A 72,089-nucleotide genomic window follows, 5' to 3' on the forward strand; every position below is an offset into this window, starting at 1 on the left:
GAGCTTTTGGATTAATTGAAGTTAGCAATCGATTCCTTGTGTTCTTGTGATCATCTTAAGGTAAGTATTACAAAGATTTATGTATTAATCTTGTTGAAAATTGGGTTTTGGGTGTAAATGGGTTTTTGATGAATTTTGAGCTTGAATCTTCATATTATGTTTTTGTATGTGTTAATTGATGTTAGAAATAGGTTGTATATATGTTTAGTAGCTTCCATGTGCTTAAAATTTGATCAAAATCGCTCAAAAATTGAGTTTTTGGGGAAAAATGTTCGAAATCAGCGTTTTTTGTTCGAAACCCAGTTGCTACAGTACCCGAATTGCTAGAGTGCCCGAGTTGCTACAGTACAGTGTCACTGTTTGCTACAGTACCGAGTTGCTACAGTGTCACTATTTGCTACAGTGCCGAGTTGCTACAGTGTCACTATTTGCTACAGTACCGAGTTGCTACAGTGCCACTATTTGCTACAGTACTTTTTATGAAATTGAAACGGGCGTAACTTTCAAAACGTAACTCCGTTTTTGATGAATAAACTATCGTTAGAATCGTAATAAAGAATACTTTTCAATGGTGAACTTTTAAGAAACTAGATCAAACTATTTTTGGGCCGAAAAAGGAGTTTTAGTGTGTATATCGTGTTTTGCACGCACCTGTATGCCATTATTGAGTGGAGTCATGATGTAGGCTCATAAAATTATGAATATATGGTGTTATGACCTAGTTAATCGTATGAAATGATTATATTATTTATTGGATATGTATATTAACTTTGTTTGTGTTGTTCTCAGGTTATAAGGACAAGGAGGAAGCTCAGAAATAATAACTGAGCAGTTGCTGGTAATTGGTGAGTGGGTCTATCTCTGGATAGAGTTTAAGTAGCATATCATGCTACTGTGGTTGACTCTTTTACCATGCATAGTGTAGAAATTGCCATGTTAGAATAATATAGTATGCCTGATGTTGTATGTGAATTATGTGTACACTGTGTGAATGGCACCAGTCGGGCCTAGGGAGACTGGGGACTCGAGACCGTGCCTAGGAGAGGTTAGAGTCCGTATGAGGTCAACCGTGCCTAGGGGAGGTTGGGTCCATAGGCTACTGATTGTAGAGTATAGTGTGAATGATGCATCCCCTGCATCTGGATAACTATACTGTGAATTGAGTAGCAGGGACTATCGGTAGACTCAAGTCCGATCAGCTAGGAGTCGTGTGCTCGTACAAGCCGCCGATCCTCGTATTGTCTTATTGTATGCTAGTTGATAGTTAGCATGTGTTGTTGTTAGTATATAGCTTGTGTGTGACTTAAGCTATATCTGTTAGATAGATTCCATTCACTTAGCGGTGCGCTAATCCCCCACATATTCTCCCCTTGCAGGTTTACGTACTGCTAGTCGGGATGGGTGCTGTTGCAAAAGACATGTTTGACAACCCAACTCTGATGTGGACTTTTGTATAAATAATGTTTTGTGATAACGTAACACCGTTGTGTAAACTTAAACGTAATGACGTGACTTATATTGTGTTTGTTAATAAAGTCTTCCGCTGTGTATTAAAAAAAAATGGCCGGTGTTACAAGTTGGTATCAGAGCTGGGGCCCGCATCGATGTGCACTGCGGGGACGCAGTGTCCCGAAGGGGGGGAGAGTTGTAACAGACTCGTCCCACATCGGTGGGAGAGGAAAACAAAGCACTCCTTATAAGGGTGTGGATACCTCTTCTGGTAAGACGCGTTTAAAGCCGTGCGGGTAGGTGCGATCCGGGGCAAGTTGGCCTGTCGGTGATCGGCTTGTGGCCCAGAGCGGACAGTATCATACCAGTTGTGCTGCGCACTCTGTGATGACGCGTTTAAAACCGTGCGGGTAGGTGCGATCCGGGGAATGTGTCCTGTCGGTGATCGGCCTGTGGCCCAAAGCGGACAGTATCATGCTTCCGAGCTGCTGCGCACTCTGACATGACGCGTTTTGAGGGTGTTTACCCGAGAAGCAAATCCGTGAGGTAGAAGTGCGATCCGGGGTTGTACTCGTGCGCGGGTAGCCTGTCGGTGATCGGCTTGTGTCCAAAGCGGACAATATCATACTACGGGCTGATGGTGATGTTACTAGATGTCCCGCTGACTTTTGCAAAAGTACAACAGGAAACATATGATTATCTCCGCGGTGGAGAGGATAGCAGTATAACCCCCGCGTGTGGATGGGGTAGAGATAAAAGTTGGCGAGATGACAATGACTCTTTTCGCGATGGTAACAATGATAATTACCGCGGATCAGGTTTTCCGCGAAGAAATGGCGGCGGTGGATACCCGCGCAATGACAGGTTTCAAGGCCAAAATGACAACCATGGATATGGCCGCCGTGATCGCTATTCTACGCGAAAGTGGAGCAATGAATCATTCAACATCATTCAGATGCTAACAAAAACGCCCAAGGAAATTTTGTTGCAAGAAAGAGTTGCTAAGTCTTTTCCTAATCCGCAGCCTTTGGGAGAAAATAGCAGGCGCGATAGATCAAAATTTTGTGTTTTCCATGATGATTACGGTCATGATACCAATCGTTGCAGAGATTTGGCGGAATTTATTGCAGAAGCGTACGAGCAAGGCAAGCTGGACCATTTAATCGCACAACACACCACGAATGCGGTTATAATGCCTACAGAAGCCAATACCTCGAATGCGACAGGCGCGGTTGAGCGAAAGGCTCCCACAGTAAAAAATCTGGGAGTAAAAATGGTGAGCAAAAAAGAAAATCAGCGCGGAATTCAGGTGATCAATGTGGTAGAAGTGTAGGGTGAAACGTCAGTAATGCAAATTTCAGAACAGATTGTCAGTTGGAAATGTCCTTCTATCGCGTTTCCTCCTGCTAGTTTGACCGCTGATGTTGATAAACCTGTAGTGGTTTCATGTCGCGTTGCAAATACTGGAATAATAATAATGAAGGTTCATGTGGACACTGGTAGCAGTGTCGACGTCATGTATGAACAATGCTTTAGCAAGTTGCCTGCGAGCATTCAAGCTTTGATGAAACCCACTGCGGTTTCACTTGCCGGATTCTCAGGAGAGTCATCCTGGCATGTTGGACTGTTGGAGTTACAAATGGAGTTAGTTGATGACAGCGATGAGTCGCTAAGGCACCAAGCTTTATTGAATCTGTACATAATGCGAAATCAATCGCGATTCAATATGATACTTGGGCGCACAGCTTTGCGCATGTTTGGCGCTATACCATCTACCATACATGGTATGCTAAAATTTTCTGCCAACAAGGGCATTGGCAAGCTGATTTCTGCGAAAGTTTAGCCATTCCGCGGTACGATTATGGCAAATACAAATTTGAGTATTGAAGGACGTTCAGTTAATCCTGAGTAGTGCGAAAATTTAAAAAGTTGTAATAAGATGCTAAGGCAAAATTCATAAATGCATGATATTAATATGCGAATTTGATAGTTCTGTTTATGTTTTGAATGCGAAATAGTAATGAATAAAGCAGAGTTAATTTCAGTGTTAAGTGATTGTTTCTTTACAAAGCGAAAACACTGCGTGTGGCCACGCGTAGTGCTTATTTCGCAGAATGCAATTACTTGTCTTTTACAACACTAAGTTAATGATTGTTCTGCGGATATTTTAAATAAGGCGGCATAATTTTTGTAAAGCATAGCCTGCTTAAATGCTATGAAAATGCAAAACTGCATTGCGGAATAATTTGCTAAAAATCAAGTGATGAAATAAGCCCACTTGTGTTAATTTGAAAATAATTGCGAAAGGATAACACTTCCTAAGTATTTGATCTTGCCAATACTTAGATGCTTCGCAATGCTAAATTTGCCTAAGGATCGTTATGGCGGACTTAGAAGATTCATAACGTATAAGTATATACGCATACAGATTGTTTCGCAAAAGTACACATTTATTATGTGCACAATAATAAAAGTTGGAAATTGCAAAGGACAAGTCCGTGTTATGAATATTGATAATAAAGCGCTATATAAATAAAAGAAGTTGCAACTGTAAACTGCGAAAAAGGTGATTAATATTAAGCGCGTACGCAACGCGAATTCTTACAACAAACGCAATTTGTAATTGCGAGAATACATTCAAAAGCAAATTAGTTAAGGCAAAACTAAAGTTCTAATGATTTAATATCTGCAAATGAAACGCCTTCTCGCTGACTGAGCTCTTCAAGAGCAGGTATGCTAATCTTCTCAATCTCCTTCTTCGCTCTCTCCAATATTTCGCGAGCATCATCGGTGGCGCATATTTCTTTCACCATATCAGAAGGAAGAGGTTGAGAAAGATTGCCAAGTTTGCATAATAAATCATGCCACTCGCAGCGAGTGGCGAGCTTTGCTGCTTGAGCATATGTTTGAAATTTTTCAGTGACTGGCTCGGAGTCCATCACTTTATCCGCAAATGTCGGGAGATATTTGACTAGCTGTGCGAACTCGTGTTCTGCGACCTCTGCCCTTCTTTTAAGTCTGGCGTTCTCTTCCAACACCTTTTCAAGACGCGATTCAGCCTTTCGCGCCCTTCTCTCTTGTGCGTTGGCAGCCTTCACTGCTTTCTCATACTCGTCTGACATCTCCGTGAAACGCTCCATGTTGTCGACTGTCAGATAAATTGCATTGTAGCAATTATGCAGTCGTTGTCTGGCAGCCTCGGGATAAGACAATTTGCGATATTGCTCTCTTGTTTCTGCAGGAACAAATTTATAAAGCCTTTGGTATAGTTTAAAGGCCCGATCTGCTGCGGCAGTTTCTTCCGCATTGGCTTCTCCTTCCTCTTCCTGGTTGGACGCTTCTGCGTCAGATGGAAGTGATAGATCTTCATTCCCGGGTTCATTAAGAACATCTGTAGGGATTCTCCCTCTGATGTTGTAAAGTGGTGTAGTTTCAGCGGATGACCCTGGAAGAATAGCTATAAACAGATAAGTAAATATAGCATTTTTATGCTAAAGCAAACAATGCGTAATCAAATAAATACTGCGAAATAGCATTTGCTTACTTGTTTCTTGTTCAGAATGAGTGCGCAGACGTTTCTTGCGTGGAGTAGGGGTAGTTTCCGCAACCTTACGCTTACCGCGGTCCTCGCCTCCAGCGATGTAGCATGTATTGATGATCTGTTCATCAATAAGAATAATGTCGCCGTCGCCATTCTTTAGACGACGGGCAGGGCTAATCCTGCTTATATCAGCGGACCTCATGACAACGTCAAGTGCAACCGCTGAAAAAATAAAAGCGCATAGTGTTATGCAAAGCAAAAATATTGCGAAAAATGTAAGTACGGTACTACACTGCGATAAATTTAAGCGGCATACCATTTTTTGATTGATCAACCAAAAGCGCATCATGGTCGCTCCACGGCCATTGAATCGACACTCTGCCAATGTACAGTGGTACATTCGAGTAAGGTCGCAGAAATATGCCCGCGTTCTTTAGTGTCTTGAGAGTGTCATTCTCAAGATCATCGAGTACAGGCCTCTCATTGAGGTCGGGATTAAGCTCTGTAGACCACATTTTTGGTATGTTGCTGTTCACATACGCGGTATCGTTAATATAAAAGAAGGAACTGCGCCAATTCCCAATTGAATCTTTTGGTGAAGTCATTACGCCAAGTTTACTGCGGAAAGAAAACCACCCCACATCATACAGCACCAGGCTATTGCACATACGAAAAACGTTCAGCAGTAGTGGTTGGTTGGTGGCATTGCAGAACATCTCGAACAACACAATCTTGTTAATCGCGTTGGGATGCAACTGTGCCATAGCGATATTATAGTATTCGCAAACGCTGCGAAAAAAGCGGGTAAGTGGAAATCGAAGGTTGCCTTGAGAAATGGCAGCCTCGTAAACAGAAATCATCCCTTTAGGGGGAGTATCGGCTCGCTGTTCTGCCGCAGGCGCGGTAGAAACAAATTGGGCAAGTGGCGGATACCATTCTTGCAGGGTTTGAAGTTTTGCCTCCGTCATATAAGAAACATAGCCTCCGGGAGTATGCATCGAAGAAGATGACGCCATTTGTAAAAAGGAAGATAAATTGGATGACAAAATTGAAAAAATTAAAGGTTGGAATTGTTAATTGCACGGTACGATTGTGATTCGACGAATTTGATTGCAGATGAAATTGAAAGAGAAAGAGTAAAGTTTTTATGCGGATTATTGTGTTATTTATAATCGGGATTAGGGTGAGCAAGTTGAAAGGATAATCATTGCATTTAAACGGCTAAAATTACCGCAACGTGTAAACGGTAATTTTGTAGCCGTCACAGCGTATTGATTTGACAGAGTGGCGAAAAGTTACCGTTGTAATTACGCGTTTGGCTTAATAAAAGCAACGGTAATAAATGGACGGTAAAAATTATAAAATATTGCTTGTGGGATATTTTAGATATGCACTTCTTTATTTTAAGAGTTTATCATGATACATTTGCTTCGCGAAAATGTATCATTATAAACTGGGGGGACTTGATCATATACATAGCATTGTATATGTATATTTTATTTGCTAAAAGCCGAAGGCAGAACTACGCGAATTATAAGGCAAAGCTGTGCAATATTCGCTGAAAATGAGTACCGCGGTTATGTTTTCGCATTAATACAAGACCGCGGTTTAATCCGCTGAGTTTCCGCGGATATTTATGTAACTCGCAGACCGCGGATATTTCGAATCCTATAAATAGAGAGCTTGGCCTCTCATTTATAGGTTGTTGATTTTCTGCCATTTTGCCTAAGCCTTTGTAATTTCCACTTGTGATCTTGCCCAAGGGATTTTTACATTGCGAAAAGGTGAATTAAGCTAATTAACAATCAAGACCGGATCGGGGTGGTTGATCACTTGATAGCTAAAGTGAAAGACGATCATCGGGGCCCAAAATAATCATCAAACATCCCATCCACCATTATAATCTTATTGCACTCAATCCGTGATTAAGTAACATCATTAATTATGGATTGATCATGTACCTCTTAACTATATCATTAACTATTTTGAACTCTGGATGCATTTATTTACATTTAAACAAAGAGTTAAAAGAGGAAAATAAATAAATCCAAACAAGCACCTTTACAAAACATCAGTATTTTCTCGAGTTGTTCATACGCGATTTCACCAACAAAGACAGGTGATCACGACTAAGCGTTCCACGCGCTATCAAATGAGAATCCATAAAACAGCCTGGATTATTTTCTACACAAAAAAAAGGAGTACTCATTGACCACAAAACAACATCCATACAAGTAAGAATGTAACATGTTACTTGCAGGCATCATAAATTCATTCCAAATGCATCATTGGTCAGCTACTCTAAAAGAAATATGAGTTAAGGACAAATCAAAAAGTCTCATACCAAAGAGCCAATGGCTTGGCGGTATCGAGGTCACTCTTACAACCTTGAGGTTGAGGGTTCGAGTCATGCTTAGGACATTTCGTGGTGTATATATTCGTGTTAGTATTAGGTGGGTGTGTGAGTTTGCTTTTAAAAAAAAAAAAAAAAAAAAAAAAAAAAAAAAAAAAACTCTCATGCAACCTTAAAATTTTGACATTTCATAAAGATGATATAAAAGAAACGATCCGGGATAAAATCACGTCCAGAATATGATACATACAAACACCACTAGGGTCTACAAGCTTATACACGTTTTATCATTAATAGTTATACAAATCTAAATGATAAAGCATACTGAAGCGGATTCAGATAGAGCATAACTAAAATGCACCTTATTGGATTTATACATCAATGTCTCCATAAGGGCATTGTTAAAATCATACAAGGCTATACATACAGAACCCAAAAGTCTTAAAAGTCAAACATAATACCTGTATCAATAAAAGCAGGTTCAGGAGACAACTCATTCAACCCATATGTTCCAGAAACGTCAATAGACCCCGGTTGACAAGGCTCGTTGTTAAACATCCAATTATCAAATCCGTAATCAACTAACCCACCAGAACCAGTTGCAAGTGACGGCTCGTTTGTCAGATTTGCACATTCAAGCACTGAGCTTTGGGTGGCGGGTTGTTGGCCCGTCTGACTTTCTTGCCAACTGACGCCATGAAAGAACTTTGAGTCAACCGTTGACTTTTGACCTTGATATTCTTGCCGGGGTACTTCATTCGGAACTGAATAATTCGGTAGTGAAGAATGTACTTGAGAAGAAAACGAAACTGCATGCGGTAGAAAAACATTCGGAACCGGCGGTTCAACGCACGAGTCTTGATTTATTATAGGATTTGAATTTTGTGAAAAGTCAAACGTGATGTTTCTCCTTGGCAACGAGTCCTCGAATGAAAGATTTGGCAAAGAAAACGGAACCGAAGCATTAACAACATTTGAGTGTAATGAGAGGTTTCTGTAACCGTCCCTATGATAAGAATATCGGTTCGATGCCGGCACAAATCCAGCTGAAACGGTTCGTTTAAATACAGGTTTGTGTAACGTCGTGCCTAGGTCGTAATTACGGTACACCCTGTCTGTTGGTATGGTGCAACTATTTGATCTGATCAACTGTTGTGAGACTAAACTAGGTTCATACTTGTTACTAGACGATATAAATGGAGTTTGGTTTTGGTTAATGATATGTGGGGCCCCAAAATTGGATGAAATGGGGGACGTTTGGATAGGATTTGGCGTCGTCACCTGATTTTGAACTGGTGGTGGGACCAGGTTCATAACGGGGAGCTGATTCGAGAGAGACGTATCGGCAATTTTACTACCGTTCTTGGAATTTTGTCTTTCGATTATCCAGAAGTCGCCTTTATCGGTCGCTTGACAATGGTCGAGACTATAACTGCCATCGCCCCAATAGACGCATGGAGCAAGTGAGTCACAAACATAACAGTAGCACTATAATTAAAACAGGTATTACATCAAAACAGCATTATATGTATTGTGCAAATCATTTGTTACCGAATAGAAATTATAGATGAAATGATTATGGAAATACCTGTTCGCAGTGACTTTGGTTGGGTGATGATGAAAATGGGAATTTGATACAAAGGTGTCTTGAATGGGGATAATCACGACAAGCAACCTGCAATAAGAAATACGGAGTAATTTGCAATTTTTAGCCACTTACCATCTTATTCTTACATTGCATTTCTAGCATCGTCTCAGAAATATAACTTCTTGTCATTTGTATAGATTATTATGCTTGTATATACTATTTTATCCATTGCTCAATCTACATGATGCACAATTCATCTTTAGTTCGCCTCATAATAGCTCATATAGGTTATGCTTGTACTATTTATATAGGTTATGCTTCTATATACTACTATTTATATAGGTTATGCTTGTGTATACTATTTTGTCCATTGCTTAACATCTTTTTGCCAAACATCGAATGCTAGACCAGTTCACCTCCTTATATCATAGTGAATTTGTATAAATTCCTTGCAACCCACACCCAAAAATAGATATATATTCCGAGTGTAAGACTCGAATTCTCATGTTAAGCAGCCAAATGCATCCTAGACGCTTAAGTCTATATTTAATGGAATAAAGTCAAAATGTGTGTATAACACATTATTGTAAAAGGGGACCAATATATGCGTTGATAACAAACAACCGTAGCTGCAATCCAAATACATGATAAGCGGATATAAATGGTCCACCTGTTACGGAGGTGAATATACTATTTGTACTAGTTTTCAGTGTAAAAGGCCAATAAATTGATAAACTCTTTGCGTAATGCATCATGTAGAAACTTTTTCTTATTTTCTTTAGAACAACAAACACACACACCCATACCACGAATAGTCCAACCCAGGACTCAAATCCCTTGAGTTACCTCGATACTACTAGGCCAAAGGCCCTTTGGTAGAAACTTTTTCTTATGAAAGCCATTCCCGATAAAGGTAGCTCATTGGTTACGGATGGGATGAGTTTGCAAATATGGTCAATTTTCCTATTATAAAAAAGATTCCTTGGTGATCTAATGAGCCCGTCTAGAGCGTATATTCAGCATTGCGTTCCACGTGTTGCCACATATTGATCGATCAACCAATGGCGGTTATTAACGTCTTTTAAAAAATTAAATGTGGAGTATTCTTCCATATAAAACATGTCTCAATTTCCACAAAATTGACATAGCTGATGACACTAATATCCTATATTGGAAAAGTAATCAAATGGGTCATAGAAAACACACAAATTAAACCCTAATTTAAAATCACAAACTAGTTCTACAATCACAATTCACAAGTAATTAAAAACAAAATACAAACCTGCCCTTTTTCACTAACTACAAGCACATCATCATCATCATCATTCTCATCATCCTCATCACGATTAACTGGATTGTCGTTTCGGGCATCCAAAGGCTTATCCGGGTCATGATCAAGAATCATACAATCATCATCAAATTCAACTAAAGATGAACACTTTGCGACAACTTTCTTTTTGGGTTTCCGCAAATACTCACTAACAACCACCACTTCATCAGAATCACCACCATCATCATCTTCATTGTAACCACAATTATCTCGATTAACCTCATCAAGAAGGTCAGCTATCCAATTATGATCATCAAAACTATCAGTACTAATTCCTTTGTTTATATTGTTTTCCCATCCACCCTCTTCATCTGAACTGATTTCCAGTACTGCTGACTTTGGATCCATCACAAATTTGCATAAAAATATTATATCAAGATTAGGGTAACGGAAAAGGAGCGATTTTTATTTGAGTTTTGGTGGGTCATGCTAAATTTGATGAAAAGGGTTTATTGATATGATGGAAATGCAGAATGGGTTTGATATGGAATGATGCAAAACCCTAGGTGTTTGATATGGAAAGGATTTGTGAGACGTGAAATTGGAGTAGAAATTGCCAAATTAGGGATTCCATCGACCACCAAAGTCTAATTACCAAAAGTTGCTATTTTGTTTTTTACTTTTATAGGAGTAACTTTTTATTTTTTTAGAAATTTTGTATTTATATTTAATATTTATATTTATTTATATATAGATATAATAATAATAATAATAATAATCTATAATCTATAATCTATAATCTATCTATAATCTATAATCTACTATCTATAATCTATCTATAATCTATAATCTATAATCTATCTATAATCTATAATCTATTATATAGCAGATACATGATCCACGTGTCATGCTAAAACCTACTTTACAGCCTATTCTACACAATTGCTCACAGACTCTCCATCTCCTATTTCAAATCTAATTTTCATCCCTTTCTTCTCTCCTATTCGTTGAATTTTTGAAACATCCAATAATCTCTCTCTAATATGCCTATCTTTCTCTCTTTAATCAATAATCCATCCTAGACTGCATCTCAATTCCGTTAAATCAGTTATATACCTTCCATCATTTTCTCTGAAGATATCGGTTGCTAAATACAAATATGATCAAAAATTAGGGTTTGTTTTCTTCATTTTTATGCAATATATTCTTGATCCGTTCTTTAAATCAATTAACATGTGGCTCAAAATTAGGGTTTTCTTCAACCATCGTCATCGTTCATCTTCTGCATCATAATCATCGTTTCATCTTCATCATACAGCCAACAACCACCACCGCCGCCGTCTACTAATGAAGATGATGAACTCTGTTACATCTTCATCTTCATCGATTTACACCAGAAGATCGCCAATATGTAGTTTCTTGGAATGAAGTTTCTTGTAGTTTTATCGATAATTTCGGTAACTTTTATCAGCAATATGTACTATCTTGTAATTTCTATTGGTGTGCAGAATGAAGCAATATGGTCTTAAATCGAATTTGAAGAACTATGATTTTGGAATGAAGCAATATAACTAATATTTTGAAGAACTATGCTTTTGAAATGATTTTCTAACGAAGAAGATCGGCAACAGAAGCATGCATCAGGTATTGTCCTCAAGTATTTGTGTTTAATTTTCTATATTATACATAATTTATTTCGGGTTTCATCTTCAATTGAAGTCACTTTAGGACCAGAATCTAATTGCAGACTTGAATTTGTTGATAAAATTTATAATCTGATTATGGTTTATTTAATTTGAAGTTCAAATTCCATTTTAGTATATGATTTGGTTTTTTAGTTGCTAACTTCGAATGGTTTCGATAAACTTAGTGATGAATATTGTCTTTGTAACTTGATTTTTACCAAGGTTTGTTTGGAGAATATGAATATATTGATTGAAATTTTTTTTTTTTTTTTCCACTTCAAGTGTTTGATTAAATGCTTGAATGACTATCGTATCAGTTTTATTTGAATACGGAATGATCTTCATCTTCGATTCAACATTTCAGTCTATCCCATCTGCTACAAGTTTGAAGATTTTTGTATCAACAACAATCCATAATCGCTAACGTACTTCGATTCGAAGCAGGTAGCAGGTAATATAACTACCATTTAGAAGAACGATGCTTTTGAAATGATTTTCTAATCAAGAAGATCGGGAACAGAAGCATACATTAGGTATTGTCTAACCAAGTATATGTGTTTGTTTGCTTTTTTGTTGACTTGTAATGTTGATTGTTATACTGTTTGAATATACGTTCTAGGGTTTAAGAAAAAAAATATTGGTATTTTGAATACATTCTTAATATAATTTGTGTTAGGGATTTTATTATAGTTTAATCAACTGTGTTATTTACAACATCATTGCAGTGAGTTTATGAGATTTTTCTACACACGTGAATCTAAATATTGACATTTTTATATTGTTTATTTATGTCTACTATTGTACATCGAAGTTGTCAGGTATATCACAAATGCTTCGAGATGATTCTGGTATGGTAGAAGTTGCACCTCAGCCAGCACAACCGTTGGCTTCTTCTTTAGGTTAATTAACTTGTAGTCTTGGCTTCATTTGTTGAACAAAACTTACATGCATTCTTGATAGTGCAGCAACTGTTAAAGCTATGATCCAAGCACCGTCCGGCTGTTCCTTCAGGCGGAATCAACCTCTGTATATATATTTTCAATTTATCGTCCCGATTGTCTAATCTACTTTGTTGATCAAGTCAGCTTCGGATATAAGTTTCCTACAATCACATCATTTTCACCCGCTTATTCAGGTAAAAATTAGAAATTGCATACAAAGACTATCTATGATTTGGATAATAATGTTATGTATACACTAAGTATGGTTAGCGTTATTACAAGAATCAATTTTGGTTTGTCATATTGAATTCCAATTTAATTCATGAATTTTTATTAACTTGCTAACTTTTGTTTTCATTGCAGATATGCCAAAATCACGTTGTTGTACAAATCCACTGTTAACTGATTTATAAACAGACTAAGATATTGTCTAATTTAAAATTTAATAGATCTTCTCATACCTGTGTAAACTTAAAAAGGCCAATTTCAGCTCAAAATATGTTGCCATGCATTTTTCCTTCTTACAGTAAAATCATATCAGACTTGCTTTTAATAGTGTTGGTTACTTGGTTAGATTATAGATGTTTGTTGATAGATGCAGGTACAAGCAAGTTTGTACTTTTAGAGTATTAGAGAAAAATGATGCATAATAGGTTAAGGAATCCATTGGTAGTGGCGTTAAATGACATTTTTAGAGTTGCAGGGTAAGATAAACGCCTTTAAATGTCAACAAGTGTCGATTAGATAGGGTTAGATCGTGGGTCAAATATGAATGGTGTCGAAATGGGTTTTTTTAGTTAATGCAAAACATGTCATATTAGGCTACTTGAATAGACTCCGTTTTTCGAATTGATACTTTATCTCAAATCAAGTAAAAAACCACATGTTTGACATAATTGCTAAATGTAGGTGATTGCATCTAAACTAATATGACAGCAGACATGGTTATATTTTTAGGTGACTTCAATCTTTAGCTTAGAGATATGTCCAATATTTCATCTCTCTCTCTCTCTCTCTCTCTCTCTCTCTCTCTCTCTTTTTTTTTTTTTTTCCTCAAATCACTCCAGAGTTGGCAAGCCCCAATGAACTGTTTCAAAATGAGTAAAAATTGTCACCTAGCATAATTTGCAAATGATCATTGGTGATAACTACATTGGTGATAATTTGCATAATTTGAAAATGATCACTCAAGTTTTATGCTTTAACTACACCATATATCATATGATCATTGGTGAGAAAGAAAGTTTAACTAAAACTGTAGATAATGTAGAGAATGAAACGGCACCGTTTAAGGTTGAGGGTATGGAGGATCTGTTGAGTTCGATTTATTATGGTAGTCTGCCTATGGAAACTTCTACTCAAGTTGAACAAAAACAAAAGGTATCTAATTAAGTGTATTTCGTCTGTAATCATGAGATTTATGAATATTTTTTTCGTTACTCTATTTGATTTGTTGACTTACTTAGTTAGCTACTATTGTAAGCACACTACCTATAATGTTGTTTTCGTTGTTGAGTGGTTGGGCCTTGCATTGGTTTAGTTGTTGACTTTCTGTTGTAAACTGTGTTCTGGAAAGTTGGGAGGGAACTAACATGGAAATGGCGCAATAAACTTATTCATTCTTCGGTGGGTTCTGTAACATCCCGCCTTTTTCCGTTTACTTTCCGTTTATTTATTTAAAGTCCGTTATATGATGAAAGGACCCGTTCATATACATTATAAACGATTCACAATAGTTGATTACATCGCGAGGTATTTGACCTCTATATGATACATTTTACAAACATTGCATTCGTTTTTAAAAGACAAACTTTCTTTACAACGGAAGTTGACGGCATGCACACCATTTCATAATACATCCAACTATAATTGGCTTAATAATAATCTTGATGAACTCAATGACTCGAATGCAACGTCTTTCAAAATATGCCATGAATGACTCCAAGTAATATCCTTAAAATGAGCTAATGCACAGCGGAAGAATTCTTTAATACCTGAGAATAAACATGCTTTAAAGTGTCAACCAAAAGGTTGGTGAGTTCACAGGTTTATCATAACAATCATTTCAATATATTAATAGACCACAAGATTTCCGTTTATAAATATATGTACACTCGCAAGTGTATAAAAGTATTCTATAAATTGTAGGCACCCGGTAACAAGCCTTAACGTTCATGTTTTACCCTCTGAAGTACACCAGATCAGGTGTGTTTAAAATAACCTCGAAGTACTAAAGCATCCCATAGTCAGGATGGGGTTTGTCAGGCCCAATAGATCTATCTTTAGGATTCGCGCCTACCGTACATAGACAAGTAGTTTAATGTTACCAAGCTAAGGGTATATTTCTGGTTTAAACCCACGTAGAATTAGTTTTAGTACTTGTGCCTATTTCGTAAAACATTTATAAAAAACAGCGCATGTATTCTCAGTCCCAAAAATATATATAAAAGGGAGCAAATGAAACTCACAATACTGTATTTCGTAGTAAAAATACATATAATGTCATTTAATAAGTGCAAGGTTGGCCTCGGATTCACGAACGTATCAATATTGAGATTCAATATTGCAGGAAAGTACGTAGACGCAACGGAGATGATAAACACTAGATTGACCTCACGAGCATACCCATGAACTATACTCATCACCTCCATAGCTATAACCCATAATTTCCTTAGCTTCGACTCATTCAAAAAAACTATTTTGAAATCACTCGGACAGCACTCCGTCGTAATATTTTATGTATACTAATAATATCTTGAAATAATACAGAGCAAAAATATATATATATATATATATATATATATATATATATATATATATATATATATATCAATTGAGAGAGTTTAGAGAAATATATTTTCAAGTTTCTATGAAATAATGAAACCTATTGAATTCTATTTATAATAGATTTTTGAATTATAAAAGTTAATTATTAAAGTATGAATTATTAAAGTGAATTATTAAAGTATAAATTATTAAAGTGAATTATTAAAGTATAAATTATTAAAGTGAATTATTAAAGTATGAATTATTAAAGTGAATTATTAAAGTATGAATTATTAAAGTGAATTATTAAAGTATGAATTATTAAAGTGAATTATTAAAGTATGAATTATTAAAGTGAATTATTAAAGTTAAAGTAAAGTAAAAGTAAAGTAAATGTAAAGTTAAAGTATAGTAAAAGTATAAAAAACTATGTATGTATAATACGCGTATAAATATATATAATATTAATTTAAATCGTTATATATATTTAATGAAATAAAATATAAATATCGTTATATTTATTATACTGGTTAAGTAATGAGTTGTCAAAAGTGATTCTAGATATTTATAAAAGTTATATACGTTTTAATAATAAAGTTCTTTTTAAACTGAAAACGTCTTTGTACGTTTGAAAATAGATTAATAGAATATTATGGAAACCAATTCTCCACTAACTTTTGTCTAACTTTCGTAAATGACACTTTTTGTTTTTATTTATAAATAGCTTTACAAATTATTCTGAATATCGTTAAGAGGAATAGATTTTCTCAAATCATAGTGGACCTCTCAACAGAGACTTGTAATCATAATTCAATCATTAATATATTTTTTTTCCGTCGAAAATTATATTGAAACAAATACGTTCGTGTAAAGTATTATACGTTTAATACTTTATTAATATTCTCAAGTTATAATATATATATATATACATATACATATCTATTTATATATAACGGTTCGTGAATCGTCGAAATTTGGTCGAGGTTATAATGAATGTATGAACACAGTTTAAAATTCTTGAGATTTAACTTAACAAACTTTGCTTATCGTGTCTGAATAATATAAAGATTAAAGTTTAAATTTGGTCGGAAATTTTCGGGTCGTCACAGTACCTACCCGTTAAAGAAATTTCGTCCCCGAAATTTAATAGAGGTCGTCATGACTAACAATGAGAATGTTATTATAACGATTATAGAGTTTTATCATGTTCAAGAAGAATGGATAAAATAATTCGATTACTCGAAGCGTATGAGTGAAGTTATCGTAAATGAATGAAATAAGATAATAGTGATTCGTCGTATCTTTTGACGTCATCATGATTGATCTCCGAAAAGAAAATCTTTGTAATCTATATTGGATTTGATTATTCGGCGATTAAGGAAATTATGATCCTCTTCGAATTAATGCGATAATCCATTTTGATTTCTCTGTCGGATATTTCACTATAAATCCACCTCATTTGTTTTCTTACAACTCACACCTTCTCAACTCATATTTTAAAGTATTTGTCAATATGCTTCATCCAGTGCTGATTCTTGATATACTCCTCACTTTCATATCTGTCGCTCTTCTTTTTCATCTGCCTCCGGAAGAATCTATTTACTTCTACTATACTCTTGGTTTTATAGTGTTTTTAGTTCTCCCGTGTCTTTATATTGCTATATGCATTGATATATACGGTTTGTGATTTCTGGGTTGTTGTTGGGTTTTATATCTTCCCTTATATTTCAAAGTCCTTGCTTCTTCTATAATCATTGTCATCCACAGTTAATGCTCTCTTCTATTTGCTATGATTTATACTCCCATTTCTAGTTCGGAGCTTTGTCCTTCCGTTTCTTCTTCTTGCGATAAGCACCGCTTGTAATGGTCCAGAATTCGCAGATATAAATTTCGGAATGAACATTGTTAATGTTCTAGGAAGAAAATTGTAATGACACGATCTTGACTTGTCAAATTACCAGAATACCTCGGAAAAGGCCGAATCATCAAGAAATATTTTCTTGATATTTAGAGATCAAAGAGAATACAAGAGTCGTGTAACATAGCACATGATGACGTTATGATCTGTGAATCATCATGTTTCATTTAGAAACTCAGCATGAATTTCTGTAATATAATCACGTTGATCAAGTGTCATTATATTATACTAACTCATGCTTCAGCTCCCAACACTTCTTCAAGAATATTCCTATTTTAAACTCGAATGTTTCAGAATTTAGAAACTAAAATAGTTTCTTTTATGATATAATACAGATAGCGCGAAGAGGTAAATGATTTCAGATAAGAATAATTATAAAAATATCTTCAGAAGTATGGATGATATTTATAATGAAAGATACGATGATATCTTAGAATGTCTAATATCAGAGGATGATGAAGGATATTGTCCGCAAGGGTTTAGAGTCAGGAGCAAGGTATTCGTTAATGACTTCAGCAAGTACTGAATCATTTGGATTCTTTGAAGGCAGGTTCAGCCTTTGTGATTTGTCCACAGCCTCATTCATACTTTGCTCAATCCGTTTTCCAGGTCCAAAGCTTCTCTTTTTCTGAGCTTTGCCAATATACTATCCTTTATCATCCAACTTTTTACTGTTAAGGTCGTTTACAGTTTTTGCTGCTTCATCAGCATTTTTCAAAATTTCGAGAACTGGTTCGCAGTTTAGGGTGTTTTTCAGAAATTTCTCATTCAAAGAATGTAAGTCTTGGAGGTAGACGTTGTGTGTATATGTAATTGTTGATGTAGACATGCTGTGAGGTTTCAAAATACTGATTGCTGATTCTCAATAATTGGTATGACAATTCTTGTTATAAGGTACGAATGAGTATATGATAGGGTTTCGATAATTATAATGAATTTTTTTTTTTTTGGAAAGTCAAAGATCAATGAAGTTGTTGGTAAGTTTATTGCTAATGTGGTGAATATAAACAATTCCCCTGTAACGTTGGTGAAAGGGCAACGTATTTATCGAGGTTATAATAAGACTGTTTTGATTGAGAAGTTGAAGATGACTTGCTGGAGCTGTGACAAAACTGTCTATTTTGAAACGGAATTGAAAAGTTATTTTAGCTAGTAAATGCCAAAAGGTCTAACACGGATACGTGTCGAACTATGACTTGGGTTTTGAGAGTTTTTCAGGTGTATAACTGTGGGTAACATGTGGTTGGATCATCATCTCGATTGTTCCTTAGTTGAAGTGTCTTCAGGAATTTCGAAGGGTTTGAGCACATATTGTAATCGTTAATACATATGATGTTCTAACACAGTTTTGAAGTCAAAGTATAGCTTTGAAAGATATAGGAATCTAAGAGTGATGATACTGGTTATATTTCGAATTGAATTATGCGATTTCAAAATCAGAATATGTAATTGAATTTGAATGAGTATGATTGTTTTGATTTATATGAAAGAATGGATATTGTTGTAAAAGTAGGGAGTATAGTTGATGATTGCTGAATCAGTTTCGAAAAATGTAATATATTAATTGTGAATTTATATATCTCTCGAGTATTACCTACCCGTTAAAAAAAATTTTCACAATTAATATTTTGTACAAAAGAAGTTTATTACAGTCTTTATGAAAATATATGTGTATATTTTCTTTAGATGTAATATAGATTTAATAAGTTAATATTAAATTAAACTCATTTGTTTTATGGTTGGAACTAGAATTGAGTAATCCCTAAAACTTTATAAATTGCATAAGTATTTCTTCAATAATATTGAAATTATGAATCATTACTTTGTTATTTGTTGGTTTTCGTGAAATTCTTGTGAACTTCGCAAGGTACAAATGATGTTATTTGAAAAGTTTCGAGTACATCGATGATGAAAGCGTAAAATCAAACATATATTCGAATAATACACTTGATTTATTATAAATTGGATTTTTTATTGAATTGAGACAGAGATTGTAATTAACGATGGTTAAGTTGCGGACGAAGGACGTACATCATTGCATATTTGTAATATGAATTAACTGAGTAGTTAAGATTCACACATAATAGCTTAGTACGGGAAGATTTATTATGGTTTAAAAATTTATACATATAAAATATACATATAAATCTTTCGATTGGAAATGAGTTAATAATTCATAACTCGTTGATACAATATATTTGTTGTTGATTCGTAATGATGTCCACAATGATTCTTGAACTGACAGAGTTTGTGATGTTACAGGTGCTGTTGATTCTGACGATACTAACGGCACTGACTGTGTTGATGATGCTACGGTCCCGTTGATGCTGTTGGTAAAACAATTCTAGCTTGTAAATCATACACCATTTTCGATCAAAGTTTCTACTCTACCATCTCCGTTCACTCATCCGATTTACGGTCAGAATTAAATAATCTCTAAGATTTTGGAGATTACATAACTGCCGCAGAGATATCTCTTCAATGAAGTTTATGAATTAATACTTCATCGTTTGTTGTTGTTGATATTCCTGGATATTTACAGGGCGTATGATGTTGATGTTTGAGATACATATTGTGATGTTGCGGTGTGGGATGTGGATGTTGTTGTTGGTGGTGGTGATGGTACTGTTGGTGTTGCTGATGGTGGTACTGTTTATGCTGCTGGTGCTACTGCTGGTGTTTGTAACCTTTGCACCATATTCTCCAAAGCCACTACCCGAGCGCGAAGCTCGTTGACTTCTTCTATTACACCGGGGTGATTGTCGGTTCGGACGAGTGGATAAATAAAATCTAGAATTTGGTGTAGTATGTAATCGTGACGAGATACTCTAGAAATAAGAGAGAAAATGGTGTTTCGGATAGGTTCGCCGGTAAGTGCTTCAGGTTCTTCGCCAAGAGGGCAATGTGGTGGATGGAAGGGATCACCTTCTTCTTGTCTCCAATGATTAAGGAGGCTACGAACCCATCCCCAATTCATCCAGAATAGATGATGACTAATTGGTTGATCCATTCCGGTCACACTGCTTTCAGAACTTGAGTGGGATTCCATTTCGGAATCCGAGGGACTTGAACTAATGACGAATTCCATTTCGTACGATTGAATAAAGAATTTTTTGATATGAAATGATTTTCCGGCTATCGGGTGGTATTCTAATTATATAGAGCAAAAGGTTTCGTAGATTACGGAGGAATTTACGGAATATGTCAGGCAAAGTTTACAGTAACAGATACGCTAAGATATGAATTAGCAGATACGCTAAGATATGAATTTTGTCTATACACTATTCATGCAATCAATGCAATAAGATGTGTCTAGACTAAGAATGATAAGCAGGTAATTTCCGACAAGAATGATGAGCAAAACTTTTGAAATGCAGACACGGTCGAAGTCCAGACTCACTAATGCATCCTAACGACTATCAGTTAGACACACTAATGCAGACCTGGTTCGCTAAGACCACCGCTCTGATACCAACTGAAAGGACCCGTTCATATACATTATAAACGATTCACAATAGTTGATTACATCGCGAGGTATTTGACCTCTATATGATACATTTTACAAACATTGCATTCGTTTTTAAAAGACAAACTTTCTTTACAACGGAAGTTGACGGCATGCACACCATTTCATAATACATCCAACTATAATTGGCTTAATAATAATCTTGATGAACTCAATGACTCGAATGCAACGTCTTTCAAAATATGCCATGAATGACTCCAAGTAATATCTTTAAAATGAGCTAATGCACAGCGGAAGAATTCTTTAATACCTGAGAATAAACATGCTTTAAAGTGTCAACCAAAAGGTTGGTGAGTTCACAGGTTTATCATAACAATCATTTCAATATATTAATAGACCACAAGATTTCCGTTTATAAATATATGTACACTCGCAAGTGTATAAAAGTATTCTATAAATTGTAGGCACCCGGTAACAAGCCTTAACGTTCATGTTTTACCCTCTGAAGTACACCAGATCAGGTGTGTTTAAAATAACCTCGAAGTACTAAAGCATCCCATAGTCAGGATGGGGTTTGTCAGGCCCAATAGATCTATCTTTAGGATTCGCGCCTACCGTACATAGACAAGTAGTTTAATGTTACCAAGCTAAGGGTATATTTCTGGTTTAAACCCACGTAGAATTAGTTTTAGTACTTGTGCCTATTTCGTAAAACATTTATAAAAAACAGCGCATGTATTCTCAGTCCCAAAAATATATATAAAAGGGAGCAAATGAAACTCACAATACTGTATTTCGTAGTAAAAATACATATAACGTCATTTAATAAGTGCAAGGTTGGCCTCGGATTCACGAACGTATCAATATTGAGATTCAATATTGCAGGAAAGTACGTAGATGCAACGGAGATGATAAACACTAGATTGACCTCACGAGCATACCCATGAACTATACCCATCACCTCCATAGCTATAACCCATAATTTCCTTAGCTTCGACTCATTCAAAAAAACTATTTTGAAATCACTCGGACAGCACTCCGTCGTAATATTTTATGTATACTAATAATATCTTGAAATAATACAGAGCAAATATATATATATATATATATATATATATATATATATATATATATATATATATATATATATATATATATATATATATATCAATTGAGAGAGTTTAGAGAAATATATTTTCAAGTTTCTATGAAATAATGAAACCTATTGAATTCTATTTATAATAGATTTTTGAATTATAAAAGTGAATTATTAAAGTATGAATTATTAAAGTGAATTATTAAAGTATGAATTATTAAAGTGAATTATTAAAGTATGAATTATTAAAGTGAATTATTAAAGTATGAATTATTAAAGTGAATTATTAAAGTATGAATTATTAAAGTGAATTATTAAAGTTAAAGTAAAGTAAAAGTAAAGTAAAGGTAAAGTTAAAGTATAGTAAAAGTATAAAAAACTATGTATGTATAATACGCGTATAAATATATATAATATTAATTTAAATCGTTATATATATTTAATGAAATAAAATATAAATATCGTTATATTTATTATACTGGTTAAGTAATGAGTTGTCAAAAGTGATTCTAGATATTTATAAAAGTTATATACGTTTTAATAATAAAGTTCTTTTTAAACTGAAAACGTCTTTGTACGTTTGAAAATAGATTAATAGAATATTATGGAAACCAATTCTCCACTAACTTTTGTCTAACTTTCGTAAATGACACTTTTTGTTTTTATTTATAAATAGCTTTACAAATTATTCTGAATATCGTTAAGAGGAATAGATTTTCTCAAATCATAGTGGACCTCTCAACAGAGACTTGTAATCATAATTCAATCATTTAATATATTTTTTTTCGTCGAAAATCATATTGAAACAAATACGTTCGTGTAAAGTATTATACGTTTAATACTTTATTAATATTCTCAAGTTATAATATATATATACATATACATATCTATTTATATATAACGGTTCGTGAATCGTCAGAATTTGGTCGAGGTTATAATGAATGTATGAACACAGTTTAAAATTCTTGAGATTTAACTTAACAAACTTTGCTTATCGTGTCTGAATAATATAAAGATTAAAGTTTAAATTTGGTCGGAAATTTTCGGGTCGTCACATATGATTATAACATCTTCCGTTAAAACGCGTTTTAAAATAACTCGTTTAGGTAATACACGCACCCGCTTTAAACTTGAGGGACCAATTTTGCCAATTGACAAAAGGAGTGACTAGGTCAAAGAGTCAACTCCCCCCTCATCCATTTTTCCTTTTCCATTTTTCCTTTTCCATTTTTCCTAATACTTTCAACATTTCTCTCAAAACTCCAATTCAAAGATTCATCATCTATTCAAGATCTAGCAAACATCAATTCAAACAAATTACATATTTGGAATCCTTGCATCTTCCTCTTCGAATCCATACCCATTACATCTCATTTGGGTAACTTTCTAAAAACACTAGATTTTGTGTTCTTGATGATTTTGACTTATAAAAGTGTAAATTAGTGTCTATGGCTCAAGTCTAATATGAATATGTGATATATATGCTCGATCATGTTATTTTAAGTAACTAGCATGAACTTGAAATTTGGTGTGTTTGATTTTGTGATTTTGTTACTTAAATGTTGTTAGATGTTAAAAGTGCATGTATTAAATGTGTTACTAGTATCACTAGCTTCAATTTGATGTGTAGGTTGACTTGGAAAGACTCCATAAACTTCATTGCTAAATTTGTGATTTTGAGTTAGGGTTTGATAGAAGTAAAATGGATTTTTGATGCATTGAATGCTTTGCAATGTCAATTGTAAGTGTTTAGTTGTATTGTATGCGTAATTACCTACGAAACGGCGTATTATATGTGTGCATTTGGTTTCTGAATCATTGGTTGCATTTATGAGCTTGAGTATCGTTAAAGATGAACATTTAATGCGGTTTTGATTGTTGTAAATGCTAGAATTGATTGATGATATGTGTTTAGTTGTATTCCTCGCTAAATTACATTTCCAACGATGTATGGTATGCGTTTTAAGTGTTTACGGTTCATTAGTTGTGTTAAAATGAGTTTGGCTCGAGACTTGAACACTTGCACCAACCCAGGTACCAGCTCACGTTGAGTGTCGCGGCGCGGCCCTCCTTGGTCGCGGCGCGGCATTAGGCGTGTTTGGATTCTTATCAAACTTACATTTTTTCGAAAAATGTTTGCTATGCTACGCACCTCCGATTCACATGTAACTTGTTCTAACATGCTTATATATGATTAAAAACCTCAGAAAAATAGTTCGGGACCCGACCCGAACGTGTTGACTTTTTCGTTGACTTTGACCCCGACCAAAGTTGACTTTTAATCAAACTTAACCAAATGTTTGTGCAATCATTCTAACGTGCTTTTATACTTGTATCTTGCATGGAACTTGACAATTTGATTCACATGCTATATAATCGAGTCGTAACGAGCCATATGACTAATTGAACATCTTTGACCAACTGTGTTTACCGTTTTTGATACGACCTACTTGTTTAGGTCAAGACTAGCATTCGTTCTTGCACACGTTATCTTGTGAAGTAATTTATTCGCTCGTGCACTCAAGGTGAGATCATAGTCCCACCTTTACTCTTTTAAACTTACATTTGGGATGAGAACACATAAACGTTTCATTTTACAAAGTGAACACAAGTACGAAAACAAACATTCTACATACGAGTTAGAACAAAAATCCTCAATTCGATTATCATTAGTTACACTTGCCGGGTGTAAGCGAGAACTTATGTTGTATGGCCATATAGGTTTGACAAACCCTCATTCGGACGGTTCGCTACCGTTATTCGGATGAAATATATTTTCGAGAAATAGTGTATGTTCTAACACTATTGTGATGGGGTTCTATGGATGGAAAGTTAAGCCTTGATAATTGGGTGCTCGTGATAACAAATTTTAGAATGATTTACTATTATTCAATGATACAAATCTTGTGGTTCATTTGTACTTACTTACTTACTTAAACCTATGATTTCACCAACGTTTTCGTTGACAGATTTCTATGTTTTTCTCAGGTCCTTGAACGTTTTGTGATACATGCTTCCGCTCATTATTTTGATACTTGCATTGGATGTCGAGTATATATGCATACATGGAGCGTCTTTTGGCTACTTTTAAATTGTGTCGCATAGGTTTCACTTGTACTTATAACGTTGTAACTTAACTTATGGTTGAACTAACCTTGTAAACTTCGAAACAATCTTCACATTTGAAATGAATGCGACATATTTTTTTTTGGTCAAACGTTGTTTTAAAGACTTATGACCACGTAACGGGACCTAATACCGTCAATGACAATTTTGTCGGGTCGCTACAGGTTCAAGAGCATCGATCCTCAACGAAGACATCATGGTGACTCGAACGTGATGAGTAATGGGTCAAATATTGACTAAGATTAAACCGCTAACTATGTGAGATCATGATTAGTATGAAACTTAATAGCATTGGTATTTTTTTTATCACTAACGATGTTTATGAAAAATGCGTTACTTAATATATTGTAAGTTGTTGATAACAATTTTAAGTCAACCGTGCAACGCACGGGCTATTAAGCTAGTAATAAATATAAAGTACTAAAAATTTGTAACCGAATGGAATAGCATTTCAACATTTATGATTATTTATAAGGACGCGTAGTTTTTAAACGACAGTCGTAAATAAAGAGAATTAATACATTATATAGAGCGTTTCATATGACTTTTACATAATACTTACTTAAAGGTACAAGTGTTCTATCAAATTCAAAATAGCGCACTGTGAGTTTATTACAGTAACCACTGTTGAGAAAAGAGACACTGAATTATAGCAAACCGCTAGTAATAAAGAGAATTAATACATTATATAGAGCGTTTCATATGACTTTTACATAACACTTACTTAAAGGTACAAGTGTTCTATCAAATTCAAAATAGCGCACTGTGAGTTTATTACAGTAACCACTGTTGAGAAAAGCGACATCGAATTATAGCAAACCGCTAGTAATATTGAAATAGCGACAATAAAGAGACACCAAGATTTAACATGGAAAACCCCAATAGGGTAAAAAAACCACGGGCAAGGAAATAAAACGTTTCACTAATAAGAATAATATGAATTACTCTTCTCTCTAATTACAATGATAAGCACTAATCTTTATATCTCTTGTAATTAGGAGAATAACACTCACAAACTCTCTATTTATCTTTTTAGTATACAAGAACACTTGTAATTTGGGATGTATAAATGAGCATGTATGATGCTCTATTTATACTACTTGAAAATGAAGAAGTTGTATACAATTTGACAACCATATGCTAGTTGTAATCAAGTTGTCATCTATATGGTAGTTGTAATCAAATTGACAACTATATGAAAGTTGTAATCAACTTGACAACCATATGAAAGTTGTGATCAAATTGAATTTGTCATGTCACCTTCTAGATTATTACTTCAATAATCTCCCACTTGAAGATTTGATTGAAGTTAAATCAATCTTCACACGATAATCCTTCCTTGCCGATAATGTTGATTACATTTCCGCTAGGCCGCATGAGGAACGACACCAAGTAAACTTGTCACTGATGATTGACTTCGTTAGATAATCAGCTACATTGTTGTCAGTATGAATTTTCTGCACAACCACGGTTCCTTCTTCCACTTTCTGACGAATGAAGTAATACTGAACTCGTATATGCTTTGTCTTTGAATGAAATGTTGGATTCCTTGCAAGATGCAAGGCACTCTGGTTGTTACAAAACAGAGTGATATTTTCTTGTTTTTGCCCGAGTTCCTCTAACAACATCTTTAACCATACTGCCACTTTAGCAGCATGAGTAGCTGCTACATATTTTGCCTCTGTTGTTGACGTGGCTACAACTGACTGAAGTTTTGAAACCCAGCTTACTGTTCAACCACAAAGTGTGAAAACATATGCAGTGGTAGATTTACTGTTATCAATATCACCTGCATAATCTGAATCAACATACCATTTGACGATAAATTCTTGTTCCCCGTAACATAATGCAACATCTAAGGTTCTCTTGATATATCTTAGGATCCTCTTAACCGCATCCCAATGCTCTCTACCTGGATTCTCCATGTACCGACTAACTACTCCCACTGCATGTGAAATGTTTGGTCTTGTACATATCATTGCGAACATTTAACTTCCCACTGCCGATGCATACGGCACTCGAGACATATCCTTCCTCTCGTCTTCACTGCTAGGACTCATAACGGAGGATAACTTGATATTAGTAGGAAGCGGGGTTGAGATTGGCTTACTATCTTGCATATTGAAGCGCTGCAAGATTTTCCTCAAGTAATTCTTTTGAGAAAGCCAAATCTTCCTATTATCTTCGTCTCGGTGAATTTGCATCCCTAGAATCTTGTTTGCGGCACCCAAGTCTTTCATTTAAAACTCCCTAGCCAAATGAGCCTTCAACTTATTGATACGATCTTTGTTAGGGCCGCAACCAACATGTCGTCTACATATAATAGCAAGACAAAATCATTGTCCCCAAACCTCTTGAAATATGCACAAGGGTCTGAATGAATTCTGTTATATTCAGGACTCATTATGAAAGAATCAAATCTCTTGTACCAACATCTCGGTTTCTGTTTGAGACCATACAGAGATTTCTTTAACCTACAAACCAAGTTTTCTTGTTATTCAAAACCTTCTGGTTTAAGCATATAAATTTCTTCTTCAAGGTTTCCATGAAGAAATGCAGTTTTCACATCTAGCTGCTCTAGATGCAAATCAAATGTAGCACACATCGCTAGAACTACTCGAACTGTTGTAAGTCAAACCACAGGTGCGAAGATTTCATTAAAGTCTATTCCTTCTTTCTGAGCATATCCTTTGACCACCAGTCTTGCACGATACCGCTCCACTTGATCATCGTCATTTTGCTTGATCTTATACACCCATTTATTTCCAATAGGTTTTCTACCTTCCGGTAATGGCACAAGTTCCCATGTTTTATTTTTATGAAGAGCTTCAGTTTCTTCCAGCATAGCTGCCATCCACTGAGATGCATCTGAATGATTCAGTGCCTCGCGAAGATTTACTGGCTCTCCTTCCTCTGTTAGAAGACAATATGCAACATTGCTTTCCATAATATAATCTGAGTGCCACCCTGGACGTTTCCTTTCCCAATTAGAAATACGAGTCGCTGGAGCTTCATCAACGACTACTTGATTTTCATCGTGCTCTGGTACTGCTTCGGAAGAATCTCTATGAAATTTATTTCCCACCTGTATCGGTGTAGTTTCTTTTGAAGTGTTGACATCTTCAATATCTCTGTCTTCCGTGAAGACAACATCTCTGCTGACGACTACTTTGTGGGCAGTGAGGTCCCACAAGCTGTAACATCCCGCCTTTTTCCGTTTACTTTTCCGTTTAACTATTTAAATCCCATTATATATTTATAACATCTCCCGTTAATACGTGTTTTAAAAATATCTCTTCTAGGTAATTCACGCACCCGCACCCGAACTAGAGGGACTAAACTTGCAAAGAGGCCAAAGATTTGACTAGGTCAACTAGTCAAACCTTCAACCTCCTCCTCTCATTTTCTCTCTTTCTCTCTTTTCATACTTCCATTTTCCTCTCAAGAACTCAACCAAGATTCATCATCTAATTTCGGATTTGGAGGCTAACATCAAAACAAATTACATATTTGGAATCCTCTCTTCATCCTCTTCGACTTGATACCAATTTCATCTCATTTGGGTAACTTTCTAAAATTACTAGATTTTGTGTTCTTGATGTTTTTGAATTATAAAAGTGTTAATTAGTGTCTATGGCTCGTGTATAACATGAATATATGTTTTGTTTGTTCGATTTGTTGTTTTGAGTAACTAGTTTGAACACTTGAAAATGGGTTTGCTTAATCTTTGATTTTGGAAGATTAAATGTTGTTAAATTGTTAAAGTTCATGTTTTAATTGTGTTACTAGTATCACTAGCTTCATTTTGATGTGTAGGTTGATTTGTAAAACTTCAAAAACATGATTAATGATTTTGTGATTCTTGATTAGGGTTTGATCGTTCTTGAGATGAACTTTTTGATGCTTGAATACCATGAAATGTTAATTGTTAGTATTTAGTTGTAATGCATGTTTCATTACCTTCAAAACGGCATATCATATGTGTGAATTGGATTCCCGAAACTTAAAATGCATTTTGTGAACTTGAAACTTGAAAATGGACTTTAAATGATCACATGACAAGAAATCGGTCATTGGAAATGATGTTTTTGTTTGATGAAACATGTTTAGTTATGTTCCTTGTCAAAAGAGCTTTCCAACGATATAAGGTGCGAGTTCTAAATGTTTACGGTTTGCATTTTGTGCTAAAACGAATTTTGGATCAAGACTTGAACATTTGAAACTGGCCAGGTACCAGCTCCCGTGTATTGTCGCGGCGCGACAATTGTGGGCCGCGGCGCGGCATAAGCCGTGTCCAGGCTCTGACCTCTTTGGTCAAAATACGAAAAATGTTTGGCACACTATGGACCTCCGATTCACATGAGACTTGTTCTAACATGCTTATATATGAATAAAAACCTCAGAAAAATAGTTCGGGACCCGACCCGAACGTGTTGACTTTCGTTGACTTTGACCGACCAAAGTTTGACTTTTTGTCAAACTTAACCAAATGATTATGCAACCTTCCTAACTTGTTTCTGTACTTGTATCTTGCATGAAACTTGACAATTTGATTCACATGCTACATAATCGAGTCGTAACGAGCCATAGGACTAATTAAACATCTTTGACCTATCGTGTTTACTGTTATTGATACGACCTATTGGTTTAGGTCAAGACTAGCACTATCCTTCGCACACATTACTTTGTGAAGTACTTTTCATACGTGCACTCAAGGTGAGATCATAGTCCCACTTTTACTCTTTTGAAACTTACATTTTGGGATGAGAAAACATAAACGTTCCTTTTAAACTAAGTGAACACAAGTACAGGAAAACAAACATTCTACATACGAGTTTGAACAAAAATCCTCAATTCGATTATCATTAGTTACACTTGCCGGGTGTAAGCGAGAACTTATGTTATATGGCCATATGGGTTTGACAAACCCTCATTCAAACGGTTCGCTACCGTTTACGAATGAAATGTATTTTCGAGAAACAGTGTACGTTCTAACACTATTGTGATGGGGTTCTATGGAAGGAATGTTAAGCATTGATAATTGGGTGCTCGTGAAACAAACTTTTGGAATGTATTACTATTATCTCATTGTTGCAAATCTTGTGGTTCACTTGTACTTACTTACTTAAACCTATGATTTCACCAACGTTTTCGTTGACAGATTTCTATGTTTTTCTCAGGTCCTTGAACGATACATGATACATGCTTCCGATCATTATTTGATACTTGCATTGGATGTCGAGTATATGTGCATACATGGAGCGTCTTTTGACTTTATTTAAAACTGTGTCGTATAGGATTTCGTTTGTACTTAACTTTGTGACGTAACTTTTGGATGAACAATTCTTGTAAACTGGGGAACAATCTTTACTTTTGAAATGAATGCGACATCTTTTGGTCAAACGTTGTTTTAAAGACTTATGACCACGTAACGGGACCTAAGTAGACGGCGCCGTCAAACATGATTTGGTCGGGTACCTACAGATGGTATCAGAGCGTTGGTTATAGGGATTTAGAGTTCATTGGTGTCAACCTCGAGTCATAGGGTACATTGGTGAGTCTAGACTACAACCGGCATATAGACTTGAAGTAGGAATTACTTGACTACTTGTGCATTTATACTCGAACGCTTCTACTCATATCTACTCTTAGTTCATCTTAATCTCATGTTGTTTAATTTGATTGACACGCCACCTTGACTTTATAGAATAATGTCGAATGCACATATGAATCAGGGTAATATAATTGCCGGGATTATATTACGGTGACTTATATGAACGTTCCGACATTATGGCATAAAGAATTTAAGGCGAGTCGAGGAAAAACTTCTCTTTATCGTTATTCTATATCACGGTTAGTATTATTGAAAATACTAATCAATGATATTCTTGTGTCTTGAAGGAACAATGGCTCCTCGTCGTGTACGCCGCAATGAAACTCCCGAACAAGCTCTCGAACGGATGCTAGCTACCGCCGTAGATGCGGTCATGGCCGGTCACTCTTCTAACAACAATAACAATAACAACAACCACAACAACAACAACAACAACAACAACAACAACAACAACAATGGGGCCGGTAACTCAAACGAGGGATGCTCCTATAAAGCTTTCATGGGGTGCAAACCTCACACTTTCGATGGGACCGGGGGACCGGTCGTGCTCACCCGATGGTTTGAGCAAACGGAAGCCGTCTTTAGCATAAGCGGTTGTCGGGACCAAGACAAGGTCAAATACTCCACTCACACCTTCGCCGGTGTCGCTCTTACATGGTAGAATACTTATGTACAATCGGTGGGTACCGATGAAGCTAACGCCCTCTCTTGGGTCGACTTGAGGGAAAAGATGATTGTCGAATATTTCCCTCGTTTGGAAACCCGAAGGCTCGAACAAGAGCTAAGAACTTTAAAGGCGATCGGAAACGATCTCAAGGCCTATAATCAACGATTTTCTGAACTAACCTTGATGTGCCCAAACCTTGTGAACCCCGAGTCTTTAAGGGTTGAACTTTACATGGATGGTCTTCCAAAGAGCATCAAACACGGAGTAATGTCATCCAAACCCACTAATCATCAAGAAGCTTTGAACATGGCCCGCAAATTGATAGAAACGGTTGACGAAATCGTAGTTCCGGCACCTAAGGCCGAGGATAAATCGAGCGGCAACAAAAGAAAGTGGGAACCCTCCCAATCAAGCAACAACAACTTTGCTAAGAAGCCTTACACCTCCGACGGCAAGAAGGGTTATGCCGGGAACCTACCTCTTTGCAACAAATGCAACAAACATCACTTTGGCGAATGTAGTAAGCTAATTTGCCATCGGTGCCAAGGAATTGGTCATAAGGCCAACGATTGTAAAAGTGCCACTCCCGTCGCTCGGAAGTGGCCCAATGCACCAAAGACGGGCACTTGTTACGAATGTGGCCAAATGGGTCATTATAGAAATGCATGCCCAAAGAAGAAAGATAACCCCAACACGCGCGGCCGAGCTTTCAACATCAACACCGAGGAAGCCCGGGATGACACTGAACTAGTCACGGGTACGTTTCTTCTCAACAATTCTTATGTCTCTTGCTTATTCGATTCGGTTGCCGATAAATGCTTTGTATCCAAGACTTTGACTCATTCTTTTAGCACTCCACCTCTTCCATTAGATACCACTTATACCATTGAAGTGGCTAACGGGAAACTATTAAGTGCCGACACATATTACCGGGGGTGTACGTTAAACATTTTGGGTAAGGAATTTGAAATTGACTTGATACCCATGGAACTAGGAAGCTTTGATGTAATAATCGGTATGAATTGGTTAGTCAAAACGAAATCTCACATCCTTTGTGATCTTAACGCAATCCGAATTCCTATCGAGAATGGTGAACCTTTGATTGTTTATGGCGATAAGAGTTGCACCAGACTCAACCTTGTTTCGTGCCTTAAAGTTAGAAAACTACTCCGTAAGGGTTGTTTTGCGATCCTTGCCCACGTTAAGAAAGTCGAGTCCGATGAGAAGCATATCGATGATGTGCCTATTGTTAGTGACTTTTTCGATGTATTTCCCGACGAATTGCCGGGTCTTCCACCTCATCGACCGGTTGAATTCCAAATCGATCTTATTCCGGGAGCCGCACCCGTAGCACGTGCACCGTATAGACTTGCTCCATCCGAAATGCAAGAATTGCAAAGTCAAATCCAAGAACTACTTGGCCGTGGTTTTATCCAACCTAGCCATTCACCCTGGGGCGCTCCGATTTTGTTTGTTAAAAAGAAAGACGGATCCCTGCGAATGTGCATTGATTATCGTGAACTAAATAAATTGACGGTTAAGAACCGATATCCTCTTCCTCGCATCGATGACCTCTTTGATCAATTACAAGGGTCTTGCGTATATTCAAAAATCGATCTCCGCTCGGGTTATCATCAATTAAGGGTTAAGGGGGAAGATGTCTCCAAAACCGCTTTCCGAACTCGTTATGGTAGTTATGAATTTCTTGTAATGCCATTTGGTCTCACTAACGCACCGGCGGTGTTCATGGATCTTATGAACCGCGTGTGCAAACCGTATCTTGACAAATTCGTTATCATGTTCATCGATGATATTTTGGTCTATTCAAAAAGCGAAGAAGAACACGAGGAACACCTCCGACTTGTGCTTGAACTTTTAAGACAAGAAAGACTCTATGCCAAATTCTCCAAGTGTGAATTTTGGTTGAAGGAAGTTCAATTTCTTGGTCATGTTGTAAGTGACCAAGGTATTAAAGTCGATCCATCAAAAATCGAAGCCATTAGTAAATGGGAAACTCCTACTACTCCGACTCACATTCGTCAATTCTTGGGTCTCGCCGGGTACTATCGTAGATTCATCGAAAACTTCTCTTTGGTTGCACGTCCTCTAACTGCATTAACTCACAAGGGAAAGAAATTCATTTGGGCGACCGAGCAAGAATCCGCGTTCCAAATCTTGAAGACAAAGCTTACCACCGCTCCTATCTTGTCACTTCCCGAAGGCAACGATGATTTTGTTGTGTATTGCGACGCCTCGAAACATGGTTTTGGGTGTGTGTTGATGCAACGAACGAAAGTCATTTCTTATGCTTCTCGACAACTCAAAATTCATGAACGAAACTACACGACACATGATCTCGAACTCGGAGCCGTTGTCTTTGCACTTAAAATGTGGAGACACTATCTTTATGGAACCAAGAGTACTATCTTTACCGATCACAAAAGTCTCCAACACATCTTCGATCAAAAGCAACTAAACATGAGACAACGAAGGTGGATTGAAACCTTAAACGATTACGATTGCGAACTTCGTTACCATCCCGGGAAGGCAAACGTAGTAGCTGATGCCTTAAGTTGAAAAGAAAGAGCGGTGCCTCTTCGTGTTCGAGCCTTAAACATCACCATCCACACCAACCTTAATAGCCAAATTCGGGTATCCCAAGATGAGGCTCTCAAGGATGAAAACGTTTCACACGAGCTCTTGAACATTCTCGTCTCTCGATTCGAAACTAAGGAAACCGGACTCCGATATTTCTCCGGAAGGATTTGGGTGCCTAGTTATGGGAACCTACGAAGTCTCATTTTAGATGAAGCCCATAAGTCACGATACTCGATCCACCCCGGTGCCAATAAGATGTACCACGACCTTAAACAACAATATTGGTGGCCGAACATCAAAAGGGATGTAGCTACTTATGTTTCCAAGTGTTTGACATGTTCCAAAGTCAAAGCCGAACACCAAAGACCGTCCGGACTACTTCAACAACCCGAGATCCCGCAATGGAAGTGGGAAAGGATAACGATGGATTTTATCACCAAACTACCAAAAACGACGGGCGGTTATGATACCATTTGGGTTATTGTTGACCGTCTCACCAAATCCGCACACTTTCTTGCCATGAAGGAGACCGACAAAATGGAGAAACTTGCGCAACTTTACATTAAAGAAATCGTAGCCCGACACGGTGTACCTTTATCGATTATCTCCGACCGAGATGGCCGTTTTGTTTCTAGATTTTGGCGTACCTTGCAAGAAGCGTTGGGAACGCGTTTAGACATGAGCACCGCATATCATCCTCAAACCGATGGACAAAGCGAACGTACAATTCAAACCTTGGAGGACATGTTACGAGCTTGTGTGGTTGATTTTGGAAAAGCTTGGGACAAGCACTTACCTCTCGCCGAGTTCTCTTACAACAATAGTTATCACGCGAGTATTAAAGCCGCACCTTTTGAAGCACTATACGGCCGAAAATGTCGTTCACCTCTTTGTTGGGCCGAGGTAGGCGACGTGCAAATCACCGGACCCGAACTCATTCACGAAACCACCGAGAAGATCGTACAAATTCGAGATAGGCTCCGGACGGCCCGGAGTCGTCAAAAGTGCTACACCGACAAAAGACGCAATGACCTCGAATTTCAAGTCGGTGACCGAGTAATGTTAAAAGTTGCACCTTGGAAAGGTGTAATCCGTTTTGGGAAACGCGGGAAGCTAAATCCGCGGTATATTGGTCCTTTCGAAATCTTAGAGCTTATTGGAAACGTTGCTTATCGTTTAGATCTTCCGCCTCAATTGAACTCCGTTCATCCTACCTTCCATGTATCTAACTTGAAAAAGTGTCTTGCCGAACCCGATATCGTCATCCCTCTCGAGGAACTTACTATTGATGACAAGCTTCATTTTGTGGAGGAACCGGTTGAAATTGTGGACACCTCCGTCAAGACATTGAAACAAAGCCGAATCCCGATTGTTAAAATCCGTTGGAACGCCAAAAGAGGACCCGAGTTTACTTGGGAAAGGCAAGATCAAATGCAAAAGAAATACCCTCATTTATTCCCAATTCCGGAAACGCAGGATTCCGAGGAAGAAACAACGACTACTACGCCTACTTAAATTTCGGGACGAAATTTCTTTTAAGGAGTAGGTAATGTAACATCCCACCTTTTTCCGTTTACTTTTCCGTTTAACTATTTAAATCCCGTTATATATTTATAACATCTCCCGTTAATACGTGTTTTAAAAATATCTCGTCTAGGTAATTCACGCACCCGCACCCGAACTAGAGGGACTAAACTTGCAAAGAGGCCAAAGATTTAACTAGGTCAACTAGTCAAACCTTCAACCTCCTCCTCTCATTTTCTCTCTTTCTCTCTTTTCATACTTCCATTTTCCTCTCAAGAACTCAACCAAGATTCATCATCTAATTTCGGATTTGGAGGCTAACATCAAAACAAATTACATATTTGGAATCCTCTCTTCATCCTCTTCGACTTGATACCAATTTCATCTCATTTGGGTAACTTTCTAAAATTACTAGATTTTGTGTTCTTGATGTTTTTGAATTATAAAAGTGTTAATTAGTGTCTATGGCTCGTGTATAACATGAATATATGTTTTGTTTGTTCGATTTGTTGTTTTGAGTAACTAGTTTGAACACTTGAAAATGGGTTTGCTTAATCTTTGATTTTGGAAGATTAAATGTTGTTAAATTGTTAAAGTTCATGTTTTAATTGTGTTACTAGTATCACTAGCTTCATTTTGATGTGTAGGTTAATTTGTAAAACTTCAAAAACATGATTAATGATTTTGTGATTCTTGATTAGGGTTTGATCGTTCTTGAGATGAACTTTTTGATGCTTGAATACCATGAAATGTTAATTGTTAGTATTTAGTTGTAATGCATGTTTCATTACCTTCAAAACGGCATATCATATGTGTGAATTGGATTCCCGAAACTTAAAATGCATTTTGTGAACTTGAAACTTGAAAATGGACTTTAAATGATCACATGACGAGAAATCGGTCATTGGAAATGATGTTTTTGTTTGATGAAACATGTTTAGTTATGTTCCTTGTCAAAAGAGCTTTCCAACGATATAAGGTGCGAGTTCTAAATGTTTACGGTTTGCATTTTGTGCTAAAACGAATTTTGGATCAAGACTTGAACATTTGAAACTGGCCAGGTACCAGCTCCCGTGTATTGTCGCGGCGCGACAATTGTGGGCCGCGGCGCGGCATAAGCCGTGTCCAGGCTCTGACCTCTTTGGTCAAAATACGAAAAATGTTTGGCACACTATGGACCTCCGATTCACATGAGACTTGTTCTAACATGCTTATATATGAATAAAAACCTCAGAAAAATAGTTCGGGACCCGACCCGAACGTGTTGACTTTCGTTGACTTTGACCGACCAAAGTTTGACTTTTTGTCAAACTTAACCAAATGATTATGCAACCTTCCTAACTTGTTTCTGTACTTGTATCTTGCATGAAACTTGACAATTTGATTCACATGCTACATAATCGAGTCGTAACGAGCCATAGGACTAATTAAACATCTTTGACCTATCGTGTTTACTGTTATTGATACGACCTATTGGTTTAGGTCAAGACTAGCACTATCCTTCGCACACGTTACCTTGTGAAGTACTTTTCATACGTGCACTCAAGGTGAGATCATAGTCCCACTTTTACTCTTTTGAAACTTACATTTTGGGATGAGAAAACATAAACGTTCCTTTTAAACTAAGTGAACACAAGTACAGGAAAACAAACATTCTACATACGAGTTTGAACAAAAATCCTCAATTCGATTATCATTAGTTACACTTGCCGGGTGTAAGCGAGAACTTATGTTATATGGCCATATGGGTTTGACAAACCCTCATTCAAACGGTTCGCTACCGTTTACGAATGAAATGTATTTTCGAGAAACAGTGTACGTTCTAACACTATTGTGATGGGGTTCTATGGAAGGAATGTTAAGCATTGATAATTGGGTGCTCGTGAAACAAACTTTTGGAATGTATTACTATTATCTCATTGTTGCAAATCTTGTGGTTCACTTGTACTTACTTACTTAAACCTATGATTTCACCAACGTTTTCGTTGACAGATTTCTATGTTTTTCTCAAGTCCTTGAACGATACATGATACATGCTTCCGCTCATTATTTGATACTTGCATTGGATGTCGAGTATATGTGCATACATGGAGCGTCTTTTGACTTTATTTAAAACTGTGTCGTATAGGATTTCGTTTGTACTTAACTTTGTGACGTAACTTTTGGATGAACAATTCTTGTAAACTGGGGAACAATCTTTACTTTTGAAATGAATGCGACATCTTTTGGTCAAACGTTGTTTTAAAGACTTATGACCACGTAACGGGACCTAAGTAGACGGCGCCGTCAAACATGATTTGGTCGGGTCGCTACAGATGGTATCAGAGCGTTGGTTATAGGGATTTAGAGTTCATTGGTGTCAACCTCGAGTCATAGGGTACATTGGTGAGTCGAGACTACAACCGGCATATAGACTTGAAGTAGGAATTACTTGACTACTTGTGCATTTATACTCGAACGCTTCTACTCATATCTACTCTTAGTTCATCTTAATCTCATGTTGTTTAATTTGATTGACACGCCACCTTGACTTTATAGAATAATGTCGAATGCACATATGAATCAGGGTAATATATTTGTCGGGATTATATTACGGTGACTCATATGAACGTTCCGACATTATGGCATAAAGAATTTAAGGCGAGTCGAGGAAAAACTTCTCTTTATCTTTATTCTATATCACGGTTAGTATTATTGAAAATACTAATCAATGATATTCTTGTGTCTTGAAGGAACAATGGCTCCTCGTCGTGTACGCCGCAATGAAACTCCCGAACAAGCTCTCGAACGGATGATAGCTACCGCCGTAGATGCGGTCATGGCCGGTCACTCTTCTAACAACAATAACAATAACAACAACCACAACAACAACAACAACAACAACAATGGGGCCGGTAACTCAAACGAGGGATGCTCCTATAAAGCTTTCATGGGGTGCAAACCTCACACTTTCGATGGGACCGGGGGACCGGTCGTGCTCACCCGATGGTTTGAGCAAACGGAAGCCGTCTTTAGCATAAGCGGTTGTCGTGACCAAGACAAGGTCAAATACTCCACTCACACCTTCGCCGGTGTCGCTCTTACATGGTGGAATACTTATGTACAATCGGTGGGTACCGATGAAGCTCACGCCCTCTCTTGGGCCGACTTGAGGGAAAAGATGATTGTCGAATATTTCCCTCGTGAGGAAACCCGAAGGCTCGAACAAGAGCTAAGAACTTTAAAGGCGATCGGAAACGATCTCAAGGCCTATAATCAACGATTTTCTGAACTAACCTTGATGTGCCCAAACCTTGTGAACCCCGAGTCTTTAAGGGTTGAACTTTACATGGATGGTCTTCCAAAGAGCATCAAACACGGAGTAATGTCATCCAAACCCACTAATCATCAAGAAGCTTTGAACATGGCCTGCAAATTGATAGAAACGGTTGACGAAATCGTAGTTCCGGCACCTAAGGCCAAGGATAAATCGAGCGACAACAAAAGAAAGTGGGAACCCTCCCAATCAAGCAACAACAACTTTGCTAAGAAGCCTTACACCTCCTACGGCAAGAAGGGTTATGCCAGGAACCTACCTCTTTGCAACAAATGCAACAAACATCACTTTGGCGAATGTAGTAAGCTAATTTGCCATCGGTGCCAAAGAATTGGTCATAAGGCCAACGATTGTAAAAGTGCCACTCCCGTCGCTCGGAAGTGGCCCAATGCACCAAAGACGGGCACTTGTTACGAATGTGGCCAAATGGGTCATTATAGAAATGCATGCCCAAAGAAGAAAGATAACCCCAACACGCGCGGCCGAGCTTTCAACATCAACACCGAGGAAGCCCGGGATGACACTGAACTAGTCACGGGTACGTTTCTTCTCAACAATTCTTATGTCTCTTGCTTATTCGATTCGGGTGCCGATAAATGCTTTGTATCCAAGACTTTGACTCATTCTTTTAGCACTCCACCTCTTCCATTAGATACCACTTATACCATTGAAGTGGCTAACGGGAAACTATTAAGTGCCGACACATATTACCGGGGGTGTACGTTAAACATTTTGGGTAAGGAATTTGAAATTGACTTGATACCCATGGAACTAGGAAGCTTTGATGTAATAATCGGTATGAATTGGTTAGTCAAAATGAAATCTCACATCCTTTGTGATCTTAACGCAATCCGAATTCCTATCGAGAATGGTGAACCTTTGATTGTTTATGGCGATAAGAGTTGCACCAGACTCAACCTCGTTTCGTGCCTTAAAGTTAGAAAACTACTCCGTAAGGGTTGTTTTGCGATCCTTGCCCACGTTAAGAAAGTCGAGTTCGATGAGAAACATATCGATGATGTGCCTATTGTTAGTGACTTTTTCGATGTATTTCCCGACGAATTGCCGGGTCTTCCACCTCATCGACCGGTTGAATTCCAAATCGATCTTATTCCGGGAGCCGCACCTGTAGCACGTGCACCGTATAGACTTGCTCCATCCGAAATGCAAGAATTGCAAAGTCAAATCCAAGAACTACTTGGCCGTGGTTTTATCCAACCTAGCCATTCACCCTGGGGCGCTCCGATTTTGTTTGTTAAAAAGAAAGACGGATCCCTGCGAATGTGCATTGATTATCGTGAACTAAATAAATTGACGGTTAAGAACCGATATCCTCTTCCTCGCATCGATGACCTCTTTGATCAATTACAAGGGTCTTGCGTATATTCAAAAATCGATCTCCGCTCGGGTTATCATCAATTAAGGGTTAAGGGGGAAGATGTCTCCAAAACCACTTTCCAAACTCGTTATGGTAGTTATGAATTTCTTGTAATGCCATTTGGTCTCACTAACGCACCGGCGGTGTTCATGGATCTTATGAACCGCGTGTGCAAACCGTATCTTGACAAATTCGTTATCGTGTTCATCGATGATATTTTGGTCTATTCAAAAAGCGAAGAAGAACACGAGGAACAATGGTTTAGGTCAAGACTAGCACTATCCTGTTTACTGTTATTGATACGACCTATTGGTTTAGGTCAAGACTAGCACTATCCTTCGCACACGTTACTTTGTGAAGTACTTTTCATACGTGCACTCAAGGTGAGATCATAGTCCCACTTTTACTCTTTTGAAACTTACATTTTGGGATGAGAAAACATAAACGTTCCTTTTAAACTAAGTGAACACAAGTACAGGAAAACAAACATTCTACATACGAGTTTGAACAAAAATCCTCAATTCGATTATCATTAGTTACACTTGCCGGGTGTAAGCGAGAACTTATGTTATATGGCCATATGGGTTTGACAAACCCTCATTCAAACGGTTCGCTACCGTTTACGAATGAAATGTATTTTCGAGAAACAGTGTACGTTCTAACACTATTGTGATGGGGTTCTATGGAAGGAATGTTAAGCATTGATAATTGGGTGCTCGTGAAACAAACTTTTGGAATGTATTACTATTATCTCATTGTTGCAAATCTTGTGGTTCACTTGTACTTACTTACTTAAACCTATGATTTCACCAACGTTTTCGTTGACAGATTTCTATGTTTTTCTCAAGTCCTTGAACGATACATGATACATGCTTCCGCTCATTATTTGATACTTGCATTGGATGTCGAGTATATGTGCATACATGGAGCGTCTTTTGACTTTATTTAAAACTGTGTCGTATAGGATTTCGTTTGTACTTAACTTTGTGACGTAACTTTTGGATGAACAATTCTTGTAAACTGGGGAACAATCTTTACTTTTGAAATGAATGCGACATCTTTTGGTCAAACGTTGTTTTAAAGACTTATGACCACGTAACGGGACCTAAGTAGACGGCGCCGTCAAACATGATTTGGTCGGGTCGCTACACAAGCGATACCCCTTAACTCCGTCAGCATACCCCAAGAATAAACACTTTCTGGACTTCGGATCCAACTTTTTCGTTTCTTGAGAGTTGCACATTGCGTACACATGACTTTCGAATACATGAAGGTCTGAATAATAAACCGGTTTTCCATTCCACATCTCCATCGGCGATTTCAACTCAATCGCAGTTGACGGTAACCGATTTATCACATAACATGAAGTACTGACTGCTTCTGCCCAGAATGATTTCCCCAAGCCTGCAGTTGCCAACATCGCCCTTGTTCTATCTAACAAGGTTCTATTCATCTGCTCTGCCACATCATTTTGTTGAGAAGTGTATGCCTTCGTGAATTGTCTTTTGATACCTTCCTGTTTGCAGAACTTATCAAATTCATCACCAGTGTATTCTCCTCCATTATCTGTGCTCAAACAGTTGATCTTTTTACCAGATTCAAGTTCAACCCGCGCTTTGTAAACTTTGAAAATTTCAAACACATTTGCCTTCCTCTTGATTGGGTACACCCAATATCTCCTAGTGTAATCATCAATAAATGATACAAAATACTTTGCTCCTCTTAGGGATTGAACTGGTGCTTGCCACACATCAGAGTGAATTAATTCTAGAACCAATTTACTTCTAGAATTTGATGTGTTAAACTTTAGGCGATGCTGCTTGCTGATTACACAATGCTCACAGAAAGGTAGCGATACCTTTGTAAGACCATGAATAAGATTTGTATCAACAAGAATCTTCATACCTTGTTCAGACATGTGTCCAAACTTTTGATGCCATGTTATAGCAGCTTTATCACTTGAACTATTCAAAGCAACAGATGCTTCTGCTTCCTGTACCATCTCGCCTTTCAGAATGCATAGATTAGCACCCACCTTTTCTCCTTTCATAAGTACAACTGCGCCTATCATGATTTTCATGATCTTGTCTTTTATCTCCATCTTACAACCAAGATCATCTAATTGTCCTAAAGACAATAAGTTCTTCTTCAAACCCTTCACGTGTCGTACTCCTTGAATAGTACGAAGAGTACCATCATGCATCTTCAGAATGATATTTCCAATTCCAATGATCTTTAGTTTGTGATCACTGCAACTGCATAAAGATCCTCCTGAGATACGTTCATATTGTTTGAAACATTCTCTTCTAGGGGTCATGTGAAAAGTAGCTCCTGAGTCAAATAACCAGACATCAACAAATGTCTTTCTACCTTCATTTACTACCAATGCCTCACCAATCAAAGCAGTCCCATCTTCTGAAGTGCTTGCAATATTTCCTTGAGGATTAGAGTTATTTAAACTCCGGCAATCCTTCTTCAGGTGACCTTTCTTGCCACAATTGTAGCATGTGTAAGTCTTCTTTTTCTTAGACTTCAGTTTACCATGATTGTGACTCCCACTTGGGCTACGTTCCGTTGATCTACCTCCTGTCACCACCAAGGCCTCCACTTATTGTGAACCGGCCTGTCTATCCTCCTTTCTATTACGCCAACCCTCTTCTTCTAGAACAGCAGCAACATCATTATAGACTAGATATTCTGAGAGAATATTATTGGTAGGTTGATAATGAGTTGATCATACGAGTCAGGTAGACTTTGAAGTAGAAGTTCAGCACGTTCTTGTACCTCTCTATTGCAACTCAATGAAGCGAGTTAAGAGAATAGAGTATTTAAGTTATTAATGTGCTCATTCACTGAAGTGGATTCACTCATGCGTAAAACATAAAGTTTTCTTTTTAGGAATATCTTGTTGTGGAGCGATTTGGTCTCGTACAATTTTACGAGGTGATCCCAAATCTGTTTCGCCGTTTTCTTTTCTTCTATGCTAGACAAAACGCCATCTGCTAGTGCCAGATGAAGATTTGCGATAGCTTGACCGTCTATCTCTCCCCACTTTTCATCAGTGAACTCGGATGACCGTTTACTGATGGCCGCTAAACACTTATCCTTTCTAAGATAGCTTTCATCTTTAGTTTCCATAACGAGAATTTACCCCCGTTGAACTTTTCAATTTCAAATTTCGTAGACATTGCTATAATTACAATCTTCTTTTCGATAATACTATTTTTCGAGAAATAGTACACGAGAACTTTTATCGAGTGAAAATAATCTTACTTATTTTCTGATGTGAAAGGTCCACTATCGTGGCGACCACAGAGCATACGATAAGTAAATTAATACACGCTAGATATAAAAACCTTAGCTCTGATACCACTTGTTGAAAAAAGCGACACCAAATTATAGCAAACCGCTAGTAATATTGAAATAGCGACAATAAAGAGACACCAAGATTTAACGCGAAAAACCCCAAGGGTAAAAAAACCACGGACAAGGAAAGAAAACGTTTCACTAATAAAAATAATAGGAATTACACTTCTCTCTAATTACAAGGATAAGCACTAATCTTTATATCTCTTGTAATTAGGAGATTAACACTCACAAACTCTCTATTTATCTTTTTAGTATACAAGAACACTTGTAATTTGGGATGTATAAATGAGCATGTATGATGCTATATTTATACTACTTGAAAATGAAGAAATTGTATACAATTTGACAACCATATGCTAGTTGTAATCAAGTTGTCATCTATATGGTAATTGTAATCAAATTGACAACTATATGAAAGTTGTAATCAACTTGACAACCATATGAAAGTTGTGATCAAATTGAATTTGTCATGTCACCTTCTAGATTATTACTTCAACAACCACGAGGACTATAATTAAAAACTGAGTCCAAAATACATTTCTCTCTCTAAAAAAGATTTTGTATTTTTTTATGTTTTCCCAGATTTGAAAACCGTTTTTAACATTATGGCATTGACGCATAGTGCCATAGTGGTGAGGCTATGGGGCGGCGGAAGTGGGTTGCTCGGGTGGGAGTTCGTGCGAGATCTCGAAACGAAAGTCATGGTGAACGTAAGTTTAATTTCGATTAGTCAATGGATGAGTTAAAAGGAGTTAGAACGAGAATAATTTAAATATTATAAATACCTTTTTGTGCCTTTCACATCTCTAAACAAAAACAAAATTAATGGGGGTTAATGACACATACCATCGACATTACTAGTGTAAATCACAAGTCTATTCACGTCAGAAAAAACACGGGGACCATATTAGTTACTAGTATTTGATACAAATCACAAGGACAATGTGTGTAATTTTCTCTTGAAAATAATCAATTATACTTATTTTTCTAGAACGGCATAATATATATTAGTACTAGCAAGACAATTACATGCAGCTTAAAAGAGATTGAAGCCAAACATTCCAATCGATATTTGCTTTTCTATATCCGGAGGATAACCAGTCAAAGAATTCAAAATAATAAGATCTAAAAAATAGCACTTCTTTATCTTAGCGGAATTAAACACCACATCATTATTGTATCTCCAAAGAATCCACATAGCGGCAATACAAATGCAATGAATCACGGTAGAAATCTTTGGGTTTGGAGAAGCTTAAGCGAGCTAACTTATGAGGTCCAACCCATCTGACCATCTAGGGATATCGAGGCCCGTCTAGGTAGCAATATAAGCACAAACATGTGTTATAGTTGGGCAGTGAATAAAAATATGGGCATCATCCTCAACAGCAAACTCACATAACGAACACGAGTAACTTCGACAGCTCACATTTTGATCTCGAAGGCTCTTCTTGACACGTAATAAATCACACATAAACCGCCATTAAAATCTTAAAGTTTTCGTAGAGATCAATTAAAATTAATAATTTTTCTTAATCAATGTCTAGATTTTATTTTAACTTATTTTAACTTTAGCTTAGTATTCTTGTGTCAATTTGATGATCCGGCTTCTTTTTTGTTGATTACAGGGTACAAATTGCACTTTTCTTTTTAATATTCATTATTAGTTATAAGGTTTTTTCTGTTCGGATTACTAGGAAAGAGCGAGTAATCTGACATCATACTTTACTGTACGCAGTCCATCGGGAATACTCTCTGACTGTTTCCAACCCTTCCCCGGCACCCCAAGATTTGAACTTAAGACCTCCTGCAAAGATGTCAGGGCCCTAACCACTTGAGCCACCTTGGAATGGTTTTTTTTAATACTCAGTGATTGCTAAAAGAATAAGTCAACAATTTCATTATCTTGAATAATCATTTCTTAAAAAGCTGATGGTTACTTGATGTATATCGATTTCGATCTAATGATTTCTAAAATTGATGTATGGTATCATATTACTTTAAGGTTCTAATATGTGTAGTACTTGTAAATAATTAGTTTAACGTAACTATATTCGACTACGGGTCTCTATAACAAACTATTCATTTATTTACACATCTTTTCGCACTTTTAAAATGTGAAATTTTTTGTTAAATTCTCACAGTTATAATTGTGTACGCTTTACAACATATACAACCCTAAAGTATCATCTATAACCGTAGAGTACATCGTATTTATGAAGAAAAAAATTCACACATATTGGTGTGTCAACATAAATTTGAACACGCTTAAAATGTTAAGTTAATTTTGTCACGTAAAATTTGTTCACGCTCACATTTGTGTAAAAAAAAATAAAGTGTGACAAATTTACTTAAACCTACAAATATTGAATATGTTTTTGTGTGTAAAATATAATACACCACTCGTATACGTTAAAGACAGTACATGTACATCAACGACACGGCATACGTAAATTACAGTGTTACAGTTTAGTGGTCACTCTACAATTATGATATACGAATATTAATGCTATCACCCATTTATATACGTTTACGTTTACTTTTGAAGTCACGTGGTCTAGAGTCTGGACTAACGCATGATGACATCAAATCAAATTAGAATTGGGTTTACAGTGGACGTTGAGACTGACCAATAACAATAACTAACATCATCCGCTTTACCTAATTGATTATTTCTTTTTGTTTGATAAATCTGTTTAAGAAAACAGATTAGAAAACATTTAGCGCAAAGTCAAGATGGCCGAGCGGTCTAAGGCGCCAGTTTCAGGTACTGGTCCGAAAGGGCGTGGGTTCAAATCCCACTCTTGACATTTAATTTTTATTTGAACTCATGATTATAATTATAATTATAATTATATGCACACCCTTTGTCCCTCATTTTTTTTTTTTTTTTTCAGTGTTCCAATATTTTCTGATTCTTTCCAATATGAGTATTATATTGTACTGTAATTAGAACAAAATTTCCAACTCGTAACAATGCAAAAGTGTGTTTCAGTGTTTGTGAAGTTATCCTTGGAACACATTATTTTGCCTTGTGGCTAGAGAAAGGCATAAACTGTACTTTTACCATTTGTATAAGTTAAGTATGGTTCTTTTATTGCTTTGTATAATCTATACTAGAGTCACCATGAACCACCATAAAGATCAAACCACAACAACAATCAACCTATCTGCTCTCCTAGCACAGATCATGTCGTCAGAGAGCAGCCGCCGAGATATTGGTGGGTCCGCCTTCCAACCACCCAATATTGGTACCCCCAATCTTGAAGGTACGAATGTGGGAGCCGCAATGATCATCCATCGTGGCTCTGGGATATCGTCTGGTGAGGTGAACGACAGTTGTGGTGTTAACATTTATGTAAATAACAATATACAAGGGTTGAATAACTCGATAATGATTGGAAGCCGGTTGTATATGGGTGATCCTGGTGTGGCACTGACTTTAAAAGATTTGAAATTGGATAGATGGTTTTCTAAGAGAAACAGTAGTAATGTTGATCGTTTATCTTTAGGTGTTTTCTTGTTAATGATTTTTGTGATTGTTTTAGCTTTCACTGTTATGTATTTCATGTAAATTTACGCATGTTTTATATACGCAGGCTACTATAGGTTTGTGATAATGACTCGAGCCATTAACAAATTATTACCTAGTTTGATTTGTCAAAATAAGGATGTTGATCTGATCAATTTGATTGTATATGTTACGAGTACTTATCTGATATTTGACACATTTCAAGTTAGGTGCATTTGATAAAACATGATAATTAAACATTGAATGACTCAAAATTTAAATGATTCAAATGTTCTGATTGAATTTGGTATGAATGACCATAACATGTTTGATAACCATTCTGAATGAACTTTCGATCTTACTTTTGGCTTATTGTGCTTAAATTGTGTTGTTTTTTTTGTCTTGCAAACATATAGCAATAATGTCTTACTGTGCTTAAATTCTGTTGTTCTTGTTGTCTTGCAAACATATAGCGATAATGTAATACAACTGCATATTAACATTCATTGTTACATGAAAATCTTTGTATCTTTGATTCAAATCAAAGGGCCAATAAAAATTACAAAAAAATCTTAAAGAAACCAAATTACGGTATTGGTTAACTGTGTATACTTGCACCAACAACTCGTACACTTATTCAAAGCTGGTCCTGGTGCCAAGAAACTATATAAATATAAAAAATCAAAAAATAAATCAACATTTTAAACCATAAACAGCCCCAAAAAACAAACCTTGTTGATCAATGCATAACCATCTTCACCCCATAAACTAGATAACGTATAAGTTTAGTTAACCTATATAACCGCGTTTATCTCCCTCATGTTTTCTTGGATAACCTCACTGCTGCAAGTTGGGATTTTTAAGAATCCGCAGTCTTTTTACGGAGCCAAGAAACATTCTGAAACAAAATTAGGATAAACTAAGTTAAGTTAAAGAACATGAGCATAAATTGGTCCATTTGTGCAAGAAATTAAGGTTAAGAAAACGTACTCCCAAGGGACGTCTCCAACAAGCATACAATCTCCATCTCTGTCTTCATAAGTCAGCACATATTCAGATGTTCCGTTTAACAATCTTGATGTTCCGAATGCATCAGTACTCGGCTTATGTATTCCATAGAACATGTCCTCTAGTGTTTGGGCTAACATTTCATAAGAGGTATGAGCAAAAAGATCAACTTTTCGGCCTATTAGGGTCCCATCCATATTCACCTTTACGGTTAGCTGATGATGATGATGTTGACCATTGGTTATGTTCTTGCTAATCTCGTCTTGTTCTAACTTGATCCGGTTAGCCCAGAGTGGCAACCACTGACCTTTTCTAATTGGAGGCCATCCAACCACACTGTAATAAGAGGATTACAAAACACAATTCAGCATCTACCCTTAATAAGAATCTTTAAAGTCAGTCCACTATTTTGCGGACCTAATTAGAGAAGAATTTGGTTATGATGGTTATCTTAGTTTACTTTTGGTCTGCTGCTTTTTGAAAGACAGTTTATTCGCTCAATGTGGTTGGGTTCCTGACCCACCAGCGGTTAGGGCCATGAGATCTTTGCAAGTGGTCTCAGACATAAATCTTGTGATGGTCAGGGAATTTTCTTTTTTTTTTTTTTTTTTTTTTTGAACGGCAAACACACGCCCACCACTTTTGTCTACGACGGGACTCGAACTCAATACTCCTTGATACCGTTGGGCCAGAAGCCCTTTGGTCTCAGATTAATTCGGTTACGCTACTTACATCTAACAATCTGCTTTGTAAAAGTCATAGAAAAAAATTATTGAACTCTGTAATTGATGACCATCTTCTTTTTCACTTTTCTAGTTACATGTTAATACAAAAATGTGTAGTAGGCCCTATAATCATAAAAATTTCATAATTTCATAAGGGCATAATCACACAAACAGATAGTTCTGCCTTAAAAACATATAAATTATATAAATTTCGTAAAAGTGTGAAAATATTCCAAATCAAACATTACATAAACACTTCAAATATATCGCATAGATGCGTGATGGTAGACACATACACACGGAGACAACTAACATTAACATAAGATTAATTGTAAAATGTATAACACATATAAGAACCTATGAATCTGATTTAGTTGTGATCATATCCAAATTGAAAACTCTACAAGAAAATAAAAATAACAACAAATAACAACAAAGAAAGTAAATTAAAAAGACAAAATTTGAGCTCAATTACCTTGTGGAATTAGGAGTGACAGAATCAATAGCAGGAATTCTTTTAGCACCATCAATGAATGAATTTGGGTTATTGACAGAAGAAGATGATGTAGATGAGCATGAAGACATTAAATCTTGACTAGTCAATCTTCTAGAAGCTTCTTCCTTTTTCTTCAAACCACCACCACCACCACCAATACTCAACCCTAAGCCTAATTCAAGATCATCATCAATTTCAACTGGGTAGGTTGAAGTAACATCGACAGACATATTATAATTCTTGTTCACTTCATTCATATTTTTAATTTTTAAATTAAAATGTTAGAGATCAAGGACGCTATTTGAAGAAGGTGAATGAACAAAAAACAGGGGAGGTGAAGTGTAAAGAAAGAAATTAAAGGAAAAAAAAAGGAGGGGGTTGGTGGGACCCATGTGTCGGCTTCGTGCGCCTTAATTCATGATCGATTTCGCCAAACGCGCAGAAACACGAAACTACGTTGTTACCATTTCAACCAAACACTGTGCCTCTGCCCATGAAAGATGGATTTGTGATATCATAGTTTTTGGTTTATAAAAAGTACAAGTCTTCCATGCCCAGTTGAGATGTTATAGTACAACATTTTAGTGTTCGACTTGCATAAACAATGTCAGTTGAAAACAAGTGATGCGGAGTAAGTACGTAATATTTGTACCATGTATAAAACGATCAAAATAACTGAAATTACCAATTACTCTCAATCAATATATAGGGTAATTGAAAGAGTGGTTAATGATAAATTTTAACTCAAAATAAACAATTACTCTCAAAATAAATGTACAATTTATTTGATTTATTTTCATTAAACTCTTATTTTTAGCAAGTTAAAAACAAACAACCTTCAAAAACTCTATGTGTCAAGTTCTCATATATCCAAGGTTGGAGAATTCGAATCTCGGAGCGATCTCGTTTTGACATTTTCTGGGAGATTTTGGCATCTCGAAAAAATTTCGGGGAGATTTCGGACGTTAACTTGTGTTGACTTTTTATTTTTTTAATATAAATATATATAAATATATGTATATTTATATACATTTTACGAGTTTTTACAAGAAAATCTAAGAAATGAACGAGAAATTACGAGAAAATTCGAGAGATGAGTGAGAAAATCCGAGAAATCTCAACGATATTCTCGGCTGACTTTTCAAACCGAGATCTCGCCGAGTAATTCCGAAACACTGCATATATCATATATTAAGTTGAATATATACCTGACCGAAGTAGGTTACCGTTTTAGGTTATTGATCACACGTATTTCGGAGATGGATTGTGTATGAGTGCACAGAATCATGTTGATGGTGAACCGGTTAACAGTTAGACGTTCTCCGTTAAAGTAATTTTAAAATTTAATGTAACATTATTTTTTAATTTATTTTTATTTTTAGTGTATTTTTTAATTTAATACACTTTTATTTTTATTGTAGTTTAAATTTAAATTAAAAAAAATATAATTTTAAAGTTTTAAATTAAAATATTGAGAAAGTAATGTCATTGTTAATAGTGTTTAGTCCTAGGTTTAGTTCTAATAAGAAATGTTGATGTACCAGTTAGTCCTGGGAGAAAATATGTCAATGTTGAAAACGTTATAAAAGCAAATATATATTTAAAGAGGTATACAAAATATCTATTCGTAAGACCATTTTGAACACACTGCCAGTTTTCAGGCGTCAGTCTACGTGGCAAAATTGATGAAATATAACGCGACGTCAGTTTCCGTTAGTTTGGGGCGTCAGTTGGACTAGCAATGCAAAAAAAAACGTCAGTCACACGTGCTGCGATTTGATTGGGCCACATTTTCAGCCGTTTGACAACGGCTATACGGCCGTTATATATATATATATATATATATATATATATATATATATATATATATATATATATATATATAACTTTTATATTTTCTATTATAAATATCTCATATACCATTTACTTTTTACACAACTAAACATCATTTTCTATCATTTTTTATACATGATAATACAAATACTTTTATAATTATGGCATCGTATTTACTTGGTTTCGATTCCGATTCGGAGGATCTTCGTGCTATTCAAATTATTCAAGAATTGGACGAAGAGTCCGAAGTCGAGTTCGTGCCTCGTATTCCTAGAGTTCGAGGTTACATTCCGAGAGATCGTGAATCAGCAGCGCAACGATTGTGGGGCGATTACTTTGCGACGCACGAATTTTTCCGGCCAAGAAAATTAAAAGGCATTTTCGTATGCAAATAAATTTATTTTTCCAAATAGTGCAAGGTATAACTACATTTTCTAGTAATTCTATTCCCGAGCATTTTGTTTTTTTTTTTTTTTTTATAGAAACTATTGATGCTCTTGGTATGCAGTCGTTTACTACTTTAAAAAAAAATGTACTTCGGCTATACGCCAATTAGCCTATGGAACGAGCCCTGATATGTCGATGAATATTTACGTATGAGTGAGAAAACAACTAAATATGTTTAGACAACTTTTGTAATATGATTTTAGAAGACAATGATTTTGCGTTATGTAAATGGGAAGAAAGATTTATATCCAGGGAAAGGGTGAATCATGCCCAACGGATAAGGAATAGAGGACGAATCAAGACATTATCACGAGAGAAATAAGGGATATGGCAGTGCACGACCAACTTACTAATGATTTAACCAAGCATATATGGAATATTCCGACGTCATTTTGACCTATGAATTAGTCCTTATTTATGTAAACTTTAGTTTTACTATTTTTAGTTTGTATTTTTTTTAAGTACTTCTTTTATTTATTAGTTTGCATTTTTTAAAATTTAATGAAAATATTATATTATTAGTTTTATTAAATAATGTGTTAATTATATATAATAAAATGTAAAAATAAAAAATAGGTGGATCCTACATAAACCTGACACAAAAACTAACATTTAAGGTTATAAAATGTCAAAAACTGATACTGATCAATCATACACTTTTTGATAAAGGGAGTGATATGTACACAACTCATTATTGTAATATACACAACCATCATGCGATACAACACTGTAAAGCATGATGATTGTGTACATAACAAAAATGAATTGCGTACATATCATTACTTGATAATAAAAAATGACAAAAATGTGATCATCAAGGTTAGAAATGGTCTAACAATTACAAGAGAATGATGAATAAGCCAAGGGCCTATAAATATCAATGTCTCGCGAGTCATGACTTCTAAATCTCGGAGTGAGAAGAGATGAAGAGTGGAGACAAATCGACAAAACGTGGGGTCATATAAAGTCAAACCACACGGCTCTTTGTCTACGACTACTCTTGTGTATATTTTTCTTTAGCCAAACCCATTTTATATTCTTTATTGCCCCTCGAACTTTTATTGTGTAAAAGTTTTACCCCTATTTCAAGAAGTTTATAATTATACCACTACCAACTTACTCGGTACATCACAATTTAGTTAGGGTTTTGTTACGTACACAACCAACATGCTTTACAGTGTTATACTGTACAACACTGTAAAACATGTTAGTTGTGTACGTAACAAAAAAATGGGTTGTTTACATATCACTCCCCATTTAATTATCTCTAAACAAAAAACACTCACATAAAAAATTATAAAAGTAATGTACTTTCTGTTTATTTTACAATTTTACCTTTAATTTTTAATTCTCTTTTACTCATATCCACATATTATATAGACATAATAGAACTTAATTTTCTTATTTTTCTATTTATAAAAATGGACAATTAATTTGAAACATCCTGAAATAAAATATTGAACAATAAATTAGAGACGAGATTATTTAAAAACATCAAGATTTTTTTATTAAATTAAGCCATTCTTTTTCTGTTGGTATAGACTAAACATGGATGATTCCAAATTCCTACATCCTTAATACCAACTAATACCATTTTCAACTACGATATACTATATCACTAAAACTAAGAGTCACATAAGCGCTGAATCCCCCCTTCGTGGCTGAGTGATTCACCTCAATACCTTGAGTATTGAGTTAGTAAATGTCATAGGTTCGATCCTTAAGTTCTGTCATGCCTCCTAAGAAGTCCCAATGGTGTGACGACCCGAAAATTTCTGACCAAATTTAAACTTAATCTTTATATGAATTCGACACGATAAGTAAAGTCTGTAATATTGAGTCTCAAAATTTTGAAACTATATTCATGTAATCAATTACCTTTGACCGTGCTCGACGATTCACGAACAATTAATTGTAAATAGATATGTGTGTATGTATATATAAATAATAATTCGAAATATAATTTGAAGTATTATATGTTATTGTTATTAAAAATTAATAAAATAAAAATAGGATATTATAACAATTATTATTTAAAATATATCTCTATATATAAATAAAGTATATTAAAAATAAATATTAAATGATTTTAATACACGTTTGATGTTTCGATTGATATTAAGCAAGTTAAATTCAAACTTATATAATTTTAAAATTAACGGTTATACAAAAATGAGTTCTATAAATTTTAAGCTTATTAAAAATGTATTTAGGAACTATTTGTTAAGTTTCAACACTTTTTATATTTTACCCAGAATTGGGAGGGACAATTGATATAATATTTATTTAACAAACTAAGGATCGAATTTTATACCATAATGACCAAAATAAATAAATATATTTAATATAAAATTTTGGAATTTTTATGAGTACTTTTATCCGCCACTGATTTAACAACGGGGTACGATTTAGCAGTTCGCGAAAACTGTCGGTAGGAAGATCCAAATTCAAGGCTGCTGAATCATTTTTATTACTGTTTCCTTTTTGAATTATCACCCAACTTGTTAGTTTATATTATAATTATTATGATTATATTATATTATTAATTTATGATGTTACACGTTTTCTGTAATACATATTATATATATATGAGTTATTATTGAACAAACATCACTACCAGTTTTCTTTTTTCTACTATTCGGTCACTATTAGTCATTGTTTGAATTCATTTCATCACTTGCAGAATATATATGATATATACATACACATACTCGATAAGCAAGACTTACCATCACCTTCACATATACATTCGATCACCAATCACCACCATCATAACAACCGTCACCCATTCACCTCACCACCATAGCCATCACATCCTCGGCTAACCATCAAACGACTACCAACCACCTTCATGTTTCGACCAAATAATAACCACCTATCTTTCTCTCTTATGATCAACCACCTCAAACCCACTTCTTCTTCTTCTTCTTATACTTTATGTTCTTCTTCTTGATTATTCAACCCAACCAACCACCGATACAACCGCCACCACAAATCATCAAAACACAAAACCCACTTATGTTTCTTTCAAAACACAAGCACCACCATCGAACCATTTTGATTTGATTTTTGTCTCGTTTGCATCACCACCACGAAAACCCATCACCTATCCACTACATCTACTCCACTGCACCACCGGTCACCATCCACTTTTCACCATCCGCCACCCGTTACTTTCTCATCGCCACCTAGCTATCTCTCTCTACTATTCAAACAACCTGCAACTGTTACTACCTTTGTTTTTCTGTTTTTCTATTGTGAACCCACACACAACCAACTAACTATTGCTGCACGAATACTTTGTTTCCTGTACTCTACAGTTTGAAGGTCAGACCACCACCATTAACATGGGTTGTTTGTTATTGTTGACTGTTTGGGTTTATATTACTCCGAGACCAAAACAACCACAAGCTGCTACCGTCTGCAATATTTTTTTGTTTTGTTTCTGTTTTGATCGATTTACCACTCAATTGACATAATAATGATGATGATATACGAATGATGTTATGATAATGACGATGGAAAAGTGATGTTGATAAGGGAATGATGATGACCATGATGATAATTATGATTGTGAGATTGAAGATGATGTGATCTCACGATAATGATTGATGTTGTGAGATGATGTCATAATCGATGATGATGATTATTAAACGAGGAAGAAGATGAATACCATGGTTAAAAGGCGATGATGTTATGAAGATGATGAATATGATTCCCTGTTTTCTTTTTCCCTTTTTAAAAAAATGACGACAGGATTAATATATTACTAGTTTGGGCTGTTATGATTTAATTGGATTAGGTTATGGGATTGAGGAATGGGCCGAGTTCTTTGTTACATGTTGGGCCAAAATTCTGTTGGGCCGATACTGAAACAAAGGCAAGAAGGATAGAACAATTTCGGGTTAAAGGTATTAAGTTTATTGTATAAATCAGAAATGTCGAGCAGCTCAGTTGGTTTGGGGTTATGTTGGGTACATGAGAGGTCATGGGTTCGATACTGGGCAACGACGTTTTTTTTAGATACTGCAATACACTTGTTTTCTTAAGGTAGAACTACTATTATTATTATTATTATTATTATTATTATTATTATTATTATTATTATTATTATTATTATTATTATTATTATTATTATTATTATTATTATTATTATTATACCCATGACCTCTTTGTTACATGTTGGGCCAAAATTCTGTTGGGCCGATACTGAAACAAAGGCAAGAAGGATAGAACAATTTCGGGTTAAAGGTATTAAGTTTATTGTATAAATCAGAAATGTCGAGCAGCTCAGTTGGTTTGGGGTTATGTTGGGTACATGAGAGGTCATGGGTTCGATACTGGGCAACGACGTTTTTTTTAGATACTGCAATACACTTGTTTTCTTAAGGTAGAACTACTATTATTATTATTATTATTATTATTATTATTATTATTATTATTATTATTATTATTATTATTATTATTATTATTATTATTATTATTATTATTATTATTATTATTATTATTATTATTATTATTATTATTATTATTATTATTATTTATCATTATTATTATTATTATTATTATTATTATTATTATTGTTGTTATTATAAAGTATTATTATTATTATTAATATCAATATTATTATCATTATTATAGATATTAGAGTTATTATTATTATTATTATTATTATTATTATTATTATTATTATTATTATTATTATTATTATTATTATTATTATTAGTATTATTATTATTATTATTATTATTATTATTATTATTATTATTATTATTATTATTATTATTATTATTATTATTATTATTTTTATTATATTATTATTACTATCATTATTAAAAATTTTATATATTTTATTATTGTTATCATTTTTATTATCAATATTAACATTTTTATTAATATTATCATTATTATTATTATAAGTATCATTATTATTAATATTATTCCTATTATTAATATTATAACAAATAAATATTAATTATATAAAAATATATTTAATACATATAATATAACTATATTTGTATTTTTATCATAAATAATAATTATTTATCTAAAGTAAATAAAGTAAATATATCTAACTAAATTATTAAGGAAACCTATAAATTATTAAATATAATAATTATATCACTAAGAAAAATACATAAATTTTTTCGATTTCAATTATATGTGTTAATATATATATATAAATGATATAGGTTCGTGAATCCGAGGCCAACCTTGCATTGTTCAATGTCGTCATATGTATTTTTACTACAAAATACAGTATTGTGAGTTTCATTACTCCCTTTATATATATATTTTTGGGACTGAGAATACATGTGCTGATTTTACTAATGTTTTACGAAATAGACACAAGTGATCAAAAACTACATTCTATGGCTGGATTATGAATATTGAATATCAACCCTTTTTAGCTTGATAACCTAATAATTAGGAAACGGGTATGGCCCCTAATTGACGCGAATCCTAAAGATTGATCTATGGACCTCGACAAGTCCCATCCGGGGTACGGATGCTTTAGTACTTTGAGATTATTATTATTATACAGATGAGAGGTTCTATTTGGGGATATTCTATGCATTAAAGTTAAGTCGGTTATCAAGCGTTCACCATATGAATGATTTTTAATTCGCGGGTTACGCGTGTTATTTTGTACTCGGGTTATGTGTACAATTAAATATATGAAATCTTGTGGTCTATTAAAATGATGGAAATGAATGTTTATGATAAACTAATGAACTCACCAACCTTTTGGTTGACACTTGAAAGCATGTTTATTCTCAGGTTTAAAAGAAATCTTCCGCTGTGCATTTGCTCATTTTAGAGATATTACTTGGAGTCATTCATGACATATTTCAAAAGACGTTGCATTCGAGTCGTTGAGTTCATCAAGATTATTATCAAGTCAATTATAATTAGATGTATTATGAAATGGTATGCATGCCGTCAACTTTCATTGTAATGAAAGTTTGTCTTTTAAAAACGAATGCAATGTTTGTAAAATGTATCATATAGAGGTCAAATACCTCGCGATGTAACCAAATATAATGTATTCATCTAGATGGATTAGGACGGGTTCCACATGAAACTCACAATACTGTATTTTGTAGTAAAAATACATATGACTGCATTGAACAAGTGCAGGGTTGGCCTCGGATTCACGAACCTATATCATGTATATATATTAACACATATAATCGAACAAATTTATATATTATTATTAACGATATATTTGTTACTTTAATGAATTATATGTTTCATTACTTAATTAATTTTATTTATTTTATAAATACTTAATATAGAATATTGATGTAGTTATGTTATATGTATTAACTATATTTTTATAAAAATATTATTTCTTTGTTAAAATAATAATTATAGTAATACTACAATAATGATAACAATAATAATGTTAATGATGATAAAAATGATAAATTTAATAAAAATAATAATTTTAATAATAAAAATGATAATTTAATAAAAATGATAATTTTGATAAAAATATAATAATAAATGAAAATAATAATAATACTAATTTTAATAGTAACTATAATAATAATAATAATACTTCTAATACTTATATTAATGATATTAATGTAAACTATATTACTGAAAATAATAAAAATCATGATATCAATAATAAAAATCAACATGATAATAATAATAATAATAATAATAATAATAATAATAATAATAATAATAAAAATAATAATAATAATAATAATAATAATAATAATAATAATAATAATTTAATTATACTTTATATATAAAATCACGCATTTTTTAATGGCTGCCCCCAAAACAGATCTAGGTAGCAAAAAAAAAAAAAATGCAGAGGAAGGGTATCATCATCGAAAAATCAATCTAACAAATCATCCTCATCATCATCAACCAATTTATCATCAGCAGTCATCGATGACTCGCAGGTCAATCGATTCGTCATATTCTTTGCTCAACTTCATAATCGGTCTTCATCATCTTCCATTAATCAATCAATTAATCGATTCATTAATTAGTGATGTAAGTTAATTAGTTCATTAATAACCTGTTAATTTCTTCATTCCTTTATTTTCTGTATTTTAATTTGATCGTATACAATAAATCATCTAATTAATCTGTATTTACTTGTATAATTGATTTTTAAAGTTTTCCCCTAATTTTGGTTCTAAAATCAAATAGTCTGTTAAACTGTCATCATCTTTTCTGTTTTTAGGTTCAACTTCTGGCTCGATTCATCTGAATTCGCTTCACTTATGGCTGCAACAATTCATCTGTATCTATTCTTATATTTATTAATATTTGTTAGGTATACTTTTTGTACAATTTAAGTTATTTACCTATTCATTAAATTCTAGTTATTTAGTATACAATATATATACTTGATATTAAAGTATTAAAATTTGATATACTTTTTGAATTAGTTTGTAAAACTCAGATTATTAATTCTGATATGTTTTCTGTATGTATATATATTTTTTAGTTGAAATTTAAGTTATGAAATTTAAGTTTGTTAAAATAATTATATGACAAAGATTTGTATATTGTTGACCTGTCTATGGAGTGGAGATCGAGCAGGAAGTGATCCACGAGTAGTAGGTGGTTTTGGTTTTCATTGCAGGTTGAACAGAAAACAGATAGTAACAATAGCTGGGAATAATCGTACAGCAGTCAATATAGATGGTGGTGGTTGGTGTGATGATTTGGGTTTGATTCAAAACAGGAGCATGAGTTGCAATTGTAGGTGATGTGGAACGTTTCGCGATGATTTAAAACAGAAACAAGCACAGCAGGTGCTGTAGCAGTTAAAGGTTATTGTTGTTGCTTGATTAGAACCAGAAATGTATAATAGCAGTTATAGGTATTTCATGTATTGATTGGTGGTGGTTTGGTTATCGTAGCGGTGAAGGTGTTGATGTCGATTTGATGAAGATAATGGTGGTGTTAGGAGGTGATGGATGATGGTGTATTGTGATAATGATTGTTTTGGTGTATCACTGAAATGAAACAGAAAAGAATCTTACAAATGGATACAATAGCCGTAGTTAAAGTGATGTTCCATGATGTGCTCCGGTGGTGTTTTAATGGTGAGATGGGTTGTAGGTGGTCCGAATATAAATAGGAGTGCAGCAGCCTGTTTTGTATGTCTCTTAAGATGAAGGTTTATGTTGTGGTTTCACGATGAAGAGAAATAGAAAGAGATAAATGATAGAGAGAGAGAGAGAGAGAGGGAGGCGATGGAAAGGAAAGGTGGTGAAGTGGTTAATGGTTCGAACGATCCTGCAGTAAACAATGATCATGATATGATGGTTCGGTTGATTAGGGTAGTGTTTCATGGCGTCGAGTGAAGGTTGATGGTGGAACTATGGCGATAGTGTTCAAGGTGACGAGTCATTTCAGAAACAAGGAAGAAGCATCGAAGGGTGTGTTTGGTTGGTGTTTGAATATGAATCTCCATGTATGATGTCTATTATAGGTATATATATTTTTATATATTATAGATGAAGATGATGTGAAACAAAAAGTGGAATATGGAAATAGTATACTCAATTGTAATTTAGTTATCAGAGATGAATTATTGTTGAGTGGTTACGTTAAAGTTGTTGTTACTCTCAAAATAGGGAAATAGAATAGACAATATGATAGATATGTTAGTGGTGGTTGATTAAAGCAAGAAATTGATAAATAAGTTGATGATGGTTGTGGCTATCTATATCCTATGTACTTCATAATAATTTGTACCTATATTATATGTGACGACCCGGAAATTTTCGATCAAATTTAAACTTAATCTTTATATGTTTCCGACACGATAAGGAAAGTCAGTAATGTTGAGTCACACAATTTTGAAACTATATTCATGTAATCAAATACCCTTTGACTGTGCTCGACGATTCACGAACAATTGTTGTAAATGAGAAGGTATATATATATAAATATAAATTTATATAATAATTTATTACAAAATTTAATCATCAGAGTTAAATATGTAAATATATATACATATATATAAATATAAGTGTACATATAATATTAGTAAAGTATACTTTAATAAATTTGAATTAACAATGTAAAATAACAAAATAAATAAGTTATCATTAAGATAAATATATAAATAGATATATGATATTATTATAAATCTAGATAGATATACATATTTAAAAGATTTCTAATAACAATTATTATTTATAAAATAAATAAATATTAAATATTCAGTAGATGTAGTCATATAATATATGATATAATAAATGTAATTACAAGTTGTAATATATATATATATATATATATATATATATATATATATATATATATATATATATATATATATATATATATAAGATAAAATATAATTACTATATTAAAATGGTTATTATTAAAATAAATATTAATATCAATATTATAAATAAATAAATAAATAAATAATATATATATATATATATATATATATATATATATATATATATATATATATATATTTATAAATTGATACGATTAAATTGATATATTATATTGGTTACTAAAAAAAAAATAACCATTCCTATTTAAAATTATTATCAGTATTATTTTTATCCTTAATTTTATTATTATTAGTATTATTTCGATATTATTATTAATATTATTATTAATCCTATCATTGTTAATATTAGTAATATTTTGATTATTAATAGTAATATTATTATTCTTAATATTATTAATACTAGTATTTCTTTTATTAGTAAGTGTATTATTATTAATAATGAAATTATACTTATTCATTATTACTATCAGATACATATATAAATACAAACAAAGGAATCATGTAATCAATACAGATCATTTCCAGCTATTGTAAAATTTTGTTCTTTATCCAAAAGTGGTTACACATCGATATCAATTGTACGAAATATAACCTGCTCTTAATGTTTTTTATCCTCTATCTCAGATCGAATATTTGCCTGTCCATCAATATTAGCTATAAAACAAATAAAATCAAATCATAATGCTGTAGTGATCGTTAATAATTACATTATGTATTCATTACTGCAATTTGAAATTAGAAACCAAGAAAAATTGAGGATAGCAGACATGATACCTCTGTTTCATCTCATTTTTCCAAAAGCTTCGAATTCGTATATCATTTCAAAATCTATAAATGTGAAGATGTTAGAAACCTTCCACTAAAACTATCTGGAAAGTGGTAAGGTTCAATTTCTTTTATCGAGTTTCAATTTTGATAGTCAAATCTTAATTTCAAAAAGTCAACAAGAGTGTTCATCATGAAATTCGATTTCAATCTGAGGTTTTGAGTGAAATTATTGATTCAGTTAGTTTCCAGGAAGGAATTGCAAACCTTTTCATGTTAGAAGTTTTATATAAAACGCACTGGAAATCAAAGTTTAAGTTTGGGTTTTTGAAAGTTCATCGTGATTGTTACAGCAGGTTCTTCTGATTTTTATTTATTTATTTTATTATTTGAATAAACCAATATTCGTTGTAGATATAATACAACTTAAATTCAAACTTTATTTTAAACAAAAATTGAGTATTTGATTGAGTGTGGGAGTGTTCGGGTCGACTAATCAATCCGAGAAGAAGAGATAGAAACAGGCGGGGTACGGGTTTAATAAAATGGGTGTCTGTTTAATTCAGAAAAACAGATATGGACGAGTGGTGTTGGGTGTTTTGGGTTAAGCGGGTGGTCGTGGGTTCGAGTCCCAGTATGGACAGCTATTTTTTTGGGACTCCTTCTTTATGAGGTAGTTTTATATTTTAAGAATCATTACTATTTTTATTATCATTATTGATTATATTGTATTATTATTACAAGTATTATTATTCGATGTTATTATTATCATTATTATTAACCTAACTATTATAAAGGGAATAAGTATTATTATTATTATTATTATTATTATTATTATTATTATTATTATTATTATTATTATTATTATTATTATTATTATTATTATTGTTATTATTATTGTTATTATTATTAGTATTATTATTATTATTGCTATAAGTATTATTAATATGTTAATTATTGTTAATTGTATCATTTACGAGATATAGATATTGTTACTAATATATGTATTAATATTATTATGATTAGGGTTATTATTATTATTATGGAGTATAATACAAGTTATTATTTTTCTCATTAATAATTGTACTAGTATCACTTTTGTAACTTTTAGTATTATTATTATTATTATTATTATTATTATTATTATTATTATTATTATTATTATTATTATTAAACAAAGGTATCATTATTAACAATATCATTACTATTATTAAAATTATCATTTTTAATAAAGTTATTATTAGTATTATTATTATTCTTAGTAAAACATTAATATCAAAACCATCATTTTTAAACAAATAAATATTTTGAATATAAAACATACTTAATACATATACTACAATTATATTAATAATCCATATAATTATATATAAAGCATATTAACCTTATAAAAACTTATATACAACAAATTAGGTATTTTTCAGATATAGACATATTAATATAACTATATAAATAATAATTATTTTCAAATATATATATATATATATATATATATATATATATATATATATATATATATATATATATATATATATATATATATATATATAAACAAAATATATAAAATATAAGGATAAAAGATATGTGTGACGATCGCTCCAAATCCATATGGACGAACACGTCATTCATCGATTTCATTGCGAGGTATTTGACCTCTATATGATACGTTTTGTAAACATTGCATTCTTTTGAAAAGGCACACCATAAATGAATATTTAAATCAAAGGTTTTCGACATCAGATGATTTTTATATATAGACAATCACCGTAAATAAGTTTACAATAGTACTTCCATTGACAATGCAGTCAAAATAAGATACATGGTGATGATTTGGTGAATGCAACGTTTCCTTGATAAATATGCCATGTAAGACTCCATGCACATAGCTTGTCTAACATATAAGCAAACAGCGGAAGACTTCTAGGAAACCTGAGAATAAACATGCTAACAAGTGTCAACACAAAGGTTGGTGAGTTCATAGTTTTAATGTTTCGTATAATCTGTATATAAAGGTGGATCACATGATTTCAGTTGTTTCATCCAGAAACGTTTATCAAAATATTCTACAAGATTGAGCACCCTAGTAACTAAACTTTAACGTTATAATAAGTACCCCTGTTTTAACATACATGCAACCAACATGTACAATACACGCAAACCAACGTGTACTAAACTCAAATAGCATACGTCTGTTTTATAGTTCAGGCTAGGGTTTCTATACCTGGAACAGACAGGGATGTCAAGCCCTATGGATCCATATATAACTACTCACGCCCACCAGTTCTTATAACCGGCAGTTACTAGTTACCAAAGCTAAGGGATTTTCAGTTCAAACTCAGTGTAGAATTTAGTATGTACTTGTATCCATTGCGTTTAAAATAAAGTGCATGTATTCTCAGCCCAAAAATATAGATTGCAAAAGCAATTAAAAAGGGAGCAAATGAAACTCACGCATATAAATATTGTAAATCAGTTAATAAAGCATTTGCGTGTATTCTCAGCCCAAAAATGTAAAGGGTAAAAGGGATCATATGAAACTCACCTTATCAGCATATAAAGTCGTTCATCGTAATGTGATCGAAACTCAGAGTATCGAATAACCATAGATCTCAACGTATCAATATCGAGATTTAATATTGTAGAAAAGTACGTAGACATAACGGAGATGATAAACACTAGGTTTAATTCACAAATATGCCCCCGAACATTACCCATAACCTCCTTGGCAATAACCCATAATTTCCTTAACTCTAGCTTGCTCGTAAACTTGTTTTGAAATCGTTTGGACATAACCTCGGCGTAGTATTTTATGTATAATACTAATAATATTACTAATAAAAATAATAAGATTAATAATAATAATATTAATCTTAATAATATATATATATATATATATATATATATATATATATATATGTATATATATATATATATTTGAGAGACAGAGAGATTTTGAGAAAAAAAGTAAATATATTCGAACAAAACTTGCGAGCTTTATAGACCTGGCCTGATTTTCACTGCCATGCGATCGCATGGCTGGACGGTGTAATTCCCATGCGATCGCATGGGAAACTTTTCCAGCTCACAATGTTTTGGCAACTAGCTCGTCGACATATTTTTATAATATATATAATATATAATTTAAATTAATTAATTATATATTATATTTTATTCTCGTGCATAGTTGATTTGTAATTTTTTGTTTCGATAAGTCGTACGTCGTCACTCGACTTATGTCCCGGTTCCGGTTTTTCAAATGTCCCTTCGTACGCTGAGAAAACTTGTACATTACATTTTGGGACACGTACCTTAGTCAAAATATAGCCTAAAATTATCCCTAAATTATATCACTCAAAATATAACTTATACATTTGAGTGTTTTGGTCATTTACATCTATAAATCATCATCCCACTATTTGTTAAAATACATTTTAAAATAGTGTTTACTGTAGCAATTCACTGTAGCAAGTTAATTTCACTGTAGCAATTCACTGTAGCAAAGTCAATTTCACTGTAGCAAGTAGTGATTTTCGAAAACACTGTAGCATTTTGAGTACTGTATCAATTTGAAAATACTGTAGCAAATTAGTGTTTTACTGGTTCATCTTAAATGCTTTAGTTAACTTATCTAAATATCAATCGAATCAATAAACGAATGTTACTATCGTTTACTAAATAACTTAAAATTATATATATGTATATATCTTTTTAATATGCATAAATTAGTTTTTAAATACACATTGAAAGTTATTTATAAATAAATTTTAATAATAAATATTCTAACTTATCATATATATTCAAATAGATATTTAAACCAATAAGTTTAATGTACGGTCTCAAACAATTAATACATTGTTACCTTTTCAAATTATAGTATATATGTATCTATTTATGTATAATTGTTCGCGAATCGTCGAAAACAACCGAAGGGTATTTAAATATATAAAAGTAGTTCAAAAATTTTGAGATTCAGTTTTACAGACTTTGCTTATCGTGTCGGAAATGTTAATCATACAAAGATTAAGTTTAAATTTGGTCAGAAATTTCCGGGTCATCACAATATGAAATTGTTCGATTACAAGTATATATATTAATGAATACACAAATGATATAGGTTCGTGAATCCGAGGCCAACCCTACACTTGTTAAATGTCGTCATATGTATTTTTACTACAAAATACAATAGGTGAGTTCATTTTCTCCCATTTACTCGTTACGTTTTTGGGCTGAGAATACATGCAAATGCTTTATTAATTGTTTTACAATATTTATATGCGTGAGTTCATTTGATTCTCTTTTACTCTTTACATTTTTGGGACTGAGAATACATGCGCTACTTTTACAACTGCTTTATTAAATGCTTTTGAAATACATTTTGAACTGCGAATACATGAAATGCTTTTATAAATGTTTGACGTGATAGACACAAGCAAAACATTCCTCGAATGAATTATGTGGACGTGATAATTGCCACCATTGAATTATGTGGACGTGATAATTGCCACAATTGATATGAATATTTTTCCCTTGATTATTATTGTAACGACCCTGGTTTTTCCAACGTTATTTATTAATAATTATAATTATTAATACGCTTGATTAATCGAATGTATGTTATTACATTTACATGTTGCTTTAATTGCCCGTACTTGAACTTTAAATGCCCGAAACGTCTTTGTGACACCCGGAACTTGAACGAATAATATTTTAAGATATTATTTACATTCATGATTAATTTTATTAATCATTTTAATTAACTAAGGCTTTTAGTTAGTTACTTGGGCTTAAGATGGACTTTTATTGGATTACTTGCTAACTACTTGCAACTTGGGCCTTTTAAGTGTTAATGGACTAGTGTAAGCCCACCCTACTTATATTATGGATTAAACTAGCCCATGTTTACATGTAAGTATGATACTTGAACTTAAACTAGTTGGTTACATAGAATTGGAATATAGTTGGCTCATTATCCCCATGAACACCACCCTTTTACCCAACTTTTTCAAGCTTTACATACAAGTAACCATAAGACTTCTTCTTCCCTCCTTTTTGCTGCAGAAAGTCGTGGCCCTTAGGCCATTAGATGGGCATTTTAGTTTCATTTTTCATTACTACTTGCTCACTTGTTACTCTCTCAAAAACACACACTTGATTCCTCTCAAACTTGCTTCATTCTCTCTCACTTTTTCTCTAGTTCTTGTAAGTAATCTTGAAGACTTTTCTTTTCTTCTTTTCTTCTTAAAACCGAATTTATACAACCCATAATCATCATCATCTCTTGTTACTTGTCTTTGATTACTTGTTTGTTATTATTACTTACTTACTTGTCTTTATTTACTAAGTTACAAGATCAAACTTTCTAGTTTTGATTCTTCACCTTTATCTTGTTATAACAAGAACATCAAGAACATAATCTATCTAGTTATGTTCTACATATTTTGTTTCAAAAGATTAAAGTTCATAGTTGTATAAACTCATTTCTTGTAGTTCTTGAAGTAACTTTAAAGTTACTTCACTTAAAGATCAACTTGGGTTGAATCTTTAAAAGTATGAGCAACTATGAACCATTTTCTTATTTAGTTAGTTTCTACTTTATTTTGTTTCAAAAGACTTAAAGTTTATAATCTTTATAATTGTTACTTGTGTTCTTGTTTGTTGTATGTTACTAGAATACCACCTTCATGGTTGGTTTAGGCTTATCATTCATTTTCTTTATTTCTTATTGTTAGTTGCTTACTACACATTTGAACAAGGACATGAAACCAACAAGAACTTACACTTTGGTGCAAGTATCATGGATCCAACACCTGGTTGTGATCTTTCTTAGTGTTCATGAACTTGTTCATAAACTTACATGTAACCTTGGTTCATCAAACACCTACAACACTTGCACTTGAGTTATGATGGACAAACCTTGGTCAAAATGATGTTAACACATCAACGAGTTGTACACTTGAAGCTATACGCATCAAGGATGAGAACCGTGATGAACATCAAGCACCGAGACAACCGGAACTCTCCAAAACCCACTGTTCTGTCCAAAACTTACTGACCTGATGCTTCTGGAACAGACCAGTAGACTTGGTCTGTTCTAACCTTGATTTTTAGATAGAACTTTTCGATTAGATAACTTTTCATATAGGACTCGTCTTAATCCGAGTTACGGTTTAGGATTTATGGCCCTCCGATCGTTACCATGTCCTTTAACGTTGTGCAGAAATTTCTGACCTACTCGCACTTAGACCGTCGCCACGGTCAAACCAAGACGAGTTTGCTTCTGTAAATTTTACCACACTTAAGGGACTCATAGACGGAGCCATGACCACTGGTCTCACCTTAATTCAGTAAGGGTAGAGGCCGTGGTGACTGACCGAAGTCAGCCTTTGTTTTAAACGACTTTCATAAACGAGTCTTACTTGTTACCTTTTGTTTAATGATGATTGATGATGACCCTTATGACCTTAATTACGTACTTGTAAACCTTTTGAGACGACTTATTGACTTAGTGCTATTTGACTTAGGTTGAGGACGTTTGGACCGTTACTTGCACACCACTTTCCGACTACTACCTTACCATTACTACTAATCATTGTGAGTTATAGCATTCCCTTTTTACTTTAACTTATTTTGGGAACTGAGAATACATGCGGATTTTATGTTTTACATACTAGGCACGAGTACTTAAACTTTATATATGTGTGGGTTATACAACGGCATAAACATTCCCTTTAGCTCGGTAACGTTTAATCATTGGTTTTTGAACCGTGAACGCGAATCTTAGATATGGATCCATAGGGTTTGACATCCCCACTCGGGCTAGTAGCGCTAGCATTTAACGAGTGTTTAATACTTCGAGGTTATACGCACTTGCCAAGTGCACTTTAAGGGGGTACATTAAACGTTAAGTTAGTTACCGGGTGCCCACGGTTAAGCATATACTTTTACATACTTTTGAAACGCTCGTTGTAGCACTGAAATCTCGTGGCCTACTTACATTACTGTTATACTTAAACTATAGCTCACCAACCTTTGTGTTGACCTTTTTAAGCATGTATTTTCTCAGGTGTTTGAAGTCGCTTCCGCTATCTTACTAGTCGTGCTGTAGAACCCGCTGCCTAGAGTTGTTATCGCATGACTACTTATGTTGCATTCAAACTTTTTACTTATGAACTTATGTTATGTAACGAGCATTATGGTCACGTACACTTATTTAATGCTTCTACTTAGTGAAGCATACTTTTGATTTGTAAAACAATTGACGTATGTTATGACGTCACTTTTATTTATGAATGTAAACTCTGTTTTGAAAACGCATATAGTACTTAACCTTGTAATGATCCTGTTGATGATGGTCCGTACATGATGATTTAGTACGGGGCGTCACATTTGGTATCAGAGCTTAATGGATTTTGACTTGAGTCAAAATGTTTGTATAGAACATCATGGCCAACGGGAGATCTATCCCCACCGCGGCACAAATTGAGGAAATGATTAACGAGCGAGTCGCTGCTGCACTAGCTGAAAGACAACCCCAAGTTCCACCACCACCGCCTGTCAATCCACATGTCGTCCGAGATGGGTGTACTTACAAGGAATTCCAAAACTGCAAGCCACACTACTTCAGTGGCACTGAGGGACCCGTCGGTCTCACCAGATGGTTCGAAAAGTTGGAATCGGTATTCAGGGTTAGCAATTGTTCTGAGGCTAACAAAACGAAATTTGCATCTTGCACGCTGTCTGATGGCGCGCTCACATGGTGGAATACCATGGCCCAAGCGAAAGGAATTGATGAGGCGTATGCTACGCCTTGGGAGGAATTTAAATGTGCTATGATCGAGGAATACTGTCCGAGAACCGAGATTCAAAAGATGGAAATCGAATTTATGCAATTGAAAACCGTAGGGAACGACCTTAACAGCTACAACCGTAGGTTTTTGGAATTGGCTCTTATGTGTCCAACCATGGTCACCCCCGAATTTAAGCGTTTGGAGAAATACTTCTCGGGACTTCCTAAGTCCATCAAGGGTAATGTTACCTCATCCAAGCCACCAAGTGTTCCTGAAGCAATGCGCATGGCGCATACTCTCTTGAATCAAATCATCCTTGACGAGCCGGAGAAGGCTAAGTTCGAAACTGTTAGTGGTGAAAAGAGGAAATGGGACAACAACCACAACAACAACAGGGGTAGGAACTATGATCAAAACCCGGCAAAACGACATGAAGGGTTCAGGCAAAACAACAACATGCACAACAACAACACCAACCCCAACAACAACAACCGCACCAATCCGAACTACAAAGGAACCTTACCACAATGCAATAGGTGCTACAAGCACCACACTGGGTATTGCAATGTTATCTGTGAGAAGTGCCAACGATCTGGACATGTTGGCAAGGATTGCAAGGTTACCACTTTGAACGTGAAGCCAAACCACAACAACAATGGGCCTAAGAAGTGTTATGAATGTGGAAAGACGGGCCATTTCAGAAACGAGTGTCCTAACAAGCGTAAGGATGGCGGACCACCACGTGCTAGAGCCTTCAATGTTAATGCAAGGGACGCTCGCGACAACCCCGACTTGGTGACAGGTATATTCAAGATCAACAATCTTTTAGCTTCTGTCCTATTTGATACTGGTGCCGATAGAAGCTATGTGTGTAGACATTTTTGTGATAAGTTAGATTGGTCGTTAGTTCCTTTGAAGGAAAGTATGCTTGTCGAGGTCGCCAATGGAAAACTTGAAAAGGTTGACCATATTAGTCGTGGAGCTATTATCAACATAGCTGGTGCAGATTTCGAAATTGATTTGATACCTATCAAACTGGGAAGTTTTGACGTGATCGTCGGTATGGATTGGTTGAGCAAGATAAAGGCCGATGTTATCTGTGGAGATAAAGCACTTCGCATACCACAAGGAGATGGCGAACCACTGGTTATCTATGGAGAGAGATGTACCTCGAAGTTGAACCTCATTAGTTGCGTGAAAGCACAAAAGATTATGAAGAAGGGACGCTTTGCTGTCCTAGCACATGTGAAAGCGGTAGAAACTGAGGTGAAGAACGTGAACGATGTGCGTATTGTGAACGAGTTTTCCGATGTCTTTCCCGAAGAACTGCCTGGATTACCGCCACCGAGGGCAGTAGAGTTTCAGATTGATTTAGTGCCAGGAGCTGCACCTGTAGCTCGCGCACCTTATAGACTCGCACCTTCCGAGATGCAAGAATTACAGAGTCAACTACAAGAGCTATTAGATCGAGGGTTTATCCAACCAAGCTTCTCGCCTTGGGGTGCACCTGTGTTGTTTGTAAAGAAGAAGGATGGATCCTTCCGTATGTGTATCGACTACCGTGAACTCAACAAATTGACTATCAAGAATCGGTATCCTCTTCCACGGATTGACGATCTTTTTGATCAACTACAAGGATCGAGCGTTTATTCAAAGATCGATTTGCGATCCGGATATCACCAGCTGAGGGTGAAGGAAAGTGACGTGATGAAAACTGCATTCAGGACCCGTTATGGTCATTATGAGTTCCTCGTGATGCCATTCGGTTTGACAAATGCACCTGCCGTGTTCATGGATCTCATGAATCGTGTCTGCAAGCCTTACTTGGATAAGTTTGTTATCGTCTTCATAGATGATATCCTCATCTACTCTAAGAGCGAAGAAGAACATGAGCAACACCTTCGGCTAGTGCTTGAACTCTTAAGACAAGAGCAACTTTACGCCAAATTCTCCAAGTGCGAATTTTGGTTGAAGGAAGTACAGTTTTTGGGTCATGTTGTGAGCGACCAGGGTATCAAAGTTGATCCCGCCAAGATTGAAGCCATCAGCAAGTGGGAGACCCCCACTACTCCAACGCATATTCGCCAATTTCTAGGTCTCGCCGGTTATTATCGAAGGTTTATCGAAGGATTTTCTCTGATTGCGCGTCCTTTGACCGCACTGACTCACAAGGGCAAGAAGTTCATTTGGGAACCCACACACGAATCAGCATTCCAAACTTTGAAGAAGAAGTTAACCTCCGCACCTATCCTATCACTTCCTGAAGGCAGTGACGACTTTGTTGTTTATTGCGATGCATCGAAGAGTGGTTTTGGTTGTGTACTGATGCAACGATCAAAGGTTATTGCCTATGCCTCCCGCCAATTGAAGATTCACGAGCGGAACTACACTACACATGATCTTGAACTTGGAGCCGTTGTCTTTGCACTCAAATTGTGGAGACATTATCTGTATGGAACTAAGAGCACTATCTTCACCGACCACAAGAGTCTCCAGCACATCTTTGATCAGAAGCAACTAAATATGAGACAGCGTCGATGGATTGAGACGATCAACGACTACG

At 34.8% G+C, this 72,089-nt stretch overlaps 2 protein-coding genes, 1 long non-coding RNA gene and 1 other non-coding gene across 10 annotated transcripts; 2 read left to right on the top strand and 2 right to left on the bottom strand.

The window, feature by feature from the left end:
• Positions 1–6,953: 6,953 nt before the first annotated feature.
• Positions 6,954–10,847, bottom strand: LOC139880343 (uncharacterized). Its single transcript, XM_071865475.1, has 4 exons — positions 10,214–10,847; positions 8,932–9,018; positions 7,805–8,831; positions 6,954–7,174 (listed from the first exon to the last, which is right to left on the bottom strand). The coding sequence occupies exons 1-4, from the start codon at positions 10,607–10,609 to the stop codon at positions 7,062–7,064; spliced, it is 1,623 nt and encodes a 540-aa protein (XP_071721576.1). The 5' UTR covers positions 10,610–10,847; the 3' UTR covers positions 6,954–7,061.
• Positions 10,848–11,170: 323 nt separating this feature from the next.
• On the top strand, positions 11,171–13,781 carry LOC139880359 (uncharacterized). Of its 6 annotated transcripts, XR_011771216.1 has the most exons (5): positions 11,171–11,376; positions 11,520–11,612; positions 11,710–11,845; positions 12,331–13,021; positions 13,191–13,781. It is a non-coding gene; the product is annotated as an uncharacterized lncRNA (long non-coding RNA). The 6 variants fall into 6 exon arrangements; XR_011771192.1 differs by having other exon boundaries at positions 11,452–11,845; XR_011771204.1 differs by having other exon boundaries at positions 11,520–11,845.
• Positions 13,782–46,392: 32,611 nt separating this feature from the next.
• Positions 46,393–46,472, top strand: TRNAL-CAG (transfer RNA leucine (anticodon CAG)). Its single transcript has one exon. It is a non-coding gene; the product is annotated as a tRNA-Leu (tRNA).
• Positions 46,473–47,687: 1,215 nt separating this feature from the next.
• On the bottom strand, positions 47,688–49,683 carry LOC139880395 (auxin-responsive protein IAA12-like). Of its 2 annotated transcripts, XR_011771237.1 has the most exons (4): positions 49,382–49,683; positions 48,164–48,517; positions 47,905–48,071; positions 47,770–47,822 (listed from the first exon to the last, which is right to left on the bottom strand). XR_011771237.1 is itself a non-coding variant. In XM_071865476.1 (3 exons), the coding sequence occupies exons 1-3, from the start codon at positions 49,657–49,659 to the stop codon at positions 48,011–48,013; spliced, it is 693 nt and encodes a 230-aa protein (XP_071721577.1). In that variant the 5' UTR covers positions 49,660–49,683; the 3' UTR covers positions 47,688–48,010. The 2 variants fall into 2 exon arrangements, 1 of the variants encoding a protein (XP_071721577.1); XM_071865476.1 differs by having other exon boundaries at positions 47,688–48,071.
• Positions 49,684–72,089: the final 22,406 nt, after the last annotated feature.

This window comes from Rutidosis leptorrhynchoides, chromosome 1 (assembly GCF_046630445.1).
Source record: "Rutidosis leptorrhynchoides isolate AG116_Rl617_1_P2 chromosome 1, CSIRO_AGI_Rlap_v1, whole genome shotgun sequence".
In the NCBI taxonomy this organism is placed as follows: domain Eukaryota; kingdom Viridiplantae; phylum Streptophyta; class Magnoliopsida; order Asterales; family Asteraceae; genus Rutidosis; species Rutidosis leptorrhynchoides.

Coding starts and splice junctions, on each gene's coding strand:
- LOC139880343 (XM_071865475.1), bottom strand. CDS start 10,609: ATGGATCCAAAGTCAGCAGTACTGGAAATCAGTTCAGATGAAGAGGGT. Junction 9,019..10,213: donor TAGTTAGTGAAAAAGGGCAG/GTTTGTATTTTG, acceptor TTCTTATTGCAG/GTTGCTTGTCGTGATTATCC. Junction 8,832..8,931: donor ACCAAAGTCACTGCGAACAG/GTATTTCCATAA, acceptor TTTTAATTATAG/TGCTACTGTTATGTTTGTGA.
- LOC139880395 (XM_071865476.1), bottom strand. CDS start 49,659: ATGAATGAAGTGAACAAGAATTATAATATGTCTGTCGATGTTACTTCA. Junction 48,518..49,381: donor GTCACTCCTAATTCCACAAG/GTAATTGAGCTC, acceptor CTCTTATTACAG/TGTGGTTGGATGGCCTCCAA. Junction 48,072..48,163: donor GTTGGAGACGTCCCTTGGGA/GTACGTTTTCTT, acceptor ATTTTGTTTCAG/AATGTTTCTTGGCTCCGTAA.